Source organism: Oncorhynchus clarkii, unplaced genomic scaffold (assembly GCF_045791955.1).
Source record: "Oncorhynchus clarkii lewisi isolate Uvic-CL-2024 unplaced genomic scaffold, UVic_Ocla_1.0 unplaced_contig_5644_pilon_pilon, whole genome shotgun sequence".
NCBI lineage: Eukaryota > Metazoa > Chordata > Actinopteri > Salmoniformes > Salmonidae > Oncorhynchus > Oncorhynchus clarkii.
In genome coordinates, this window is record NW_027257933.1 from 251,522 (window position 1) to 323,610 (window position 72,089).

General features: G+C 43.1%; 1 protein-coding gene across 2 annotated transcripts; it reads left to right on the top strand.

The window, feature by feature from the left end:
* The first annotated feature begins 16,841 nt into the window (after positions 1-16,841).
* LOC139393701 (neuronal acetylcholine receptor subunit alpha-3-like) lies at positions 16,842-56,187 on the top strand. Of its 2 annotated transcripts, none has more exons than XM_071142049.1 (10): positions 16,842-17,359; positions 36,978-37,117; positions 39,906-39,950; positions 45,437-45,546; positions 48,803-49,010; positions 49,321-49,551; positions 50,887-51,113; positions 51,884-52,028; positions 52,689-52,952; positions 54,958-56,187. In XM_071142049.1, exons 1-10 carry the CDS (start codon positions 17,302-17,304, stop codon positions 55,081-55,083), a joined length of 1,554 nt encoding a protein of 517 aa, XP_070998150.1. In that variant the 5' UTR covers positions 16,842-17,301; the 3' UTR covers positions 55,084-56,187. The 2 variants fall into 2 exon arrangements, with proteins under 2 accessions (XP_070998150.1, XP_070998149.1); XM_071142048.1 differs by having other exon boundaries at positions 16,916-17,359; positions 52,686-52,952.
* Positions 56,188-72,089: the final 15,902 nt, after the last annotated feature.

Here is a 72,089-nt window from a genome sequence, read left to right on the forward strand (position 1 = left end):
TTTTTTCTACTGTGTTATTGACTTGTTTATTGTTTACTCCATGTGTAACTCTGTGTTGTCTGTTCACACTGCTTTGCTTTATCTTGGCCAGGTCGTAGTTGTAAATGAGAACTTGTTCTCAACTAGCCTACCTGGTTAAATAAAGGTGTTCTCAACTAGCCTACCTGGTTAAATAAAGGTGTTCTCAACTAGCCTACCTGGTTAAATAAAGGTGTTCTCAACTAGCCTACCTGGTTAAATAAAGGTGTTCTCAACTAGCCTACCTGGTTAAATAAAGGTGTTCTCAACTAGCCTACCTGGTTAAATAAAGGTGTTCTCAACTAGCCTACCTGGTTAAATAAAGGTGTTCTCAACTAGCCTACCTGGTTAAATAAAGGTGTTCTCAACTAGCCTACCTGGTTAAATAAAGGTGTTCTCAACTAGCCTACCTGGTTAAATAAAGGTGTTCTCAACTAGCCTACCTGGTTAAATAAAGGTGTTCTCAACTAGCCTACCTGGTTAAATAAAGGTGTTCTCAACTAGCCTACCTGGTTAAATAAAGGTGTTCTCAACTAGCCTACCTGGTTAAATAAAGGTGTTCTCAACTAGCCTACCTGGTTAAATAAAGGTGTTCTCAACTAGCCTACCTGGTTAAATAAAGGTGTTCTCAACTAGCCTACCTGGTTAAATAAAGGTGTTCTCAACTAGCCTACCTGGTTAAATAAAGGTGTTCTCAACTAGCCTACCTGGTTAAATAAAGGTGTTCTCAACTAGCCTACCTGGTTAAATAAAGGTGTTCTCAACTAGCCTACCTGGTTAAATAAAGGTGTTCTCAACTAGCCTACCTGGTTAAATAAAGGTGTTCTCAACTAGCCTACCTGGTTAAATAAAGGTGTTCTCAACTAGCCTACCTGGTTAAATAAAGGTGTTCTCAACTAGCCTACCTGGTTAAATAAAGGTGTTCTCAACTAGCCTACCTGGTTAAATAAAGGTGAAATAAAATTTAAAAAACACTGTCGTGTCCCTTATTTTTTTCTGTCTCTGTCTCTCTTGCTCTCTGTCAGTGTCTATCCCTGTCTCTATGCGTCTCTCTTTCTCTGTTTCACTCCTCTTTGTCTCTCTCTCTCTCTCTCTCTCTCTGTTTCTCTTTGTCTCTCTCTCTCTCTCTCTGTTTATCTTTGTCTCTCTCTCTCTGTTTCTCTCTATTTGTCTCTCTCTCTCTTTGTCTCTGCCTCTGTCTCTCTTTCTCTCTGTCAGTGTCTATCTTTGTCTCTGTGTGTCTATCTTTGTCTCTGTGTGTCTCTCTCTGTATGTCTCCTTTCTGTCTCTGTCTCTCTTGGTCTCTGTCAGTGTCTGTCTTTGTCTCTTTGCGTCTCTCTCTTTGTATGTTTCTTTTTCTCTACCTCTGTCTCTCCATTAAGCGACGACCTCAGCTGACCTTCAGCGGTGTTAATTTGAATGAATGCATCAGTGCAGATAATCATCCCTCTGTGTACACACAAACACACATTACAGCAGGACCTACAGTCAACACAGTCATCTCATAATGTGCCTTATGTCAATTTATCTACATAACAGCAATATTCATGACTTTTTATTGTTTTTACACATTAAAATCTAAATTATATCTCCTGACAGCTCAATGGAACACCTGATATGATGTTCTCTGCTTCACTGAAGATTCACATTTTATTTCCAGAGTGTCTGCATTGCATTCCAGAATATCTCCATTGTCTTCTAGAATGACTCCATTCTATTCTAGAACGGTTCTAGGACCATTCATTTGTCCTCCGATGCGTTTTTTCCCGTCCAAAATGAGCAATTGTCATCATCTTTCAGTGTTCTAGTGCTGTAGCTAAGTCTGTTCTGCTGCCAGCAGGGAGTCTGCAAAAAAATAAAAAGGATTTTAAAACTGGAAAACTGCCAAGCTGTTTTTTTTCATTCTAAATTGTGTGAGGAATTGAACTAAAAATACTGCGGTGATGAACTTAAAGTCGAGTCACTGCGGCAGCACACACACACACACACACACACACACACACACACACACACACACACACACAACGTTTGTCACGCATGCACTCAAACACACACAGAAATGTTGATACGTGCAAACATCACACACACACTTCTGTGTGGTGCCCACAGATAGCGCCTGCTAATGTTAAGGTCAGGCGTTGCCGAGGGACTGACTCGTTCTGCTGTACACAAGTGTTTGATCACACACACACAAACTCACACAAACTCACACACACACACAGAGGAGCAGTGTTTGATCAGCCAGTTGTAGATTAGAGTTGACCGCAGCATACTCTTACACAGAGGGCGGCAATATAGAGCTAGATTAACTAGAATGGACATAGTAGAAATATAATACAGAGCTAGATTAACTAGAATGGACATAGTAGAAATATAATATAGAGCTAGAAGGGACATAGTAGAGACAGATTATAGAGCTAGATTAACTAGAAAAGACAAAGCAGAGACAGAATATAGAGCTAGATTAACTAGTCTGACTGTGTATGTAGAGATAGATTAATTAGAAGGGACATAGAGACACTACAGGACAATCTAACTCTCTCCACTCATGCTAGGTTTTCAAGTGGGTAAATGAGCATTTTAGTCTGAGTCCCAAATGTCATCCCATTGCCTATACAGCAGTAGTGCACCATATATGGAATAAGTAGTGCACTATACAGGGAACAGGGTGTAATTTGATACTGGGACTAAGGCTCAGTGGAGAAGAAGGCCACATGCAGGGCGAATCTCTGAAAAGACAACGGCAGCAGCCTTAGGACGAGCAGAAATCTGGTCCAAACCAGAGCCATGTGTTGAGAGAGTTGGGACATTGAGGATTCTGCATTATGATAAATGTACATGACACGTCAACATTCCATGGCAGCCATGTTGGCTCCCTAATTGACATCACATGGAAGATATTTAAATAATACTATGTCACAGAGAGTCTGGAATTAGAACACATCGCTCTGGTCAAAACGATGTAACGTAGCCAGTCTACGACCTGCTTCGACCGTTGTAACTTCGTGTTAGATTAAGTTGAGTTTATATACGCTATACGCTGCGGTATAGTTTACTGAAGTTGACATTATTTCCTCATGCTTGGCCATACTGGGGTAGTGAAGTATCGATTTCACAAAGACCTTTCACAGTATTACATTCACGATATCAAATTAACCCAACCATGATGGTGATATTAATGAATGTTAAAATGATTTAAAAGCCTCTTTATATAGTGCTTCTGATTTACACATCGAAATGGCAAAGAGGTTAAATAGCTCTATTGTCCAAGATACCTCAACAACTTGTACTGCTTTGGCAATATAACTACCTATAACAGACAGACTGGTTATATTATATCACTACCTATAACAGACTGGTTATATTATATCACTACCTATAACAGACTGGTTATATTATATCACTACCTATAACATACTGGTTATATTATATCACTACCTATAACAGACTGGTTATATTATATCACTACCTATAACAGACTGGTTATATTATATCACTACCTATAACATACTGGTTATATTATATCACTACCTATAACAGACTGGTTATATTATATCACTACCTATAACAGACTGGTTATATTATATCACTACCTATAACAGACTGGTTATATTATATCACTACCTATAACAGACTGGTTATATTATATCACTACCTATAACAGACTGGTTATATTATATCACTACCTATAACAGACTGGTTATATTATATCACTACCTATAACAGACTGGTTATATTATATCACTACCTATAACAGACTGGTTATATTATATCACTACCTATAACATACTGGTTATATTATATCACTATCTATAACATACTGGTTATATTATATCACTACCTATAACAGACTGGTTATATTATATCACTACCTATAACAGACTGTATGGTTATATTATATCACTACCTATAACAGACTGGTTATATTATATCACTACCTATAACATACTGGTTATATTATATCACTACCTATAACAGACTGGTTATATTATATCACTACCTATAACATACTGGTTATATTATATCACTACCTATAACATACTGGTTATATTATATCACTACCTATAACATACTGGTTATATTATATCACTACCTATAACAGACTGGTTATATTATATCACTACCTATAACATACTGGTTATATTATATCACTACCTATAACAGACTGGTTATATTATATCACTACCTATAACAGACTGGTTATATTATATCACTACCTATAACATACTGGTTATATTATATCACTACCTATAACAGACTGGTTATATTATATCACTACCTATAACATACTGGTTATATTATATCACTACCTATAACAGACTGGTTATATTATATCACTACCTATAACAGACTGGTTATATTATATCACTACCTATAACATACTGGTTATATTATATCACTACCTATAACAGACTGGTTATATTATATCACTACCTATAACAGACTGGTTATATTATATCACTACCTATAACAGACAAACTGTATGGTTATATTATATCACTACCTATAACAGACTGGTTATATTATATCACTACCTATAACAGACTGGTTATATTATATCACTACCTATAACAGACTGGTTATATTATATCACTACCTATAACAGACTGGTTATATTATATCACTACCTATAACAGACTGGTTATATTATATCACTACCTATAACAGACTGGTTATATTATATCACTACCTATAACAGACTGGTTATATTATATCACTACCTATAACAGACTGGTTATATTATATCACTACCTATAACAGTCAGACTTGTATTAACAGAGTCTCCAACAAGTTTGAAGTAAGACAAGTGTGTGGATGATTATCCATAGCCTTTGTGACAGATACGCTCCACTTCACTTACATACCTACATGCCCATAGATACACAGTTAGGTGTATTTGGATACAGTTGTGATAAAGTCTACAGTGACATGTGTTGGATTCTGTCTGTGTTCATTGTATTTCTGTCCTTCTAGTCCTATCCAGCCATTATCCTACTTCCTTCAAAATGGCCGACATTTTCTTCTTCTGTTCTTTTTCCATTCTTTATAGAGAAAGTTATATCATTCTCGTGTCTTCTAGAATCCATCACCAAGGTTCCGAACAGCGAAGCTCCATTTACTTGATGTTTTTAAATAAAAAGCAGAAGAGTATTTTCTCAGGGTCGTGTGCGAATGGCTGAAACACTGGGGATGAATAATTCAGGGAGGTGTAAAAGTTCCAGTGAAGAAGGTATTCTTATCGTCTGTTTGGGAAGAGACAGAGAGACGGCACTCCTGGCCTGAGCATGAAAAAGCTTTAGATGACTGGAGTGGGTGAGAACGCATTTGATAGATAGAGAGGTGAAGCGAGAGGGGGGGATAAGGAGGAGGGATAAGTGCAGGGTGGAGGAGGGACGGGGTGAAGAGAGAGGAGAGAAGGGAGGGGGGGTAAGGAGGAGGGACGGGGTGAAGAGAGAGGAGAGAAGGGAGGGGGGATAAGGAGGAGGGACGGGGTGAAGAGAGAGGAGAGAAGGGAGGGGGGATAAGGAGGAGGGACAGGGTGAAGAGAGAGGAGAGAAGGGAGGGGGGATAAGGAGGAGGGATAAGTGGAGGGTGGAGGAGGGACGAGGTGAAGAGAGAGGAGAGAAGGGAGGGGGGAGAAGGAGGAGGGACGGGGTGAAGAGAGAGGAGAGAAGGGAGGGGGGATAAGGAGGAGGGATAAGTGCAGGGTGGAGGAGGGACGGGGTGAAGAGAGAGGAGAGAAGGGAGGGGGGATAAGGAGGAGGGATAAGTGCAGGGTGGAGGAGGTACGGGGTGAAGAGAGAGGAGAAGGGAGGGGGGGATAAGGAGGAGGGATAAGTGGAGGGTGGAGGAGGTACGGGGTGAAGAGAGAGGAGAGAAGGGAGGGGGGATAAGGAGGAGGGATAAGTGGAGGGTGGAGGAGGGACGGGGTGAAGAGAGAGGAGATAAGGGAGGGGGGATAAGGAGGAGGGATAAGTGCAGGGTGGAGGAGGGACGGGGTGAAGAGAGAGGAGAGAAGGGAGGGGGGATAAGGAGGAGGGACTGGGTGAAGAGAGAGTAGAGAAGGGAGGGGGGATAAGGAGGAGGGATAAGTGCAGGGTGGAAGAGGGACGGGGTGAAGAGAGAGGAGAGAAGGGAGGGGGGATAAGGAGGAGGGACGTGGTGAAGAGAGAGGAGAGAAGGGAGGGGGGTAAGGAGGAGGGACGGGGTGAAGAGAGAGGAGAGAAGGGAGGGGGGTAAGGATGAGGGATAAGTGGAGGGTGGAGGAGGGACGGGGTGAAGAGAGAGGAGACAAGGGAGGGGAGATAAGGAGGAGGGATAAGTGCAGGGTGGAGGAGGGACGGGGTGAAGAGAGAGGAGAGAAGGGAGGGGGGATAAGGAGGAGGGATAAGTGCAGGGTGAAGGAGGGACGGGGTGAAGAGAGAGGAGAGAAGGGAGGGGGGATAAAAAGAGAACGGAGGAGAGGGGAAGAAAGGACAATAGGTGAGAGGAGAAGAGGGAGCAAAAGAAAGAGAAGAAGAAGAAGCAGAAGAAGAAGATGGAGAAGATGAAAAGAAGAAGAAGAAGAAAAAAAGATGACAAGAAGAAGAAGATGGAAAAGATGAAGAGGAAGATGAGAAGAAGAGGAAGATGAGAAGAAGAAGAAGAAGAAGAAGATGGAGAAGAAGATGGAGAAGAAGAAGAAAATGGAGAAGATGAGAAGAAGAAGAAGAAGAAGAAGATGGAGAAGAAGAAGAAAATGGAGAAGATGAGAAGAAGAAGAAGAAGAAGAAGAAGATGGAGAAGAAGAAGAAAATGGAGAAGATGAGAAGAAGAAGAAGAAGAAGAAGATGGAGAAGAAGAAGTAGATGGAGAAGAAGATGGAGAAGAAGAAGAAAATGGAGAAGATGAGAAGAAGAAGAAGAAGAAGAAGATGGAGAAGAAGAAGAAGAAGAAGATGGAGGAATAAGATGATGATGATGAAGATGAGAGGAAAGGAGAGAAAAAGAGGGAGGAATAAGATGATGATGATGAAGATGAGAGGAAAGGGTGAACAGTAAAGGACATCATGTCTCGTTGCCAGGGATTTTAGGAAAACATGAATAAAAGATGTGTGCAGACACACACGGACACAGACACAGAGCCCCAGCATTAGCTAACCAGGAAGTGCTCTGGCACGTCACACTAATCAGTCCTGACGGAAACACTAATTCCCATCCAGTTCTCCCCCCACACCATCCGTACTAATAGAAGGGGTAGGAACAGGTATATTGTGACTCCTCTCTGTGAGGCTTCCTGCTCACCTGTCAGAGGCAACTTAGGTTCCCGGCCACGACAGGAAAAATACATTACCCAGCCTTTTTGGGACATTTCTTTTAACACAGCATGTTTAAAACAATCGGGCTAAGTCCTTTTAGTATCTAAAGATAGGGGAGAGAGGAGGAAATGAACATTTGTTGTGATGGGTCCTTTTGTCCAGATGGGGGGGGACAAGTGTTAGCGCGACACGGCCTGTCAGATGGAGGTGCCTGGATGTGGAAGCTTATTGTATTTGTCCTGGGTGAAATAGCCCAGGGGAAGGACTTTGTGGTTGCACTCTGATTGTGAAAACATCCTGTCAGAACTTGGAAATAGACACTTTTATTAACCAGGATGTGAAACATAAGAAAGTTGAACATAAAGGACCAAATGAAACGTCTACCTGTATCTCGTCTATGGAGAATTATAAAATCAATCTCATTATAAGACTGACATGTACATTTTCATATAGAATATGGTTGCTGATAGGATATGGATAAATAAATATAACAATTGGAGAAGAGTATATTTCCCAGATTTCTGTTTATCATTGACTGACTTATGAAACATACAAAAAGAAATCTAATTGTCTTGTAATGTATTTGTTTGTAAGTTAATTGAGACTCAATCATTTCTATTGAGTTGGTGTATTGCTCTGCAGTAGTAATTTGTGAAGTGAACACCTCAGAACATGTTTTCATCCCTTTTTCTATTGAGTGGACTACTTTTGACCAGGGCCTAGCAAATCAAATCAAATGTCTTCCTTTTAACATCAGCTTTTTCTATTGAGTGGACTACTGTTGACCAGGGCCTAGCAAATCAAATCAAATGTCTTCCTTTTAACATCAGCTGATGTCACCAAAGGCTTCTACAGAAACCCAGCCGAAAACCCCAAACAGCAAGCAATGCAGATGTAGATTCTATAGATTCGACGAGCATAGAACAGTGATCGCCAACCCTGATCCAGGACAGCTAGAGGTTCTGGACACCTGACTCAGTTCTTCAATAATCAAGGTCTTGGTGGTTGTTAGGTGATTATTTTAACCCACTGTGATTTTAGAAGAGCTTCAACAACACCTCTAGTCTACAGGACCACGTTTTGAGACTGACTACTTCAACAACACCTCTAGTCTACAGGACCATGGTTTGTGACTGACTACTTCACCTCTAGTCTACAGGACCACGGTTTGCGACTGACTACTTCAACAACACCTCTAGTCTACAGGACCACGGTTTGTGACTGACTACTTCAACAACACTTCTAGTCTACAGGACCACAGTTTGAGACTGACTACTTCAACAACACCTCTAGTCTACAGGACCACGGTTTGTGACTGACTACTTCAACAACACCTCTAGTCTACAGGACCACGGTTTGTGACTGACTACTTCAACAACGCCTCTAGTCTACAGGACCAAGGTTTGTGACTGACTACTTCAACAACACCTCTAGTCTACAGGACCACGGTTTGAGACTGACTACTTCAACAACACCTCTAGTCTACAGGACCAAGGTTTGTGACTGACTACTTCAACAACGCCTCTAGTCTACAGGACCAAGGTTTGTGACTGACTACTTCAACAACACCTCTAGTCTACAGGACCACGGTTTGTGACTGACTACTTCAACAACACCTCTAGTCTACAGGACCAAGGTTTGAGACTGACTACTTCAACAACACCTCTAGTCTACAGGACCAAGGTTTGCGACTGACTACTTCAACAACACCTCTAGTCTACAGGACCACGGTTTGTTACTGACTACTTCAACAACACCTCTAGTCTACAGGACCAAGGTTTGTGACTGACTACTTCAACAACACCTCTAGTCTACATGACCACGGTTTGTGACTAACTACTTCACCTCTAGTCTACAGGACCACGGTTTGTGACTGACTACTTCACCTCTAGTATACAGGACCACGGTTTGAGACTAACTACTTCAACAACACCTCTAGTCTACAGGACCAAGGTTTGTGACTGACTACTTCAACAACACCTCTAGTCTACAGGACCACGGTTTGTGACTGACTACTTCAACAACACTTCTAGTCTACAGGACCACAGTTTGAGACTGACTACTTCAACAACACCTCTAGTCTACAGGACCACGGTTTGTGACTGACTACTTCAACAACACCTCTAGTCTACAGGACCACGGTTTGTGACTGACTACTTCAACAACGCCTCTAGTCTACAGGACCAAGGTTTGTGACTGACTACTTCAACAACACCTCTAGTCTACAGGACCACGGTTTGAGACTGACTACTTCAACAACACCTCTAGTCTACAGGACCAAGGTTTGTGACTGACTACTTCAACAACGCCTCTAGTCTACAGGACCAAGGTTTGTGACTGACTACTTCAACAACACCTCTAGTCTACAGGACCACGGTTTGTGACTGACTACTTCAACAACACCTCTAGTCTACAGGACCAAGGTTTGAGACTGACTACTTCAACAACACCTCTAGTCTACAGGACCAAGGTTTGCGACTGACTACTTCAACAACACCTCTAGTCTACAGGACCAAGGTTTGTTACTGACTACTTCAACAACACCTCTAGTCTACAGGACCAAGGTTTGTGACTGACTACTTCAACAACACCTCTAGTCTACATGACCACGGTTTGTGACTAACTACTTCACCTCTAGTCTACAGGACCACGGTTTGTGACTGACTACTTCACCTCTAGTATACAGGACCACGGTTTGAGACTAACTACTTCAACAACACCTCTAGTCTACAGGACCAAGGTTTGTGACTGACTACTTCAACAACACCTCTAGTCTACAGGACCACGGTTTGTGACTGACTACTTCAACAACACTTCTAGTCTACAGGACCACGGTTTGTGACTGACTACTTCAACAACACCTCTAGTCTACAGGACCACGGTTTGAGACTGACTACTTCAACAACACCTCTAGTCTACAGGACCAAGGTTTGTTACTGACTACTTCAACAACACCTCTAGTCTACAGGACCACGGTTTGAGACTGACTACTTCAACAACACTTCTAGTCTACAGGACCAAGGTTTGTGACTGACTACTTCAACAGCAATTCACAAATCAACACCTAGGTTATGTTTGAAATGGCAGCCTATTCCCTATAGCCCATGGGATCTGGTCCAAAGTTGTGCACTATGTAGTGAATAGAGTGCTATTTGGGATTCACTTAGTGTGAATATGCTAATTTTTAAATGATTTGCCTGACAGTGTGTGTCATAGATGTCCTAGCCCTGGACAGAGATGCAGTCAATCATATGTTTGGGAAGCATGGTGAAATGTTGGCTGGGATTCTAGATCTGCAGTTTGGAATTTGGAATTGTCGTGGTGCAGAGAGGTAGGAAACGCATTGTACTACTGATGAAGTCATGGATTGTACTATCACGGATTACAAAGGGAAACTAAGCCGCGAGCTGCCCAATGACGCGAGTTTACCAGATGGACTAAATGCATTCTATGCTCACTTCGAGGCAAGCAACACTGAACCATGGATAGGAGCACCAGCTGTTCTGGACAACTGTGATATCACACTCTCCATAGCCGATGGGAATAAGACCTTTATTTATTTATATATTTGTATTTAACCTTTATTTAACTAAGTCAGTTAAGAACAACTTCTTATTTACAATGACGGCCTAGGAATAGTGGGTTAACTGCCTTGTTCAGGGGCAGAACAACAGAGTTTTACCTTGTCAGCTTGTCAGCCCTTTTAACAGGTTCACAGAAAACGTTCACAGATTACCAGGACGCATAAGCAACACTGAACCATGCATAAGAGCACCAGCTGTTCCGGACGACTGTGTGATCACGCTCTCAGTAGCCAAGCATGCGCTGACCAGCTGAGAAATATCTTCACTGACCCAGTCTGTAATAGCTATATGTTTAAAGCAGACTACTATAGTCCCTGTGCACAAGAACTCCAAGACAACCTGTTTCAATGACTTTCGACCCCGTAGCACTCACATCTGTAGCCATGAAATGCTTTGAAATGCTGGTCATGGCTCATATCAACATAATAATCTCAGACACATTGGACCCACTCAAACTTTCATCCTGCCCCAACAGATCACACAGATGACACAATTTCTATTGCCCTCCACACTGCCCTCTCCCACCTGGACAAGAGGAACACCTACGTGAGAATGCGGTTCATTGACTACAGCTCAGTGTTCAACACTGTAGTGCCCTCCAAGCTCATCACTAAGCTAAGGACCCTGGGACTGAACACCTCCCTTTGCAACTGGATCCTGGACTTCCTGACGGGCCGCCCCCAGGTGGTGAGGGTAGGCAACAATCATCCGCCACATTGACCCTCAACACAGGGACCCCTCAGGTGTGTGTGCTCAGTCCCCTCGTGTACTACCCCTTGTTCACTCATGACTGCACGACTACAACACCATCATTAAGTTTGCTGACAACACAATGGTGGTAGGCCTGATCACAGACGACAGTGAGACAGCCTATAGGGAGGAGGTCAGAGACCTGGCAGTGTGGTGCCAGAACAACAACCTCTTCCTCAACATCACCAAGACAACATTTATGATCGTGGACTACAGGAAACATACTGCCGAGCACGTCCCCATTCATATCGACGGGGCTGTAGTGGGTCAAGAGCTTCAAGTTCTTCAGTGTCCACATCACTAAGGATCTATCATGGTCCACACACACCAGCACAGTCATGAAGAGGGTACGACAGCACCTCTTCCCCCTCAGGAGGCTGAAAAGATGTGGCATGGGCCCTCACATCCTCAATAAGTTCTGCAGCTGCATCATCGAGAGCATCTTGATTGGCTAGTGGACGGTTTTGACTGCGTCTCCCGACATCCTGGTGACCTGCAAAAAATGTCACTTCAGATTCAATTTGGACTTGAATCTGGAGTCATCTCTCTAGTGTTGGTGCGCTGGTCATGCAAGTCTTCCTCTCTCTCTATGTGTGTGTGTGTGTGTGTGTGTGTGTGTGTGTGTGTGTGTGTGTGTGTGTGTGTGTGTGTGTGTGTGTGTGTGTCAGAGTGTGTCAGAGTGTGTCAGAGTGTGTGTGTGTGTGTGTCAGAGTGTGTCAGAGAGTGTCAAGAGTCTCTCTGGGGCCAATTCCTGCCAGTCCACACCTGCTCACTGCTTTCCCACACACATGCACAGACACACACACATACACAGACACACACACATACACAGACACACACATACACAGACACACACACATGCTCACAGAGGGAGAAAGACTTGCACGAGCAGCACGCACACACACACATACAGGCCCAGAGTGACTGCAGAGAGAGATGGAGGGAGTGAGGGAGGTAGATCAGAGCGAGAGTAGATGAGTGACAGAAGGATAGAGAGAGGAGGTAGATGAGTGACAGAGGGCTAGAAAGAGGAGGTAGATGAGTGACAGAGGGATAGAGAGAGGAGGTAGATGAGTGACAGAGGGCTAGAAAGAGGAGGTAGATGAGTGACAGAGGGATAGAGAGAGGAGGTAGATGAGTGACAGAGGGCTTGAGAGAGGAGGTAGATATTGAATAGGAACAAAGGGGATGAAATAGACAATGAGAGACATACAATGAAATGAAATTAGCCCACATGATTTCAATGTGTTTGTGCGTGTGTGTATTCCAGTGAATGTGTATGTATGTGTGTGTGTGTGTGTGTGTGTGTGTGTGTGTGTGTGTGTGTGTGTGTGTGTGTGTGTGTGTGTGTGTGTGTGTGTGTGTGTGTGCATTCCAGAGTGAATGTGCGTGTGTGTGTGTGTGTGTGTGTGTGTGTGTGTGTGTGTGTGTGTGTGTGTGTGTGTGTGTGTGTGTGTGTGTGTGTGTGTGTCTGTCTGTCTGTGCATTTCTGAGTGAATGTGTGTGTGTGTGTGTGTGTGTGTGTGTTTCTTTGTGTGTGTCTGTGCATGTGGCATTCTTGTGTTTGTGTATCAACAACATAATATCAACATCATGCAAACCGGTACTGGTATCATACTGTACCTCACACTCAATCAAACAGACTCCAACCTCTCCACAATGGCCAAGACCAGAGAGCTGTGTAAGTACATCAGGGCTAAATTGTAGACCTGCACAAGGCTGGGATGGGCTACAGGACAATAGTTAAGCAGCTTGGTGAGAAGGCAACAACTGTTGGCGCAATTATTAGAAAATGGAAGAAGTTCAAGATGACTGTCAATCACCCTCAGTCTGTGGCTGCATGCAAGTTCTCACCTCGTGGGGCATCAATGATCATGAGGAAGGTGAGGGATCATCCCAGAACTACCACGGCAGGACCTGGTCAATGACCTGAAGAGAGCTGGGACCACAGTCTCAAAGAAAACCATTAGTAACACACTACGCCGTCATGGATTAAAATCCTGCAGCGCACGCAAGGTCCCCCTGCTCAAGCCAGCGCATGTCCAGGCCCGTCTGAAGTTTGTGTGTGTGGCAACTCCACTCGCCGTGTTTGGAGGAAGAAGAAGGATGAGTACAACCCCAGAAACACCATCACAACCGTGAAGCATGGAGGTGGAAACATCATTCTTTGGGGATGCTTTTCTGCAAAGGGGACAGGACGACTGCACCGTATTGAGGGGAGGATGGATGGGGCCATGTATCGCGAGATCTTGGTCAACAACCTCCTTCCCTCAGTAAGAGCATTGAAGATGGGTCGTGGCTGGGTCTTCCAGCATGACAACGACCCAAAACACACAGCCAGAGCAACTAAGGAGTGGCTCCATAAGAAGCATCTCAAGGTCCTGGAGTGGCCTAGCCAGTCTCCAGACCTGAACCGAATAGAAAATCTTTGGAGGGAGCTGAAAGTTCGAATTGCCCAACAACAGCCCCGAAACCTGAAGGATCTGGAGAAGGTCTGTATGAAGGAGTGGGCCAAAATCTCTGCTGCAGTGTTTGCAAACCTGGTCAAGAACTACAGGAAATGTATGATCTCTGTAATTGCAAACCAAGTTTTCTGTACCAAATATTAAGTTCTGCTTTTCTGATGTATCAAATACTTATGTCATGCAATAGAATGCAAATTAATTACTTAAAAATCATACAATGTGATTTTCTGGATGTTTGTTTTGAATTCCGTCTCTCACAGTTGAAGTGTACCTATGATAAGAATTACAGACCTCTACATGCTTTGTAAGTAGGAAAACCTGCAAAATCGGCAGTGTGTCAAATACTTGTTCTCCCCACTGTACAAGGTGCAGTATAAGTGAAGCTATATACAGAGGTCTATACTCTTCTATCACACAGACTGAGGATATGGGTTTGACCCCTGAGATTACCAGACTGAGGATCCAGGTCTCACTCTTTCTCTCTCACTCTCTTTCTCTCTCTCTCTCCCTCTCTCTCTCTCTCTCTCTCTCTCTCTCTCTCTCTCTCTCTCCCTCTCTCTCTCTCTCTCTGTAATCTCGCTCTCTGTAATCTCTCTATCTCTCTCTGTAATCTCCCTCTCTGTTATCTCTCTCTATGCCCTCTTTCTCTCCCTCTCTCTCTCTGTAATCTCTATCTCTGTAATCTCAATTGAATTTTCCATTTCGTTTTATTGGCTTGGGAAACACACGTTTACATTCCCACAGCAAGTGAAATAGATAAAACAAAATCAAAATAAACACAAATGTTTACAGTAAACATTACACTCACAAAAGTTCCAAAACAATAAAGACATTTCAAATGTCATATTATGTGCAAATAGTTCAAGTCCAAAAGGGAAAATGAATAAACATAAATATGGTTTGTATTTACAATGGTGTTTGTTCTTCACTGGTTGCCTTTTTCCTTGTGGCAACAGGTCACAAATATTGCTGCTGTGATGGCATAACTGTGGTATTTCAATATATATGCGAGTTCATCAAAATTGGGTTTGATTTTGAATTCTACGTGGGTCTGTGTAATCTGAGGAAAATATGTGTCTCTATTATGGTCATATATTTGGCAGGAGGTTAGGAAGTGCAGCTCAGTTTAAACGTAATTTTGTGGGCAGTGTGAACATAGCCTGTCTTCTCTTGGGAGCCAGGTCTGCCTACGGTGGCCTTTCTCAATAGCAAGGCTATGCTCACTGAGTCAGTTCACACAGCAGTCAAAGCTTTCCTTAAATTTGGGTCAGTCACAGTGGTCATGTATTCTGCCACAGTGTACTCTCTGTTTAGGGCCAATGTTTTTTTGTTCATTCTTTCCAATGTATCAAGTAATTCACTTTTTGTTTTCTGCTGCTGTCCTGGGGCTCTGTGGGGACTGTTTGTGTTTGTGAACGGAGCCCCAGGACCAGCTTGCTCAGGGGACTCTTCTCCAGGTTCATCTCTCTGTAGGTGATGGCTTTGTTATGGAAGGTTTGGGAATCACTTCCTTTTAGGTGGTTGTTGAATTGAATGGCTCTTTTCTGGATTTTGATTACTTTGCGGTTATCAGCCTAATTCTTTTACCGAATTCTGCATGCAGAGTCTCAATTCGGTGTTTGTTCCATTTTGTGAATTATCTCTCTCTTTCTTTCTCTTTTTTAATTGATCATGTAGATGTTTTTGCTGTTTTATAGAGCCAACAGATTGGTAAAGTGGTTTATCCATACATCTCTGTTCTCTCTCTCTCTCCCTCTTTCATGCTCTCTCACACACCCACCCAGGGGGGCTCACATGGCGGCACAGATGTTGTTTGCTCCATAATTCATTGTCTCATTAAACTATTGAGTTAAGCTTACTGTCTCATATTAGAGCTGTGTGATTAAATATGCGCACACACACACTCACACACGCACACACACACACACACACACACACACTCTCTCTCTCTCTCTCTCTCTCTCACTCTCTCTCTCACTCTCACTCTCACTCTCTCTCTCTCTCTCCCACTCTCTCTCTCTCTCTCTCTCTTTCTCTCTCTCACTCCCACTCTCACTCTCTCTCTCACTCCCACTCTCACTCTCTCTCTCACTCCCACTCTCACTCTCACTCTCACTCTCACTCTCACTCACTCACACACTCACTCACTTACTTACTCACTCACTCACACATGTATGTTTAATCCGTGAATTACACCGTACAGCCTTTACACTACGACCGACTAAACGAAACCTCTCCCGTGGTCCTGGTCACGCTGTCCCTTTGATGAAAGGTTTGTGTTGACTCGTCCGCCTCGCGCTAGACTAGGTACCATGTTCCTAAGGACTCCGTTTGATGACGTCAAGCCAAGCGTTACAAATGGAGGCGAAAATGAATCAGCGTCTCAATGGGGGAGCCCGTGGTGGCGTGACGTTTACACCTAAAAGCAATCTCAATCTTCACCAGGGCGGAACGTTGTTTTGGAGAGAAGCAATAACTTTTCTTTCCAAACCATGGGAGTTCAGATAAGTTAACTCAACTGCCTAGTCAACAAATTGATTGAATACTATATTTGAACTGAGAGGTAAACTTTCAACGCGACAATTTGAGCGATATCATTGTCATGTCGAAGCCTACGCATACGCAATTTAGGTTAAATCCTCACCAGATGTGTTATTATCAACTTCCTCGATATAAAATGAATATGTCACCCGGCCAACCGTTTGCAACATAGTCTATCAGGTTCTTATCCAACGCAGGCTGCGCGATTTGAACAGATAGATTTCAGCAGTTTGAGGCTAGGCTACAAACGGTTTATGATGCGCTGTCCATGGTGCTAAAATCGTTTCCTCCGTTTAAGGACTTCAGTCGGAAACTGCGATCCAGTTAAAATGTTAAAATGTCTTCTTCAGCTTATTAAACTCGTCTATTACACCGACTTCTTTGATGTGTTTGTGCACTTATCTATCTTCCTGTGTTGAGTTTGGAGTGGTGCGCGTGAGGTAGCGCCTAAAGGGGTGGAACGAAGCGGAGTTCCGTGTCTCTCTCGTGAGCCAAGCTGCGTACTGGCAGTCTCACAGCGCAATACGCTCACCGGAGAGAGCCATACATTTCGTGCTGTTTGTAGCCTGCTGTTTCCTGTTAACGGACTAAATCGCCGTTGTTTCACAGGGTAGGGACAGTTCCCCAGTAGACTACCGGACGAGAGATGAATCAAGCTGCGCGAGGGACTTTGCTGCTCCTCGTCTTTGTGTTGATAATGCAAGGTAAGCTACTTTAATAACTAAACCACCATGTTGTGGAATTCAACTGTTGATTGTATTTTGGTTCGTTTTTATAATAAGCAATATGCATTTCAAACTTTCCTTGTTTTTGAAGAGAAAATGATAGAGGCGTAAGATGCTGTTGTGTTTGCGTCGCAGAGTGGGGTGTACTTCACTTGGAAACGGTGAACTGTCATTGTGGCAGTATATAAAGGCGAATTTCGTAATAAATGATTGTCCTGTCTTACAAAAATTTGTGAAAATTGCATGTTTTGACGAATGTATACTTATTTAGTCAACTGAGTGATACTGGGTGTGTCTATGGACACATTGAAGAGGAATAGAGAAAGTGACGTGCAATATTTAGGATTCACTTTGGCGGACACATTCTATTAGCCCAAACAGATTGACATCATATATATAGCTTCTCTGTTTACAAGGTACGTACAGAAAGTTAGACTACACATCATCATAACGCCTATAGGCCCATCATTTAACATGTTGAACGTTGTTCTTCTGGACAACATCCATGGGCAAAGGAAGCGTTGTCGTGCGAAGTACACCAACATGATAGAATATCAGGAAACACCGTCATCATAGCCTATCCAGGCTCGTATAAGCGGAGGAGTTTGATGTAGGCCTGTATGCAAAATGTGTTTTGAGTCGAAATAATTTATAACCGAAATTTGTGATGCTCTTCATGTTATTGTTAACAAATAGAGAGAGACAGAGAGCGAGAGAGCGAGAGAGAGTAAACAAAAACAGAATCTGATTATGGAACTGCAGGGCTAGTAAACATTTCTAACATAATTGACTCTCTCCCTCCATATATCTCTCACTCTCCATATCATTCTCTCTCTCTATCTATCTATCTCTATCTCCCCCGCTCCTCTCTCATCTCTCTCTATTGTCCCACGCACATATTTTACATTGACTGCACAGATTTTACATTGACTGCACAGATTTGACATTGACTGCACAGATTTTACATTGACTGCACAGATTTTACATTGACTGCACAGATTTCACATTGACTGCACAGATTTTACATTGACTGCACAGATTTTACATTAACTGCACAGATTTTACATTGACTGCACAGATTTTACATTGACTGCACAGATTTTACATTGACCGCACAGATTTTACATTGACTGCACAGATTTTACATTGACTGCACAGATTTTACATTGACCGCACAGATTTTACATTGACTGCACAGATTTTACATTGACTGCACAGATTTTACATTGACTGCACATATGTTACATTGACTGCACAGATTTGACATTGACTGCACAGATTTTACATTGACCGCACAGATTTTACATTGACTGCACAGATTTTACATTGACTGTACAGATTTTACATTGACTGCACAGATTTTACATTGACTGCACAGATTTTACATTGACTGCACAGATTTTACATTGACTGCACAGATTTTACATTGACCGTATGCATTTTTTTATATGTAAAATATTTTCCCAACAGGTCATGCTCACTTTGGCCTGGGTTTGGTGGATGTTTCTAAGTGATTATCTATTAATTGATTTTAAAGGGGAGAAACCCAGACTTCCACATCCTTTGTTTTTAAATTGATATTAATCGTCTTGGACTTCAACATGTCTTCCTTACTGTCCTCTCATTCCCCGTTGACAGGAAGCAACAGGTTTTCACCACCTATTGTTTTAGTGCAGAAGAAGGAAAGGAGATAAGGAAATGAAGGAATCCACATTAGACTATAATGATGCACCCATTTTCTTACAATTGGCGAGGAAGGAATCAACGTTAGACCTCAGTATGGAGATGCACCCATCGCCTAAGACACAGAGAGGAAGGAATCAACGTTAGACCTAAGTATGGAGATGCACCCATCGCCTAAGACAAAGAGAGGAAGGAATCAACGTTAGACCCCAGTATGGAGATGCACCCATCGCCTAAGACAAAGAGAGGAAGGAATCAACGTTAGACCTCGGTATGGAGATGCACCCATCACCTAAGACAAAGAGAGGAAGGATGCCTCTTTAGACTATCAAGATGCACCCATTTTCTTAAATGAGGACAGTAAAGTAGACCTCTTTTTCAGCCATTAAGATGTACCAATTTAACTACACAAGGTGAGGAAGGAATCCACCTGATATTATTGAGATGCATCCATTTTCTTAAAAGTGGAGGTACTCTACACTTTTAAGAAAATGGCTATTTTCTTGACAATAGAGACGTACCCATTGAACTAGACAAGGTCTATGAAGGAACCAAGTCTCATCAGGAGAATAGCTGGCAACCCACCATGTCCTCATCATGTCTTTAACCACACAAAGGTAAACATGGATAAATACATGCTTGATAAAAGGAGAAGTGTGTGTGTGTGTGTGTGTGTGTGTGTGTGTGTGTGTGTGTGTGTGTGTGTGTGTGTGTGTGTGTGTGTGTGTGTGTGTGTGTGTGTGTGTGTGTGTGTGTGTACCACTGTGTCTGATGGATTGGAGGCGTTAGGTTTTGACAGGCTTTTAGCTATTATTTTTGTCTCTCTGTCTTCACCTGCTCTCTCTGTCTGTGTCTTGCTCAAACATGGACTAACAAACTTACACATTCATGTATGCACATAAACAGACACACACCCACACGCATGCTTCCAAACACACACAAACACACACACGCACACACACAAACTTTAATGCACACTCCTCCTGTTCTCTCTCTATCTCTCTCAATTCAAATCAGTTAAAAGGGCTTTATTGGCTAGGAAGCACACTATATATGCCGGAAGCCCCATTAAAATGGAAGCCCCTATAAATGGAAGCCCCTTCAAATGAGTGGATTCAGCTATTTCAGCCACACCTGTTGCTGACAGGTGTATAAAATCCAGCACACAGCCATGCGATCTCCATAAATGGTACCCAAACTGCCTCTGGAAGCAACATCAGCACAATAACTGTTAATTGGGAGCTTCATGAAATGGGTTTCCATGGGCGAGCAGCCACACAAAAGCCTAATATCACCATGTGCAATGCCAAGCGTTGTCTGGAGTGGTGTAAATCTTGCCGCCATTGGACTCTGGAGGAGTGGAAACGCGTTCTCTGGAGCGACGAATCACGCTTCACCATCTGGCAGTTTGATGGCTGAGTTTGGGTTTGGCAGAAGCTAGGAGAATGCTACCTTCCCCAATGCATAGTGCCAACTGTAAAGTTTGGCGGAGGAGGAATAATGTTATGAGGCTGTTTTTCATGGTTCAGGCTAGTCCACTTACTTCCAGTGAAGGGACATCTTAACCCTACAGCATACAATGACATTCAGATCAAATCAAATCAAATTGTATTAGTCACATACACTGAATAAAACAGGCGCAGACCTTACAGTGAAATGCTGACTTACAAGGCCTTTAACCAACAGTGCAGTTTAATGAACAAATAATTAAAGAGCAGCAGTAAATAACAATAGCGGGGCTATATACAGGGGGTACCTGTACAGAGTGAATGTGTCAAGGTGCGGGGGCACCGGTGTCGAGGTAATTGAGGTAATTATGTGCATGCAGGTAGGGTTATTAAAGTGGCTATGCATAGATAATAACAGAGAGTAGCAGCAGCGTATGGGGGGTGCTAACAGTCTGGGTAGCCATTTGATTAGCTGTTAGGAGTATTATGGCTATGGGGTAGAAGCTGTTTAGAAGCCTCTTGGACCTAGACTTGGTACTCTGGTACCGCTTACCGTGCAGTAGCAGAGAGAACAGTCTGTGACTAGGGTGGCTGGAGTCTTTGACCATTTTTAGGGCCTTCCTCTGACACCGACTGGTATAGAGGTCCTGGATGGCAGGAAGCTTGGCCCTAGTGATGTACTGGGCCGTTCGCATTACCCTCTGTAGTGCCTTGCGGTCAGAGGCCAAGCAGTTGCCATACCAGGCAGTGATGCAACCTGTCAGGATGCTCTCAATGGTGCAGCTGTGCAACCTTTTGAAGATCTGAGGACCCATGCCAAATCTTTTCAGTCTCCTGAGGTTGGAATAGGTTTTGTTGTGACCTCTTCATGACTGTCTCGTGTGCTTGGACCATGTTAGTTTGTTGGTGATGTGGATGCCAAGGAACTTGAAGCTCTCAACCTGCTCCACTGCAGCCCCGTCAATGAGACATTCTATGCGATTCTGTGATTCCAACTTTTTGGCAACAGTTTGGGGAAAGCCTTTTTCCTTTTCAGCATGACAATGCCCCTGTGTACCGAGAGAGGTTCATATAGAAATGCTTTGTTGAGATCGGTGTGGAAGAACTTGACTGGCTTGCACAGAGCCCTGACCTCAACCCCATCAAACAACTTTGGGATGAATTGGAACGCCGACTGCGAGCCAGGCCTAATCACCCAACATTAGTGCCCAACCTCACTAATGCTCTTGTGGCTGAATGGAAGCAAATCCCAGCAGCAATATTCCAATATCTAATGAAAAGCCTTCCCAGAAGACTTGAGGCTGTTACAGCAGCAAACGCGGGACCAAATCCATATTAATGCCCATGATTTTGAAATGAGATGTTTAACAAGCAGGTGTCCACGTACTTTTGGTCATGCAGTGTTTACATTGCCAAGGCAAATGGAATATACAAGAAACAAAAGGGAAATAAACAATCAGTAAACATTACAATCACAAAAGTTTTTTATTCTCTGTCTCTCTCTCTCTCTCTCTCTCGTTCTTGTTCTCGTTCTTTCTCTCTCTCTCTCTCTCTCTCGCACCCTCTTTTGGTCTCTCTCTCTCGCACCCTCTTTTATTTTTATTCTCTCTCTCTCTCTCTCTCTCTCTCTCTCTCTCTCTCTCTCTCTCTCTCTCTCTCTCTCTCTCTCTCTCACAATCTCTTTTGGTCTCTCTCTCTCTTTCTCTCTCGCTCTCTCTCTCTCTCACAATCTCTTTTGGTCTCTCTCTCTCTCTCTCTCTGTCTCTCTCTCTCTCTCTCTCTCTCTCTCTGTCTCTCTCTCTCTCTCTCTCTCTCTCTCTGTCTCTCTCTCTCTCTCTCTCTCAAATTCAAATTCAAATTCAAGCTGCTTTATTGGCATGAAAAACATTGTGTCAATATTGCCAAAGCAACAATGTATACAATATACATTGTAACAAAATTATAAATGATAGCAAATAATAATACAAAATTAAATACAAAAATAAATACAATAAAATGGTAACAGTCAATAGTAGAAATGCAATAAATATAAAATCAAATTATGGAAAATGAAACTATAACTAACTTATAACTAAATAACTAAATATCTCTCTCCCGCACCCTCTTTTGGTCTCTCTCTCTCTCTCTCTCTCTCTCTCTCTCTCTCTCTCTCTCTCTCCCGCACCCTCTTTTGGTCTCTCTCTCTCTCTCTCTTTACATCACTTCCAGTAAACATGTATCATAACTCCAGTACTGTGGCTGCTCTATTACAAGACCTTGTAGTGTGTGTGTGTGTGTGTGTGGTTACGTTAGTTTGTCTGTCACATGGTTTACCTACTTACTCCTTTCTCTTTGCATCTGAATGAATGATAGATGATCAGGTCCCTGAACTGAGCTGCTGCATGTATCATGTATGTCCCCTTCTGTTGATGAGGGATAGGGTCACTATAACATGCAGGGCTATAGAGGGATGGTTGTGTGTGTGTGTGTGTCAAGGCTCCATGTCCCATGTTGATGAGGTCATAAAGGTGGTTGGAGACAGCTGATGTCTTTGTGTTTATCCTGTGGAGTTATTAGCCACTTTCCTAATCAAAGCCTGATGGGAAGAGAGTTGAGGTATAACAGACTCCTCAGGGTAGACGCCTGCGTGTCGTCTGTGAATGTCACTCTGTCTCTCTTCACCATCTCATTTAAATTACATTATATTGGAGGTTAAAGGTCCATGTGTGGCTCTGGGATTGGCTCTTTCATTGGTTCTGAAATGAGTCTATCCCACATGGCACCCTATTCCCTATGTAGTGCACTACTCTATACGCCCTGGTCAAAAGTAGTGCACTACCCTATAGACCCTGGTCAAAAGTAGTGCACTACCCTATAGACCCTGGTCAAAAATAGTGCGCTACCCTATAGACCCTGGTCAAAAGTAGTGCACTACCCTATAGACCCTGGTCAAAAGTAGTGCACTACCCTATAGACCCTGGTCAAAAGTAGTGCACTACATAGGGAGCCATTTTGGACGCAGACTCTGCCTGTCTAGGACCCATTGAATGTGGTGATGTAAATCACCATTTATTTCAAGGTGTGGTGATGTAAATCACCATTTATTTCATGGTGTGGTGATATAAATCACCATTTATTTCAAGGTGTGGTGATGTAAATCACCATTTATTTCATGGTGTGGTGATGTAAATCACCATTTATTTCAAGGTGTGGTGATATAAATCACCATTTATTTCATGGTGTGGTGATATAAATCACCATTTATTTCAAGGTGTGGTGATATAAATCACCATTTATTTCAAGGTGTGGTGATGTAAATCACCATTTATTTCATGGTGTGGTGATATAAATCACCATTTATTTCATGGTGTGGTGATATAAATCACCATTTATTTCAAGGTGTGGTGATATAAATCACCATTTATTTCAAGGTGTGGTGATATAAATCACCATTTATTTCAAGGTGTGGTGATATAAATCACCATTTATTTCATGGTGTGGTGATATAAATCACCATTTATTTCATGGTGTGGTGATATAAATCACCATTTATTTCAAGGTGTGGTGATATAAATCACCATTTATTTCAAGGTGTGGTGATATAAATCACCATTTATTTCAAGGTGTGGTGATATAAATCACCATTTATTTCAAGGTGTGGTGATATAAATCACCATTTATTTCAAGGTGTGGTGATATAAATCACCATTTATTTCAAGGTGTGGTGATATAAATCACCATTTATTTCAAGGTGTGGTGATATAAATCACCATTTATTTCATGGTGTGGTGATATAAATCACCATTTATTTCAAGGTGTGGTGACATAAATCACCATTTATTTCAAGGTGTGGTGATATAAATCACCATTTATTTCAAGGTGTGGTGATATAAATCACCATTTATTTCAAGGTGTGGTGATATAAATCACCATTTATTTCAAGGTGTGGTGATGTAAATCACCATTTATTTCATGGTGTGGTGATGTAAATCACCATTTATTTCAAGGTGTGGTGATATAAATCACCATTTATTTCATGGTGTGGTGATATAAATCACCATTTATTTCAAGGTGTGGTGATATAAATCACCATTTATTTCAAGGTGTGGTGATGTAAATCACCATTTATTTCATGGTGTGGTGATATAAATCACCATTTATTTCATGATGTGGTGATATAAATCACCATTTATTTCAAGGTGTGGTGATATAAATCACCATTTATTTCAAGGTGTGGTGATATAAATCACCATTTATTTCATGGTGTGGTGATATAAATCACCATTTATTTCATGGTGTGGTGATATAAATCACCATTTATTTCATGGTGTGGTGATATAAATCACCATTTATTTCAAGGTGTGGTGATATAAATCACCATTTATTTCAAGGTGTGGTGATATAAATCACCATTTATTTCAAGGTGTGGTGATATAAATCACCATTTATTTCAAGGTGTGGTGATATAAATCACCATTTATTTCAAGGTGTGGTGATATAAATCACCATTTATTTCAAGGTGTGGTGATATAAATCACCATTTATTTCAAGGTGTGGTGATATAAATCACCATTTATTTCATGGTGTGGTGATATAAATCACAATTTATTTCAAGGTGTGGTGATATAAATCACCATTTATTTCAAGGTGTGGTGATATAAATCACCATTTATTTCAAGGTGTGGTGATATAAATCACCATTTATTTCAAGGTGTGGTGATATAAATCACCATTTATTTCAAGGTGTGGTGATATAAATCACCATTTATTTCATGGTGTGGTGATATAAATCCTGACAGTATCATAATGTCATTCCAAACAACACTTTATTCAGTCTATTCTACACACACACACACACACACACACACACACACACACACACACACACACACACACACACACACACACACACACACACACACACACACACACACACACACACACACACACACACACACACACACACACATACACACAGTGTGCCTGGAGAGGTTAGGCATGTGTAGCCATGCTGGAAGAGAGCAGTCCCACTGGCATCAACACCTCTACTGTCTCTTCCCATTACTGGACACACACCCTGCCACATCTCACATTGAAGCTCCTAACCTCTCTCTCTACCACTCTCTCCCCCTCTCTCTTCCTCTTTCTCACCCCCTCCCTCTTCCTCTCTCTCTCCCCCTCTCTCCCTCTCCTCTCTCCCTCCTCCTCTAAAAGCTACATGATAATGGGATGGTCATGACTAATACATGACTGAGACCTCATCCATAACTCAATCTCTGTATTAGCCACACACACACACACACACACATCTCTGTATTAGCTCAGGCAGATGGTGAGAGAGACTCATCACCATGCACCTCTTAAAACCTCTCAGGGGAAATGCAGAGCGCCAAATTCAAATACATTACTATAAAAATCTAACTTTCATTAAATCAAATATGCAAGATGGCAAATTAAAGCTACACGTGTTTTGAATCCAGCCAATCTGACATAGATTTCAAAAAGGCTTTTCGGCGAAAGCAAACGATGCTATTATCTGAGGATAGCACCTCCGTAAACAAAGAGAGAAACCATATTTCAACCATGCAGGCACGACACAAAACGCAGAAATAAAAATATAATTAATGTCTTACCTTTGACGAGCTTCTTCTGTTGGCACTCTAATGTGTCTCATAAACATCACAAATTATCCTTTTGTTTGATTAATTCCGTCGATATATGTCCAAAAAGTCCATTTATTTGGCGCGTTTGATCCAGAAAAACACCGGTTCCAACTTGTGCAACATGACAACAAAATATCTCAAAAGTTACCTGTAAACTTTGCCAAAACATTTCAAACCCTCAGACAGTCACTGTGTTAATCCATATCAAGCCTCTGACAGTCACTGTGTGAATCCATATCAACCCTCAGACAGTCACTGTGTGAATCCATTTCAACCCTCAGACAATCACTGTGTGAATCCATACCAACCCTCAGACAGTCACTGTGTGAATCCACTGTGTAAATCCATAGTGACATACAGTATACAGCTAGTGTGGTAGGATGAAGGCAGTATACAGCTAGTGTGGTAGGACGAAGGCAGTAAACAGCTAGTGTGGTAGGATGAATGCAGTATATAGCTAGTGTGGTAGGATGAAGGCAGTATACAGCTAGTGTGGTAGGATGAAGGCAGTATACAGCTGGTGTGGTAGGATGAAGGCAGTATACAGCTAGTGTGGTAGGATGAAGGCAGTATACAGCTCGTGTGGTCGGATGAAGGCAGTATACAGCTAGTGTGGTAGGATGAAGGCAGTATAAAGCTAGTGTGGTAGGACGAAGGCAGTATAAAGCTAGTGTGGTAGGATGAAGGCAGTATACAGCTAGTGTGGTAGGATGAAGGCAGTATACAGCTAGTGTGGTAGGATGAAGGCAGTATTCAGCTCGTGTGGTAGGATGAAGGCAGTATACAGCTCGTGTGGTAGGATGAAGGCAGTATACAGCTCGTGTGGTAGGATGAAGTCAGTATACAGTTCGTGTGGTAGGATGAAGTTAGACACAACCCATATCTGAAGAGTATGAAGTCTGTGCTTTTAAGACGTAATCTGCAGCATGACATTTTAACAAGGCTCTTTCCTCTATTGCAGGGCAACATCCAGCCCGTTCAATCTGGCCTGCGGAGGTCGGAGTGTTTTAGTTGAAATGTTTTGGATTTTGGCTTACAAAACACTCCAGGCCGCCCTTGAACATCCAAAATGTGAAAGTATGTAGAAATTATAATGAATCTAAACTTTTTCATGTATCTGCCCCTTTTTTCTGATGAGCAAATCGTTCAGGAAAAAACCTGTCCAGCCCACCGCTGAATTTTGAAATCCGATGTGGCCCTCGAGCCACAATTATTGCCCAGCACTGATCTGTGGAGGAAGAGAGAGAATAAGAGAGGGGGAAGAGGAGAGAAAGAGAGGACTAGTCAGTGACGGACGGGTAGGGAGTTGGAAAGGGATCAAATAGCTGAAACAGAGATGGAAGCTGCTGGAAATGTTCTGACATAATTACCTCTTTTATGAAATCTATCTGACCACATCAAAGGTGTGTGTGTGTGTGTGTGTGTGTTCATGTTTGTGTGTTTGTGTTCGTGTCTGGGTGTGTTTGTGTGTGTGTGTGTGTGTGTGTGTGTGTGTGTGTGTGTTCATGTTCGTGTCTGTGTGTGTGTGTTCAAACTGTAGCCAGAGAGAGACTATTTTGATCAAAGCAGTGGTTTAGTCACCGTTCTGTGAGTCGTACAGAGCAGAACCCTCACAGTAATTAACTAACGAGGACATGGAGCGTTTAAGTGTGTGTGTCTGTGTGTCTCCTATGTGACATATACAGCTAGTGTGGTAGGATGAAGGCGGTATACAGCTAGTGTGGTAGGATGAAGGCAGTATACAGCTAGTGTGGTAGGATGAAGGCAGTATACAGCTAGTGTGGTAGGATGAAGGCGGTATACAGCTAGTGTGGTAGGATGAAGGCAGTATACAGCTAGTGTGGTAGGATGAAGGCAGTATACAGCTAGTGTGGTAGGATGAAGGCAGTATACAGCTAGTGTGGTAGGATGAAGGCAGTATACAGCTAGTGTGGTAGGATGAAGGCAGTATACAGCTAGTGTGGTAGGATGAAGGCAGTATACAGCTCGTGTGGTAGGATGAAGGCAGTATACAGCTAGTGTGGTAGGATGAAGGCAGTATATAGCTAGTGTGGTAGGATGAAGGCAGTATACAGCTAGTGTGGTAGGATGAAGGTAGTATACAGCTAGTGTGGTAGGATGAAGGCAGTATACAGCTAGTGTGGTAGGATGAAGGCAGTATACAGCTCGTGTGGTAGGATGAAGGCAGTATACAGCTAGTGTGGTAGGATGAAGGCAGTATGCAGCTAGTGTGGTAGGATGAAGGCAGTATACAGCTAGTGTGGTAGGATGAAGGCAGTATACAGCTAGTGTGGTAGGATGAAGGCAGTATACAGCTAGTGTGGTAGGATGAAGGCAGTATACAGCTCGTGTGGTAGGATGAAGGCAGTATACAGCTAGTGTGGTAGGATGAAGGCAGTATACAGCTCGTGTGGTAGGATGAAGGCAGTATACAGCTAGTGTGGTAGGATGAAGGCAGTATACAGCTAGTGTGGTAGGATGAAGGCAGTATACAGCTAGTGTGGTAGGATGAAGGTAGTATACAGCTAGTGTGGTAGGATGAAGGCAGTATACAGCTAGTGTGGTAGGATGAAGGTAGTATACAGCTAGTGTGGTAGGATGAAGGCAGTATACAGCTAGTGTGGTAGGATGAAGGCAGTATATAGCTAGTGTGGTAGGATGAAGGTAGTATACAGCTAGTGTGGTAGGATGAAACTCAACTCTGAAGAGTTTGACGTTGGTGCTTTAAAACTTAGTCTGCAGGATGACATTTTAAGAAGACTGCCGCCAGTATCTAGCGTTCCTCTCAAGGGCTGTCTCCACACACACACACACACACACACACACACACACACACACACACACACACACACACACACACACACACACACTAATTCAGCATGACCCGCTGTGTTTCATGTCTCATTGTCATTTTAAGGATTATTGTCAGGCTTTATGAGAATAATGTAGATATTAATAATGTAGATATTATATCATCACACATCTTCTGTAAAAGATCATTACTGTGTAGTAACTGTTATTATTCATCATTTCATAAGTTCTTCAATCTCCACCTTTTAAACCCAATTTACAGTGTCCTCATTAAACACCAGATGAAATGATACAATGGAAAACTAGTATCTAGGGTGCACATAGTAATACGGTGTCTTTATGTTTAAAGGAGGGTAGTTAAGTCAGAGGACTTGGTTTGAGCCCTAGAGGAGAGAAGAGAGAAGAGAGGAGAGAGAGAGGAGAGAAGAGAGGAGAGAGAGGAGAGAGAGGCGGGAGAGGAGGGAGAGGAGAGAGAGGAGAGGAGAGAGAGGAGAGAGGAGGGTAGTTAAGTCAGAGGACTTGGTTTGAGCCCTAGAGGAGAGAAGAGAGAAGAGAGGAGAGAGAGAGGAGAGAAGAGAGAAGAGAGGAGAGAGAGGAGAGAGAGGCGGGAGAGGAGGGAGAGGAAAGAGAGGAGAGAGGAGGGTAGTTAAGTCAGAGGACTTGGTTTGAGCCCTAGAGGAGAGAAGAGAGAAGAAAGGAGAGAAGAGAGAAGAGAGGAGAGAGAGGAGAGAGAGGCGGGAGAGGAGGGAGAGGAGAGAGAGGAGAGAGGAGGGTAGTTAAGTCAGAGGACTTGGTTTGAGCCCTAGAGGAGAGAAGAGAGGAGAGAGAGAGGAGAGAAGAGAGAAGAGATGAGAGAGAGGAGAGAGAGGCGGGAGAGGAGGGTAGTTAAGTCAGAGGACTTGGTTTGAGCCCTAGAGGAGAGAAGAGAGAAGAGAGGAGAGAGAGACGGGAGAGGAGGGAGAGGAGAGAGAGGAGAGAGAGAGGATAGAGAGGAGAGAGGAGGGTAGTTAAGTCAGAGGACTTGGTTTGAGCCATTTCATCATTTCATAAGTTCTTCAATCTCCACCTTTTAAACCCAATTTACAGTGTCCTCATTAAACACCAGATGAAATGATACAATGGAAAACTAGTATCTAGGGTGCACATAGTAATACGGTGTCTTTATGTTTAAAGGAGGGTAGTTAAGTCAGAGGACTTGGTTTGAGCCCTAGAGGAGAGAAGAGAGAAGAGAGGAGAGAGAGAAGAGAGAAGAGAGGAGAGAGAGTAGAGAGAGGATAGAGAGGGGAGAGAGGAGAGAGGAGAGAGAAGAGAGGATAGAGAGGCGGGAGAGGAGGGAGAGGATAGAGAGGAGAGAGAGGAGAGAAGAGAGAAGAGAGGAGAGAGAGGATAGAGAGGAGAGAAGAGAGAAGAGAGGAGAGAGAGGAGAGAGAGGCGGGAGAGGACAGAGAGGAGAGAGGAGAGGAGAGAGAGGAGAGAGGAGAGAGGAGAGAGAGGAGAGAGAGGAGAGAAGAGAGAAGAGAGGAGAGAGATAGGCGGGAGAGGAGGTAGAGACACGGGAGTGGATAGAGAGGAGAGAGAAGAGAGGATAGAGAGAAGAGAGAGGAGAGAGAGGATAGAGAGAAGAGAGAGGGGAGAGAGGAGAGAAGAGAGAAGAGAGGATAGAGAGAAGAGAGAGGAGAGAGAGGAGAGAAGAGAGAGGAGAGAGGAGAGAGTGGAGAGAAGAAAGAAGAAGAGGATAGAGAGAAGAGAGAGGAGGGAGAGGATAGAGAGATGATAAATGAGACAGAGGCGGGAGAGGAATACATGATAACAAATTAACAGTAAATATGAGACTCACAAAGGTTCCAAAAGAATAAAGACATTTCAAATGTCATAATATGTAGATATACAGTGTTGTAGTGATGGACAAATAGTTAAAGTACAAGTTCCCCCCTCTCTCTCTCTCTCTCTCTCTCTCTCTCTCTCTCTCTCTCTCTCTCTCTCTCTCTCTCTCTCTCTCTCTCTCTCTCTCTGTCTCTCTCTCTCTCTCTGTACAGTAGATATATATTGTTGATATTTATATTATAGGACAGCCGTGTGAGTGAAGCTAAGTGTGGATTAAATTCCAGTTTCAACTACAGTGGGGCAAAAAAGTATTTAGTCAGCCACCAATTGTGCAAGTTCTGCCACTTAAAAAGATGAGGGAGGCCTGTACTTTTCATCATAGGTACACTTCAACTATGACAGACAAAATGAGAAAAAAAATCCAGAAAATCACATTGTAGGATTTTTTATGAATTTATTGCAAATTATGGTGGAAAATAAGTATTTGGTCACCTACAAACAAGCAAGATTTCTGGCTCTCACGGACCTGTAACTTCTTCTTTAAGAGGCTCCTCTGTCCTCCACTTGTTACCTGTATTAATGGCACCTGTTTAAATTTGTTGTCAGTATAAAAGACACTTGTCCACAACCTCAAACAGTCACACTCCAAACTCCACTATGGCCAAGACCAAAGAGCTGTCAAAGGACACCAGAAACAAAATTGTAGACCTGCACCAGGCTGGGAAGACTGAGTCTGCAATAGGTAAGCAGCTTGGTTTGAAGAAATCAACGGTGGGAGCAATTATTAGGAAATGGAAGATATACACTGATAATCTCCCTCGATCTGGGGCTCCACGCAAGATCTCACCCCGTGGGGTCAAAATGATCACAAGAACGATGAGCAAAAATCCCAGAACCACACGGGGGGACCTAGTGAATGACCTGCAGAGAGCTGGGACCAAAGTAACAAAGCCTACCATCAGTAACACACTACGCCGCCAGGGACTCAAATCCTGCAGTGCCAGACGTGTCCCCCTGCTTAAGCCAGTACATGTCCAGGCTCGTCTGAAGTTTGCTAGAGAGCATTTGGATGATCCAGAAGAAGATTGGGAGAATGTCATATGGTCAGATGAAACCAAAATATAACTTTTTGGTAAAAACTCAACTCGTCGTGTTTGGAGGACAAAGAATGCTGAGTTGCATCCAAAGAACATCATACCTACTGTGAAGCATGGGGGTGGAAATGTCATGCTTTGGGGCTGTTTTTCTGCAAAGGGACCAGGACGACTGATCCGTGTAAAGGAAAGAATGAATGGGGCCATGTATCGTGAGATTTTGAGTGAAAACCTCCTTCCATCAACAAGGGCATTGAAGATGAAACATGGCTGGGTCTTTCAGCATGACAATGATCCCAAACACACCGCCCGAGCAATGAAGGAGTGGCTTCGTAAGAAGCATTTCAAGGTCCTGGAGTGGCCTAGCCAGTCTCCAGATCTCAACCCCATAGAAAATCTTTGGAGGGAGTTGAAAGTCCGTGTTGCCCAGCAACAGCCCCAAAACATCACTGCTCTAGAGGAGATCTGCATGGAGGAATGGGCCAAAATACCAGCAACAGTGTGTGAAACCTTGTGAAGACTTACAGAAAACGTTTGACCTCTGTCATTGCCAACAAAGGGTATATTCCAAAGTATTGAGATAAACTTTTGTTATTGACCAAATACTTATTTTCCACCATAATTTGCAAATAAATTCATAAAAAATCCTACAATGTGATTTTCTGGATTTTTTTTCTCATTTTGTCTGTCATAGTTGAAGTGTACATATGATGAAAATTACAGGCCTCTCTCAGCTTTTTAAGTGGCAGAACTTGCACAATTGGTGGCTGACTAAATACTTTTTTGCCCCACTGTATACTATATATCCTGTTCCTGTGAGTATGGCTGCAGTCTGGTAGAACACGACCAGACTGTTACTGAGGGATAGAGGAGAGGACAGGACACACACACACACACACAGAGAGAGAGAGACACACACACACACACACACACACACACACACACACACACACACACACACACACACACACACACACACACACACACACACACACACACACACAGAGTTATAGGCTTGAGAAGAGGACAGAACATGCTGTACTGTCTAGGAGTGTTTCCCCTTCCATGTCTCTCAACCCTACTGCTCCCCATGAGACGTGTGTGTGTGTGTGTGCAGCCCTCCAGAGGAACGTTCGAGGCTGGCGGGCCATCTTCTTAAAAAATGTGTGTGTTTTTCTGTGCTTGTGTGTGTGTGTGTGTCTTTCTGTGCTTGTGTGTGTGTGTAGCCCAGTCTATTTTCCGTATGGCTGGATATGTGGAGCTGCCGTGACGATGGAAGTGAGAGAGAGAGGTTATTATCAATGACCTTTGAACTGTCCACGTCCATGTTTGGAACTCTTAAAATGTCTGCCGCAACCCATGTTACATTGGTGCTGGGATCCAGAGGAACATGCTAAAAGCTTTAGCGACCTCTCTCTCTGTCTCTCTCTCTCTCTCTCTCTCTCTCTCTCTCTCTCTCTCTGTCTCTCTCTCTCTCTCTCTCTCTCTCTCTCTCTGTCTCTCTCTCTCGATCTCTCTAAACCCCCCACCCCCCTCTCTCGATCTCTCTCTCTTACCCTCTCTACCCCCGCTCTCTCTCTCTCTGTCTCTCTCTCTCTCTCTATCGCTCTCTCTCTCTTTCTTCGCCTCTCCCCCCATCTCTCTCTCTCTCTGTCTATTTCTCTCTCAATCTCTCTGTCTATTTCTATCTCTCTCGATCTCTCTGTCTCTCTCTCTCGATCTCTCTTTCCGTCTCCCCCCTCTCTCTGTCTATCTCTCTCTCGATCTCTCTTTCCGTCTCCCCCCTCTCTCTCTGTCTCTCTCTCTCTCTCTATCGCTCTCTCTCTCTTTCTTCGCCTCTCCCCCATCTCTCTCTCTCTCTGTCTATTTATCTCTCAATCTCTCTGTCTATTTCTATCTCTCTCGATCTCTCTGTCTCTCGATCTCTCTTTCCGTCTCCCCCCTCTCTCTCTGTCTATCTCTCTCTCGATCTCTCTTTCCGTCTCCCCCCTCTCTCTCTGTCTATCTCTCTCTCGATCTCTCTGTCTATCTCTATCTCTCTCGATCTCTCTGTCTCTCTATCTCTCTTCTCCCCCCTCTCTCTCTCTGTCTCTCTGTCCATCTCTCTTTTTCTCTCTCTGTCTCTCTCTCTAAATCCGTCCTGCCCTCTGTCTCTGTAACAGAGCCATGTCATAGATTGGTGTAGGATGGCTCTGCATTGGGTAGCTGCTGTTTTATGGACTATTTTGTGTGTTTTTGTTGAAGAACTGTAGTATGGTATGTTTCTCTGAGTCGCGGCTGAACAAGGACATGGATAATATACATTCAAAAAGTACTCAGACCCCTTTAGTGTTTCCACATTTTGTTACGTTATTCCTCATCAATCTACACACAATGCCCCATAATGACAAAGCAAAAACAGGTTTTTAGAAAATTTTGCAAATGTATTAAAAGTACAAAACAGAAATACCTTAGTTCCGTAAGTATTCAGACCCTGTGTACCAGCACAAACCGATGCTGTCACCAAGACCGTACTAAACGAGCTGGATATGGCCATCAGCAAACAACAAAATGGGAAACTGAAATCTGTTTTACTTCATTTTTACTAGCACCTGGTCAACTAGAGGAGATCCTCTAGATCCTCTTTACTCCACACAGCGATGCTTACAAAACTCTAGATCCTCTTTACTAGCATGTCACCTGGTCAACTAGAGGAGATCCTCTAGATCATCTTTACTCTACACAGCGATGCTTACAAAACTCTAGATCCTCTTTACTCTACAGACAGCGATGCTTACAAAACTCTAGATCATCTTTACTCCACACAGCGATGCTTACAAAACTCTAGATCCTCTTTACTCCACAGACAGCGATGCTTACAAAACTCTAGATCATCTTTACTCTACACACAGCGATGCTTACAAAACTCTAGATCATCTTTACTCCACACAGCGATGCTTACAAAACTCTAGATCCTCTTTACTCCACAGACAGCGATGCTTACAAAACTCTAGATCATCTTTACTCTACACACAGCGATGCTTACAAAACTCTAGATCATCTTTACTCCACACAGCGATGCTTACAAAACTCTAGATCATCTTTACTCTACAGACAGCGATGCTTACAAAACTCTAGATCATCTTTACTCTACAGACATCGATGTTTACAGAACTCTAGATCATCTTTACTCTACACACAGCGATGCTTACAAAACTCTAGATCATCTTTACTCTACAGACAGCGATGCTTACAAAACTCTAGATCATCTTTACTCTACACACAGCGATGCTTACAAAACTCTAGATCATCTTTACTCCACACAGCGATGCTTACAAAACTCTAGATCCTCTTTACTCCACACAGCGATGCTTACAAAACTCTAGATCATCTTTACTCCACACAGCGATGCTTACAAAACTCTAGATCCTCTTTACTCCACACAGCGATGCTTACAAAACTCTAGATCATCTTTACTCCACACAGCGATGCTTACAAAACTCTAGATCCTCTTTACTCCACACAGCGATGCTTACAAAACTCTAGATCATCTTTACTCCACACAGCGATGCTTACAAAACTCTAGATCATCTTTACTCTACAGACAGCGATGCTTACAAAACTCTAGATCCTCTTTACTCCACAGACAGCGATGCTTACAAAACTCTAGATCATCTTTACTCCACACAGCGATGCTTACAAAACTCTAGATCATCTTTACTCTACACAGCGATGCTTACAAAACTCTAGATCATCTTTACTCTACACACAGCGATGCTTACAAAACTCTAGATCATCTTTACTCTACACAGCGATGCTTACAAAACTCTAGATCATCTTTACTCTACAGACAGCGATGCTTACAAAACTCTAGATCATCTTTACTCCACACACAGCGATGCTTACAAAACTCTAGATCATCTTTACTCCACACAGCGATGCTTACAAAACTCTAGATCATCTTTACTCCACACAGCGATGCTTACAAAACTCTAGATCATCTTTACTCCACACAGCGATGCTTACAAAACTCTAGATCATCTTCACTCCACACACAGCGATGCTTACAAAATTCTCACTCACTCTCCATTTGGCAAATCTGACCATAAGTCCAACCTCCTGATTCCTGCTTACAAGCAAAAACTCAAACAGGAAGTTCCAGTGACGCGCTCAAGAAGGAAGTGGTCCGATGAATGGTTGCTAAGCTACAGGACTGTTTCGCTAACACAGACTGGAATATGTTCCGGGATTCATCCGATGACATTGAGGAGTAATACCACATCAGTCATCAAATGTATTAATACATTTAATAAGTGCATCGATGATGTCATCCCCACAGTGACCGTACGTACATTTCCCATCCAGAAGCCATGGATTACAGGCAACATCCACACTGAGCTAAAGGCTTGAGCTGCCGCCTTCAAGGAGCTTGACACTAATCCAGACGCTTATAAGAAATCACTCTACAACCTCCGCTGAGCCGTCAAACAGAGAAAATGTCAATACAGGACTAAGATCGAATCCTACTACTACGCCGGCTCTGATGCTCGTCGGATGTGGCAGGGCTTGCAAACTATCACGGATTGCAAAAGAGAAGCCAAGCCGTGAGCTGCCCTGTTGCGAGAGCCTGCAAAATGCCTTCCATGCTCGTTTCGAGGCGAGCAACACTGAACCATGCATGAGAACACCAGCTGTTCTGGATGACTGTGTGATCATGCTCTCTGTAGCCGATGTGAGTAAGATCTTTAAATAGGTTAACATTCACATTCCTCTCTCTGTGTCTCTGTTAGTGACACAGTCTGATTCTGGGTTCAGCTGCTATGTTGGTAAACTTGACCAAATACAATCAAAGGATCAACAGTGAGTGAAGTGAATTGTAATATTTCAGTTTGCTAACAGCAGGTGACACCAAGACATAGAAACAGGAAAAGGGTCTGTATACTGATTCTGTTTATCTTCTTTCTCTATCTTCAACCCCTCCCCCTCTCCCCTCCCCCTCTCCTTCTCGATTTCTTTCCAACCCCCCCTTTCCCTCTTCCCTCCCCTCCCACTCTTCTCTCCCCCTCCTCCTCTCCCCCTCTCCATTTCTTTCCTACCCCCTCTCTCCTCCCTCCAGACTGCTTCTCCTCTAAAGGGGAGGACAGGTTGTTCAGGAGGCTGTTCCGGAGGTACAACCAGTTTATCAGGCCGGTGGAGAACGTCTCAGACCCCGTCACCGTGGAGTTTGAGGTTTCCATGTCACAGCTCGTAAAAGTGGTAAGTCACACACACACAGATGTACACACACAGGCACGCATACACACACAAATACACACAAACAAGCGTGAATGCACACACGTACCTGAGCATACACACAGAAACACACCATGTACCGTGCACAGATACACACAAACACACACCCACATTCCATTAGCTTTTCTCTGATGAATGAGAGTAATGTGGTCAGAATCTAATCTCACTAAAAGTGCCCACTCAGCTGAGTGTGTGTGTGTGTGTGTGGGTGTGGGTGTGGGTGTGTACGTGCACTCATCTGCTCTGTGAATAATGCCCCTGCTTTATTCAGATTAGATTTCTCTCACGTAAAGAACAGAATAGAGGAAACATTCCACCTTGGGAAGATAACAAAGGCATGGTTCAAAGTGAATGAAACAATCAGGTTATAAACCTCTTGTCAGGGTAAAGCTTGGATTAAGACAAATATGCAGGTGGGCAGTTTACTGCTATGACGATTAGGAATGAGTAACACATCAGCACTGTCAGCAGGTGATCTTAGGTCCATGTGTGTGTGTGTGTGCGTGTGTGTGTGTGTGTGTGTGTGCGTGCGTGCCTGTGTGTGTGTGTGTGTGTGTGTGTGTGTGTGTGTGTGTGTGCCTGTGTGTGTGTGTGTGTGTGTGTGTGTGTGTGTGTGTGTGTGTGTGTGTGCGTGCGTGCGTGCGTGCGTGCGTGTGTGTGTGCCTGTGTGTGTGTGTGAGTGTGTGTGTGTGTGTGTGTCTGTGTGTGTGTATGTGTGTGTGTGTGTGTGTGCGTGCCTGTGTGTGTGTGAGGTCAGATGAGTCAGTGTATTAATAAGGGAACAGGGTCATGGACTTCCACCTGAATACCACTACTGCAGCTGTCAGCCATTCAGGCCTGTTAGTCAGTTATTTACATTTTTCAATTGAACCGTTATTTAACCAGGCAAGTCAGTTCAGAACAAATTGTTGTTTACAATGACGGCCTACACCGGCCAAACATGGACGACGCTGGGCCAATTGTGCGCCGCTGAATGGGACTCCCAATCACGGCCGGTTGTGATACAGCCTGGCAGTCATTCTGCCATGTCAGTCAAACCAAGCCTTAAGAATGGGAGGGAAAGGATAAGAGATAGGGGCTCAAATCCATTCTAATTCTACTCCAGTTACAATTCTAATTCTACCCCAGTTACAATTCTAATTCTACTCCAGTTACAATTCTAATTCTACCCCAGTTACAATTCTAATTCTACCCCAGTTACAATTCTAATCTAATCAAATCAAATGTATTTATATAGCCCTTCGTACATCAGCTGATATCTCAAAGTGCTGTACAGAAACCCAGCCTAAAACCCCAAACAGCAAGCAATGCAGGTGTAGAAGCACGGTGGCTAGGAAAAACTCCCTAGAAAGGCCAAAACCTAGGAAGAAACCTAGAGAGGAACCAAGCTATGTGGGATGGCCAGTCCTCTTCTGGCTGTGCCGGGTGGAGATTATAACAGAACATGGCCAAGATGTTCAAATGTTCATATATGACCAGCATGGTCAAATAATAATAATCACAGGCAGAACAGTTGAAACTGGAGCAGCAGCACGGCCAGGTGGACTGGGGACAGCAAGGAGTCATCATGTCAGGTAGTCCTGAGGCATGGTCCTAGGGCTCAGGTCCCCCGAGAGAGAGAAAGAAAGAGAGAATTAGAGAGAGCATACTTAAATTCACACAGGACACCGGATAGGACAGGAGAAGTACTCCAGATATAACAAACTGACCGACACATAAACTACTGCAGCATAAATACTGGAGGCTGAGACAGGAGGGGTCAGGAGACACTGCGGCCCCATCCGATGATACCCCCGGACAGGGCCAAACAGGAAGGAGATAACCCCACCCACTTTGCCAAAGCACAGCCCCCACAGCACTAGAGGGATATCTTCAACCACCAACTTATCATCCTGAGACAAGGCCGAGTATAGCCAACAAAGATCTCCGCCACGGCACAACCCAGCACAATTCTAATGCTACCTCAGGTACAATTCTAATTCTACCCCAGTTACATTTCTAATTCTACTCCAGTTACAATTCTAATTCTACTCCAGTTACAATTCTAATTTTACCCTAGTTACAAATCTAATTCTACCCCAGTTACAATTCTAATTCTACCCACATTTAATTTCTAAATCTACCCCAGTTACAATTCTAATTCTACCCCAGTTACATTTCTAATTCTACCCCAGTTACAATTCTAATTCTTCTCCAGTTACATTTCTAATTCTACCCCAGTTACAATTATAATTCTACCCTAGTTACAATTATAATTCTACCCCAGTTACATTTGACGTCTACCCCAGTTACAATTCTAATTCTACCCCAGTTACAATTCTAATTCTACCCTTATATAGGAAATATGTAGTTAAGTAGTGCACTATATAGGGAATAGGTAGTCAAGTAGTGCACTATATAGGGAATAGGTAGTTAAGTAGTGCACACTATGTAGGGAATAGGTAGTTAACTAGTGCACTATATAGGGAATAGGTAGTTAACTAGTGCACTATATAGGGAATAGGTAGTTAAGTAGTGCACTATATAGGGAATAGGTAGTTAAGTAGTGCACTATGTAGGGAATAGGCAGTTAAGTTAAGTTAAGTTTTCAGTTGTTAGAGGTGACATTTAATAAGATTACTCCCGCTGTTTTGACTGGTTATCTGACTGCGGTGGCTGTGTATGGCACAAATAGGAATAATACACACACAGTCATTGCACAAACACACACACACTGCCGTAGGCTAACCTATGATCTGTTTCTTGTCTGTAGGATGAAGTGAATCAGATCATGGAGACAAATCTGTGGCTGAGACACGTAAGTACACACACACACACACACACACACATACACACACACACACACACACACAGATACACACACACACACACACAACAATGATCTTATTGATGACTAATATGTTCCCTCAGAGGTCTACTAGGGGATGGGGTGAGGCAGGGATGGGGTGAGGCAGGGAGGGGAGGGAGCCGTCTGATTTTGTTCATGTCAAACATCAATATGAATGTAGGACCCTTGCTTCCACTGTGTGTGTACGTGCCTGCGTTCATGCATGTGTGTGTGTGTGTGTGTGTGTGTGTGTGTGCCTTTGAGATTGTGTGTCCCTCTGTGTAGAGACATTCATCCAGTCCTTAATCAATATGCTTCACTGTGGCCATGCTACACTGAACAGAGCCTCTGGAGGATCTATGGCCCCCTGTCATGAACTACTGACCTCTAGATAGCTAGGTGACTTCTCTGGAACTACATGAACTACTGACCTCTAGAGAGCTGGGTGACTTCTCTGGAACTACTCACCTCTAGATAGCTAGGCTATCTTCTCTGGAACTACTGACCTCTAGCTAGCTAGGTGACTTCTCTGGAACTACTGACCTCTAGATAGCTAGGTGATCTTCTCTGGAACTACTGACCTCTAGATAGCTAGGTGACTTCTCTGGAACTACATGACCTACTGACCTCTAGAGAGCTGGGTGACTTCTCTGGGACTACTGACCTCTAGATAGCTAGGTGACTTCTCTGGAACTAATGACCTCTAGATAGCTAGGTGACTTCTCTGGAACTACATGAACTACTCACATCTAGATACCTTGGTGACTTCTCTGGAACTACATGACCTACTGACCTCTATAGAGCTAGGTGACTTCTCTGGAACTACTGACCTCTAGATAGCTAGGTTACTTCTCTGGAACTACTGACCTCTATAGAGCTAGGTGACTTCTCTGGAACTACTGACCTCTAGATAGCTGGTGACTTCTCTGGAACTACTGACCTCTAGATAGCTAGGTGACTTCTCTGGAACTACTGACCTTCTGACCTCTAGAGAGCTTCTCTCCCTTCTCTAGCTCTTTCCATCTTTCCATCTGTCTCTGGGTGATATACCCATCCTAACCTTGAGTATACCGGTACTGGCCGAAACACTATAATATAAAGATCTCTCTCTCTCTCTCTCTCTCTGTCTCTCTCTCTCTCTCTCTCTCTCTCTCTCTCTCTCTGTCTCTGTCTCTGTCTCTCTCTCTCTCTCTCTCTCTGTCTCTGTCTCTGTCTCTCTCTCTCTCTCTCTCTCTCTCTCTCTCTCTCTCTCTCTCTCTCTCTCTCTCTCTCTCTCTCTCTCTCTCTCTCTGATCAGTCAAGCATGCATGTTAGAGTTAACATGTTAAATCTCTTACAGAGAGTAACATACACTCCCAGTACTTCAGTACACACATGTCAACACTTTAAACTGTGTATACCTGTCCAAAATGGCAAATTGTTGTTTTCAATTCGGGCATCATTTCAATATTTAACTCTCTGTCAGACATACACTGAGGGTACAAAACATGACAAACTGACCAGGTGAATCCAGGTGAAAGCGATGATCCCTTATTGATGTCACTTGTTAAATCCACTTCAATCAGTGTAGATGAAGGGGAGGAGACGGGTTAAAGAAGGATGTTTAAGCCTTGAGACAATTGAGACATGGATTGTGTGTGTGTGCCATTCAGAGGGTGAATGGACAAGACAACAGATTTAAGTGCCTTTTGAACAGGGTATGGTAGTAGGAGCCAGGTGCACCAGTTTGAGTGTGTCAAGAACTACAACTCTGCTGGGTTTTTCACACTCAACAATTTCCTGTGTGTATCAAGAATGGTCCACCACCCAAAGGACATCCAGCCAACTTGACACAACTGTGGGAAGCATTGTGGTCAACATGTGCCAGCATCACTGTAGAACGCTTTCAACATTTTGTAGAGTCCATGTCCTGATGAATTGAGGCTTTTCTGAGGGCAACTCATTATTAGGAAGAAGTTTTTAATACTTTGTACACAATTATTTACTCAGGACTCATTTGAAATAAATATGTAATGTAGAAATGTGAAATGACTTCTGTCTCTTTCATGATAATATTATGAGTTGAAAGAGAAAGGCAAACTAACATAGTGCCTAACAACTAAAGATTTTAAGAAACATTGATTCACACGTCATTTGTGGCTTATCTTTGCAATAGCAGCTGTGAATTTAGTAATTGAAGCTTAGAAGCTTGTTTAGTATTCAAAGATCCATCATATTAACACAATCCCTTTTCAGATCGTGACGTGACTAACAAACCTCAGCGCTCTCATAGGAACCAAATGGGAAAGCTAGCCTAGCATGAAGCTACATGTCTGACAAACCTCAGCGCTCTCATAGGAACCAAATGGGAAAGCTAGCCTAGCATGAAGCTACATGTCTGACAAATGTTAGCGCTCTCATAGGAACCAAATGGGAAAGCTAGCCTAGCATGAAGCTACATGTCTGACAAATGTTAGCGCTCTCATAGGAACCAAATGGGAAAGCTAGCCTAGCATGAAGCTACATGTCTGACAAACCTCAGCGCTCTCATAGGAACCAAATGGGAAAGCTAGCCTAGCATGACGCTACATAGCTGACAAACGTTAGCGCTCTCATAGGAACCAAATGGGAAAGCTAGCCTAGCATGAAGCTACATGTCTGACAAATGTTAGCGCTCTCATAGGAACCAAATGGGAAAGCTAGCCTAGCATGAAGCTACATGTCTGACAAATGTTAGCGCTCTCATAGGAACCAAATGGGAAAGCTAGCCTAGCATGAAGCTACATGGCTGACAAACTTTAGCGCTCTCATAGGTAACAAATGGGAACGCAAACATAGCATGAAACAGGAAATTAAATATGCCCCCCATTATTACAGCTGCTTACTTCCACATGTTAATCAGATAATCAATTGTGTGTGTGTGTGTGTGTGTGTGTTTGCTTGTGTGTGTTTGCTTGTGTGTGTGTGTGTGTGTGTGTGTGTGTGTGTGTGTGTGTGTGTGTGTGTGTGTGTGTGTGTGTGTGTGTGTGTGTGTGTGGGTGTGTGTGTTACCAGGCAAGCTGCTTTGAAGAACATTTTTTACCGTAAGACCTGTAGTTATTTGATTGAAGAGCCAATCAAAGGCATTCATGGTGATTGAATAATATTCAGTAGGCTACACTTTATTTAAATTCTTAAAAGTCTAAGTCCAATCTAAGCTAACACATGGCATTGTTTTAAGACGGTCATACTACGGATCATTTCAGTTTTTGATTTGGAATTTTAGGACCTTTTTAGGTATATAAAATATATATTTGATAAAGTATTGAATTTGGCTTTTATTACTAAAGACTATAGAAAGACATTGAATAACACATTCAGAAAATTTTAAAAACAGACAGTCAACAAATATATATCCTTATAGAAACAAGGTTTTGAAGTATCTTTCTAAATCTAGGAGATATTAGAACGCTCAGGAAATGTTTATATATAGATATATATATATATATATATATATATATATATATATACATATTATTTTGCACACATATTTAACCTTTTTTGGGGGAACAGGTAACCTTCAGGAGAGTCCCGTGACATTAGACCAAAACGGAGGATATCATTGTGTTAATGAGTCTATTTCCATAGAGACTTTCATAGAGACTCATAGATTGTAGGTCAAACCGTTTGGAAGCTACAGACGTCATCGTGAGAAGACTGACTTTTGGGATGTCTCATGGTCTGACAAACCGCTCTAGCTCTGCAGTGCAGCATCGGCGGATCCAATGCAAAAAGACGGATATCTCGAATATCTCTATCAGAAGGATATCTCTAATATCTCTATCAGAAGGATATCTCTAATATCTCTATCAGAAGGATATCTCTAATATCTCTATCAGAAGGATATCTCTAATATCTATATCAGAAGGATATCTCTAATATCTCTATCAGAAGGATATCTCTAATATCTCTATCAGAAGGATATCTCTAATATCTCTATCAGAAGGATATCTCTAATATCTCTATCAGAAGGATATCTCTAATATCTCTATCAGAAGGATATCTCTAATATCTATGTCAGAAGGATGGATATCTCTAATATCTCTATCAGAAGGATGGATATCTCTAATATCTCTATCAGAAGGATATCTCTAATGTCTATATCAGAAAGATATCTCTAACATCTCTATCAGAAGGATATCTCTAATATCTCTATCAGAAGGATATCTCTAATATCTCTATCAGAAGGATATCTCTAATATCTCTATCAGAAGGATATCTCTAATATCTATATCAGAAGGATATCTCTAATATCTCTATCAGAAGGATATCTCTAATATCTCTATCAGAATGATATCTCTAATATCTCTATCAGAAGGATATCTCTAATATCTCTATCAGAAGGATATCTCGAATATCTCTATCAGAAGGATATCTCTAATATCTCTATCAGAAGGATATCTCTAATATCTCTATCAGAAGGATATCTCTAATGTCTATATCAGAAGGATATCTCGAATATCTCTATCAGAAGGATATCTCTAATGTCTATATCAGAAGGATATCTCTAATATCTATATCAGAAGGATATCTCTAATGTCTATATCAGAAGGATATCTCTAATATCTCTAAGAAGGATATCTCTAATATCTCTATCAGAAGGATATCTCGAATATCTCTATCAGAAGGATATCTCTAATATCTCTATCAGAAGGATATCTCTAATATCTCTATCAGAAGGATATCTCTAATGTCTATATCAGAAGGATATCTCAAATATCTCTATCAGAAGGATATCTCTAATGTCTATATCAGAAGGATATCTCTAATATCTATATCAGAAGGATATCTCTAATGTCTATATCAGAAGGATATCTCTAATATCTCTATCAGAAGGATATCTCTAATATCTCTATCAGAAGGATATCTCTAATGTCTATATCAGAAGGATATCTCTAATGTCTATATCAGAAGGATATCTCTAATGTCTATATCAGAAGGATATCTCTAATGTCTATATCAGAAGGATATCTCTAACATCTCTATCAGAAGGATATCTCTAATATCTCTATCAGAAGGATATCTCTAATGTCTATATCAGAAGGATATCTCTAATATCTCTATCAGAAGGATATCTCTAATGTCTATATCAGAAGGATATCTCTAGCTTAATCCGACAGATTTTGATGAAGACCTTTTTAAAAGCTATTATTTATATTGACGCACCGGTGCATCAATAGACTCTAGGGGGTTAAAGGAAGAAATTAATACAAAATACGGTTAAGTTTCAGTTCAAGATCATTCGGAAAAATCCACGAGGGGGTGTGTTTGATAAAGTAATCAAGGCTGTGTGTGTGTGTGTGTGTGTGTGTGTGTGTGTGTGTGTGTGCATATTTGTGCGTGTGTATCTTGCTATCTTCCTTTCTTCTTAAGGTGACTCCCTAACACACACACACACACACACACATACACTCATTCATGCTGTGTTTGTGTTTCAGATCTGGAACGACTACAAACTAAGCTGGGCCCCAGTAGAGTTTGATGGGATTGAGTTCATCAGAGTTCCATCCAACAAGATCTGGAGACCTGACATAGTGCTTTATAACAAGTGAGTCCAGACATAGTGCTCTATAACAACCTGACATAGTGCTCTATAACAACCTGACATAGTACTCTATAACAACATGACATAGTGCTCTATAACAACCTGACATAGTACTCTATAACAACATGACATAGTACTCTATAACAACCTGACATAGTGCTCTATAACAACCTGACATAGTGCTCTCTAACAACCTGGCATAGTGCTGTATAACAACCTGACATAGTGCTCTATAACAACCTGACATAGTGCTCTATAACAACCTGACATAGTACTCTATAACAACATGACATAGTGCTCTATAACAACCTGACATAGTGCTCTATAACAACCTGACATAGTGCTCTCTAACAACCTGGCATAGTGCTGTATAACAACCTGACATAGTACTCTATAACAACATGACATAGTGTTCTATAACAACCTGACATTGTACTCTATAACAACCTAACATAGTACTCTATAACAACATGACATAGTGCTCTATAACAACCTGACATTGTACTCTATAACAACCTGACATAGTGCTTTATAACAACATGACATAGTGCTCTCTAACAACCTGGCATAGTGCTGTATAACAACCTGACATAGTGCTCTATAACAACATGGCATAGTGCTCTCTAACAACCTGGCATAGTGCTTTATAACAACATGACATAGTGCTCTATAACAACCTGACATAGTGCTCTCTAACAACCTGGCATAGTGCTCTCTAACAACCTGACATAGTGCTCTATAACAACATGACATAGTGCTCTATAACAACCTGACATAGTGCTCTATAACAACCTGACATAGTGTTCTATAACAACCTGACAGAGTACTCTATAACAAAATGACATAGTACTCTATAACAATATGACATAGTGCTCTATAACAACCTGGCATAGTGCTGTATAACAACCTGACATAGTACTCTATAACAACATGGCATAGTGCTCTATAACAACCTGACATGGTACTCTATAACATCCTGACATAGTGCTCTATAACAACATGACATAGTGCTCTATAACAACATGACATAGTGCTCTATAACAACATGACATAGTGCTGTATAACAACCTGACATAGTGCTGTATAACAACCTGACAGTGCTTTATAACAACATGACATTGTACTCTATAACAACCTGACATAGTGCTGTATAACAACCTGACATAGTGCTGTATAACAACCTGACATAGTGCTCTATAACAACCTGGCATAGTGCTGTATAACAACCTGACATAGTACTCTATAACAACATGCCATAGTGCTGTATAACAACCTGACATAGTGCTCTATAACAACATGACATAGTGCTGTATAACAACCTGACATAGTGCTGTATAACAACCTGACAGTGCTTTATAACAACATGACATTGTACTCTATAACAACCTGACATAGTGCTGTATAACAACCTGAGATAGTACTCTATAACAACATGACATAGTGCTGTATAACAAGTGAGTCGTGACTTAGTGTTTTATAACAAGTGATTTTGCCATGTCACTTAGCAGATATTTTTTTCTGTGAGAGCAGTCATTTTTAGTATGTGTATGAGATCAATGTGGATATTGAACCGACAAACTTGGTGTTGCTCTTATCAACTGAGACACACAGGACCAAGTACTAAAGTAGGTGCTGAACTGAACTGTTTGTGAAGAGAGATTTTAAAAACATTTATACAAACTGTTTCCATTTTCTATGGATTTAATTTTCGATTAATTTCATATCCATATTATTTTATTTAGCTTTTATTCCAATATACAATGCAAAACAACAACATTAAAATGCCCTTATCACAAAGGAAAGCTCTTCTCATAGTGTAACAACAATATCCTCCTCACTTCCCTTGTTTCTTTCTTTCTGATCCTCTCACCTTCCCCAGTCTCTATGGGGGTGCCACAGGGTTCAATTCTCGGGCCGACTCTTTTCTCTGTATATATCAATGATGTTGCTCTTGCTGCGGGCGATTCCCTGATCCACCTCTTTCGCAGACGACACCACTCTGTATACCTCTGGCCCTTCCTTGGACACTGTGCTATCTAACCTCCAAACGAGCTTCAATGCCATACAACACTCCTTCCGTGGCCTCCAACTGCTCTTAAACCTTAGTAAAACCAAATGCATGCTTTTCAACCGTTCACTGCCCCGACCCGCATGCCCGACTAGCATCACCGCCCAGGATAGTTCCGACCTAGAATATGTGGACATCTATAAGTACCTAGGTGTCTGGCTAGACTGTAAACTCTCCTTCCAGACTCATATCAAACATCTACAATCTAAAATCAAATCTAGAGTCGGCTTTCTATTTTGCAACAAAGCCTCCTTCACTCACGCTGCCAAACTTACCCTAGTAAAACTGACTATCCTACCGATCCTCGACTTCGGCGATGTCATCTACAAAATAGCTTCCAATACTCTACTCAGCAAACTGGATGCAGTTTATCACAGTGCCATCCGTTTTGTTACTAAAGCACCTTATACCACCCACCACTGCGACCTGTATGCTCTAGTCGGCTGGCCCTCGCTACATATTCGTCGCCAGACCCACTGGCTCCAGGTCATCTACAAGTCCATGCTAGGTAAAGCTCCGCCTTATCTCAGTTCACTGGTCAAGATGGCAACACCCACCCGTAGCACGCGCTCCAGCAGGTGTATCTCACTGATCCTCCCTAAAGCCAACACCTCATTTGGCCGCCTTTTCTTCCAGTTCTCTGCTGCCTTTGACTGGAACGAATTGCAAAAATCGCTGAAGTTGGAGACTTTTATCTCCCTCACCAACTTTAAACATCTGCTATCTGAGCAACTAACAGATCGCTGCAGCTGTAAATAGTCTATCGGTAAATAGCCCACCCAATTTGACCAACCTCATCCCCATACTGTTTTTATTTATTTACTTTTTTTTTCTGCTCTTTTTCACACCAGTATCTCTACCTGCACATGACCATCTGATAATTTATCACTCCAGTGTTAATCTGCTAAATTGTAGTTATTTGCTTACCTCCTCATGCCTTTTGCACACAATGTATATAGACTCTTTCTTTTTTTTCTACTGTGTTATTGACTTGTTTATTGTTTACTCCATGTGTAACTCTGTGTTGTTGTCTGTTCACACTGCTATGCTTTATCTTGGCCAGGTTGCAGTTGTAAATGAGAACTTGTTCTCAACTAGCCTACCTGGTTAAATAAAGGTGAAATAAAAAAATAAAAAAATCTCCCTCTTCCTCTCTCTCCAACACAACTCTTTCCTCTCTCTCCACTTCAGTGCTGTGGGAGACTTCCTGGTTGAAGATAAGACCAAAGCTCTATTGAAGTTTGACGGTACAGTCACCTGGGTTCCCCCTGCAATCTTTAAGTCCTCCTGCCCCATGGACATCACCTATTTCCCCTTTGACTACCAGAACTGCTCCATGAAGTTTGGCTCCTGGACCTACGACAAGGCCAAGATCGACCTGGTGCTCATTGGGTCAAAGGTTAGAAGAATATTTGCACATCCCATTTTCTGATACACCATGTTGTGGTATAGAGCTATAAAGGAATTATGGGTAGTGTTCAAATCTTTGTTGTTTTTTTTACCCCTTTTGCTCCCCAATTTTGTGGTATCCTATTGGTAGTTACAGTCTTGTCCAGTGTTGAATTCTTGACTATTGTAAGTCTTTTAATCTAAATCTCAGTCACTGAATCCGTTCTCTAGAATTGTGTAATCCAACCAAGATGAATGCATGTTTATGAAATAACTACTCAGATTCAAGCCCTCAATAAACCCGATGTCACCTACCTCAGGTCAACCTCAAAGACTTCTGGGAGAGCGGCGAGTGGGAGATCATCGATGCTCCGGGCTACAAGCACGACATCAAGTACAACTGTTGCGAGGAGATCTACCCAGACATCACCTACTCCTTCTACATCAGACGCCTGCCTCTCTTCTACACCATCAACCTCATCATCCCCTGTCTCCTCATCTCTTTTTTAACAGTCCTGGTCTTCTACCTGCCCTCCGACTGCGGAGAGAAGGTACGGTGCCTGCAGGAAGTGTCCACACCCCTTGGACTTTACCACATCTTGTTGTGTTGACTGTGTTGAACATCTTTGTGGTCATGTATGTTGTCATGTTGTTGTGTTACAATCTATTTTCCATTATCTCCAGCAACAAACCAGCATCTACAGTATATAGTATGTAAAAACTGACATTTTATATTTTAGACATTCTGCAGTCAAAGAAATTAAACAAATTACAAATTATGAATTGCTACAAATTATAAAATGAAGATCTTGTAGCAATTGTCCTTAAAAAATTACACATTTTGTACTTATTTGAACAGTTTTTCATTTTTTATTAATCATTAACATTTGTCGAATTCTCTTTTGACTTTGACAATAAAAAATAACTTCCTGTCAAAGTCAGTGACAAGGAGATCTCAATGAAATTTGTTTTGAATTCCAGGTTGAAACACAACAAAATGTGGAAAAAGTCCAAGGGGGATGAATACTTCCTATAGGCACTGTAATAATGCTAAAGCATGTTGCTATAGTAATGAAGTAGGGTCCGCCCACTCAAATCCACCAACACAGGGTCATGTGTCGGAGAAACTGAGTGTGCAGACCCTACTTCACATGCACTACTGTAAGTTGCTATCGATAAAAGTGTCTGCTACATGAGATATGTTATATGTTACATTATTATATAAAACTACTCGTTTTCTTATATTATATTCAATCAATAAGGCACGAGGGGGTGTGGTATATGGCCAATATACCACGGCTAAGGGCCGTGCTATATTGGTCGTATACCACAAACCCCCCGAGGTGTCTTATTGCTATTATGAACTGGTTATCAACGTAATTAGAGCAGTAAAAATAAATGTTTTGTCATACCCGTGGGATACGGTCTGATATACCACAGCTGTCAGCCAATCAGAATTGAGGGCTCGAACCACCCAGTTTATATTTATTATTATAGTTATATTATTATTATTTTTTAATCTGCCTAGCACCCAGTAAATAAGGGATGAGTTCTGTAATCGGGCTCTGCAGTCAATTTGTTGTGTGTTCAGAATGAGCCACCATGTGAAATATTGGGCAATGTTAGCTTCAGTGGGATTGGTGTGAATGCTCGGACTAAATCAACCAACGTTGGTTCTGGGTGATGATGGTGTTGGTGGAATTGTGTGTGTAGTGTACCTGCAATGGAATGAAATAATAATTGCTTCCTCCTAGGTCAACAAACAACACATGCTGGGCCTTTTACAGCGTTCATCTCTATCTCTCTCTCTCTCTCTCTCTCTCGCTCTCTCTCTCTCTCTCTCTCTCTCTCTCTCTCTCTCTCTCTCTCTCTCACCCACCCAACAGGTGACCCTCTGTATCTCTGTCCTCCTCTCCCTCACTGTGTTCCTTCTGGTGATCACTGAGACCATCCCGTCCACCTCCCTGGTCATCCCCCTCATCGGGGAGTACCTCCTCTTCACTATGATCTTCGTCACCCTCTCCATCGTCATCACCGTGTTCGTCTTGAACGTCCACTATCGTACACCAATGACCCACACCATGCCGGGCTGGGTCAGGTCCGTCTTCCTCAGGTAAGAGAGAGAATTAGCTCAACTCGTAGCTCAACTCTTAGACCAACGCGTAGCTCAACTGTTAGCTCAACTGTTAGCTCAACTCTTAGACCAACTCTCAGCCCAACTCTTAGCCCAACTCTCATCCCAACTCTCAGCCCAACTCTTAGCCCAACTCTCAGCCCAACTCTTAGCCCAACTCTCAGACCAAGTCTCAGACCAAGTCTCAGACCAAGTCTTAGCCCAACTCTCAGACCAAGTCTTAGTACAACTCTTAGACCAAATCAATATTAGGAAGGTGTTCTTAGTGTTTTGTATCAGTGTAGATTCTAATTTTTTTTGTTTTCTGTGTTTGTTGTTCTTCAGTGTACTACCTATACAATACAATACTATACAATACCAATACTATTTAATGCATTACTATAGAATACAATGCCTATACAATACAATGCTATAGAATACAATACCAATACTAGTACCAATACAATACTATACAATACCAATACTATTTAATGCATTACTATAGAATACAATGCCTATACAATACAATGCTATAGAATACAATACCAATACTAGTACCAATATAATATAATACAATGCAATACTATACACTACTACAATGCAATGCAATACAATACAATACTATAGAAAAAAATACAATACTATACAATGCACTACTATACTATACACTACTATACAATACTATATAAAACAATACAATACTATAATATACATATAATTATTATATTTACAATACACTGAAGTACTGTTAATTGTTCTGTGTCCATCAGGGTGCTACCCAGAGTAATGCTGATGAGACGGCCCATAGACCAGGATGGCAAGGCCCTCTGTTCAGACAGCGGGGAGGAGAGAGGAGCAGGAGGAGGAGGAGGTGGAGGAGGGAAAGGAGGAAAGAAGAGGAAGAATAGTCTGACGGTGGGTTGGTTGGTGGGTGGGCAGGCGGGCGGTTGGTTTTTGGGTGGGTTGGTTGGCTGGTTGGCTGATTGGTTGGCTGGTGGGTTGGTTGCTTGGTGGGTGGGTGGGTGGGTGGGTTGGCGGGTTGGTTGGATGGTTGGTCAATAGATAATGGAATGGTTTAATTCCTTCAAGGATCAATGTTCCTTTTTGTTGTTCCACCTAGTCCCTGATGTATTCCCATAATGGTAGAGGTTAACATGTGGGGGAGATTAATATACTGAGTAAATCTTTAGCCTCTGGATTAGGGTTGCAAAGATCTGGTGACTTTCCTGGAGTCAGGATCAAATAAGCAGGACATGCAGGAATCCTTCAACTGGGATTTCTAGAAACCTTATGAATTATATTATATTCTACTCTATTCTATTCTACTCTATTCTATTCTATTCTATTCTACTCTATTCTACTCTACTCTATTCTACTCTATTCTATTATATTATATTCTACTCTATTCTATTCTACTCTACTCTATTCTATTCTATTCTACTCTATTCTATTCTACTCTATTCTATTTTACTCTATTCTATTCTATTCTACTCTATTCTATTCTACTCTATTCTTTTCCATTCCATTGCATTCTATTCTATTCCATTGCATTTCATTCTCTTCAATTCCCAGCAGGGAGGGAACTGCCTGGAGTTCGGAGACAACAAACTGACTGAGGGAGGATGTGGAGAAAGAGGGGGAAAGAAGTGCCCTTGCCCCTGCCAACATGGGAAGGAGACCCTAGAGACAACAGATCCGGGGAAACTGAGCCGCCAGCTGAGTCCTCAGAGCATCAACACGGTGGTGGCCTTCTCCGTCCTATCCCCGGAGATTAAACAGGCCATCGAGAGCGTCAAGTACATCGCCGAGAACATGAGGAGCCGCAACAAGGCCAAAGAGGTGAGTGGCAAGCTAGTGTTAGCCTGCAATGGAGAAATACATTAGGTTTAGCTTAATTAACACCAACTAGCTTTACCTTCAACAAGGCCAAAGAGGTGAGTGGGTGGGCCTGCAAGTTAGCTTTGTTGGAGCTCAATGGAGAAATACAGTAGGTTTAACTTTGGGTAAACACCAACTAACTTTAGCTTTATCAGGCCAAAGAGGTGAGCGACATTTTGTCTGTCATTGAGCACATGCGTTTATTCAGAGAACTCTTACAATACAGCTAAAAACCAAGGCCAAATAGGTTATAGGGTGGACTAGATTTGGTGTATATGTTAGCTTTGTTAGCGCACAATGGGGAAATAGGTTCAGCTTTGACTAAAATCAAATAGCTTTAGCTTAAAAAATGCCAAAGAGGTGAGTGTGTGGGCTAGCATTAGCTGCTACTATTAGCTTTATTAGCGTACAATGGAGAAATAGGTTTAACTTTGGCTAACAACAAATATATTCCACTAACGACAAGGTCAACGATGTGACTGGGTGGGGGCAAGCATTAGCGTACAGTATATGTTCGCTTCGTTAGCGCACAATATAGAAATAGATTTCATTTAGGCAAACAACAAATAGCTTTAGCTTCGGCTAACAATAAAAAGCTTTAGCTTTAACCAAGGCCAAGAAGGTGTGTACAGTTAGCCCATACAAAGCTCTGTTAGCGTACATTGAAGGAATAGTTTTCTCTCGCACTGGGTCTTCAAAACAAAGATCATGTTCGCTACTCTGCTTTTCGGGATGCTCACCCATTGTTTGTTGATACTCAAATTCAAATTCAACTTTATTTTATATAGCCCTTCGTACATCAGCTGATATCTCAAAGTGCTGTACAGAAACCCAGCCTTAAACCCAAAACAGCAAGCAATGCAGGTGTAGAAGCACGGTGGCTAGGAAAAACTCCCTAGAAAGGACAAAACCTAGGAAGAAACCTAGAGAGGAACCAGGCTATGTGGGGTGGCCAGTCCTCTTCTGGCTGTGCCGGGTGGAGATTATAACAGAACATGGCCAAGATGTTCAAATGTTCATCAATGACCAGCATGGTCAAATAATAATAATCACAGGCAGAACAGTTGAAACTGGAGCAGCAGCACGGCCAGGTGGACTGGGGACAGCAAGGAGTCATCATGTCAGGTAGTCCTGAGGCATGGTCCTAGGGCTCAGGTCCCCCGAGAGAGAGAAAGAAAGAGAGAATTAGAGAGAGCATACTTAAATTCACACAGGACACCGGATAGGACAGGAGAAGTACTCCAGATATAACAAACTGACCGACACATAAACTACTGCAGCATAAATACTGGAGGCTGAGACAGGCTGAGATACTCCCTTGTTTATAATATCAACCAAGTGGAGCATTGTTGGATGGAACACTGTTTCATATCTCTAATGAGTTTAAAAAGTTCTCTCTCTGGACAATACAAGAGAAAATAGTTACAAGACTTTAGTGAAAAATCCCGTGTTCTTTGTGTTGTCATCTGAGGTTGAACTCTCCCCTTGGGGGGAAAGCTGTCTTTGATATGTAAAGTACTTCTCTTCTCAATCAGCTTTGTCAGCCTGCCTGTCTGATTGTGTGTGTGTGTGTGTGTGTGTGTGTGTGCGTGTGTGTGTGTGTGTGTGTGTGTGTGCGCGTGTGTGTGTGTGTGTGTGTGTGTGTGTGTGTGTGTGTTTGATTCCGACACTGATGAATACCATTAACATACTAATGTTCTATCTGTCAGTTATAGTAGGGGGATGCTTCCACAAGTAGTCAACTCAGTTTTACCTTTCTTTCTTTCTTCTCATCCTCACGTTTTACCCAACCCTCCTCCTTCCTTCATGGTCCAAAATCATCGCTGCCTCTCCATCCATCCCTCTCTCTCTCCCTCTCTCCCTCCCTTCATCCCTCCATTCATCCCTCTCTCTCTCCCTCCCTTCATCCCTCTATCCATCCCTCTCTCTCCCTCTCTCCCTCCCTTCATCCCTCCCTCTCTCGCAGGTGGAGGATGATTGGAAGTACGTTGCCATGGTGATAGACAGAATCTTCCTGTGGGTGTTTGTGACAGTGTGCATCCTCGGAACCCTCGGCCTCTTCCTGCAGCCTGTCATTGGCTTCCTGTCATAACCCAGAACCAATAAGGGCTCACTGACACCACCGGCTGCCTCCACGTCTCGACCAGTCACCAATCAGTGTTGTCAGTCCATCGCCACCAAATGGACTTGTTGGCTTTGTGTTGAAAATTCTAAATAAATAAATGACACAATCATACTGTATATATTGTAGACAGCAAGAACCAATCAACAGTCACCAATCGGAGTCGCCGGGTATGAGTTAGAACCAAGAACCAATCAGAGTCGCTGGATGTGAGTCATAACCAATTACCAATCACATAAATCAGGTTTCTGTCGTGAACCAATCCCGGTTATTGTGCTATTGTGTCTCAACCAATCAGATTGACATGACACAGTGCATTCTTGTAAAAAAAACTACAACCAACCAATCAGAAATCCCGTTCTTGCCGGTCAGGCGATTAGAATCCATCCATGTGATTTAGAACACGACAATGACGCTGTTCTTATCAATGTTCTAGAAGGTATAATTGGCAAGGCCTCTGTAAATACGTGCCAGATTAAATTAGCCTGAACGGTTTCCATCCAGAAATAGCAGCTTCCTCTTCTATAGAGATATTAATTCATCTAAGGGATTTCTATCATCCAATTCCATGACTATTAATTTGTGTTTTTTATTAATTCTTTTTAATTACATTTCTGGATTCAACGATCTCCTGAAATACAATACGTAGATCATGCATGATGGATTTAGAATGGCTGCTTCCCAATTGGCACCCTATACCTTACATAGTGCATTGCTTTTGACAGAGCCCTGTGGGCAGCACTATGGGCCCTGGTCACAAATAGTGCACTATATAGGGAATAGGGTGCCATTGGGTGACCAGGGTCTCCGCATCTATATATAATTACTATAAGACAATTCTATAATAATTATAATTATATTACTATACAGTACTGTCAGATTTTAGGATAACATTTTTTTTGTATGGTTATTGTCATTAATCCAACACATTAAGGCTTTTCGTTGTTTGTTTAATTAGCAATGCACACCTCGCACTCAAGTGACTGTCACTTTGGTACCGATGTCTCCTGCTTTCTGTATAGTATGGATGCACTACTTTATGGATTTGGAATAAATGCAATATTTCTCCAAAAATATGAAAAGCATCTCACTGATCTGTACTGTTTATAGACTGTAGCACTTTGGTGTCTGTTATAGACTGTTGCAGCATGGTGTCTGTTTATAGACTGTAGCACTATGGTGTCTGTTTATAGACTGTTGCAGTATGGTGTCTGTTTATATACTGTAGCTAGACTGAAGAAGTATGGTGTCTGTTTATAGACTGTAGCACTATGGTGTCTGTTTATAGACTGTTGCAGTATGGTGTCTGTTTATAGACTGTTGCAGTATGGTGTCTGGTAATAGACTGTAGCAGTATGGTGTCTGTTTATAGACTGTAGCAGTATGGTGTCTGTTTATAGACTGTTGCAGCATGGTGTCTGTTTATAGACTGTAGCACTATGGTGTCTGTTTATAGACTGTAGCAGTATGGTGTCTGTTTATATACTGTAGCTAGACTGAAGAAGTATGGTGTCTGTTTATAGACTGTAGCACTATGGTGTCTGTTTATAGACTGTTGCAGTATGGTGTCTGTTTATAGACTGTTGCAGTATGGTGTCTGTTTATATACTGTAGCTATACTGTAGCAGTATGGTGTCTGTTTATAGACTGTAGCAGTATGGTGTCTGTTTACATACTGTAGCTATACTGTAGAACTATGGTGTCTGTTTATAGACTGTAGCAGGATGGTGTCTGTTTATAGACTGTAGCAGTATGGTGTCTGTTTACATACTGTAGCTATACTGTAGAAGTATGGTGTCTGTTTATAGACTGTAGCAGTATGGTGTCTGTTTATAGACTGTAGCTATACTGTAGAAGTATGGTGTCTGTTTATAGACTGTAGCAGTATGGTGTCTGTTTAAATACTGTAGCTATACTGTAGCAGTATGGTGTCTGTTTACATACTGTAGCTAGACTGTAGAAGTATGGTGTCTGTTTATAGACTGTAGCTAGACTGTAGCAGTATGGTGTCTGTTTATAGACTGTAGCTAGACTGTAGCAGTATGGTGTCTGTTAATAGACTGTAGCTAAACTGTAGCAGTATGGTGTCTGTTTATAGACTGTAGCTAGACTGTAGCAGTATGGTGTCTGTTAATAGACTGTAGCTAGACTGTAGCAGTATGGTGTCTGTTTATAGACTGTAGCTAGACTGTAGCAGTATCGTGTCTGTTAATAGACTGTAGCAGTATGGTGTCTGTTCATTGACTATAGCTAGACTGTAGCAGTATGGTGTCTGTTAATAGACTGTAGCAGTATGGTGTCTGTTCATTGACTGTAGCTAGACTGTAGCAGTATGGTGTCTGTTCATTGACTGTAGCTAGACTGTAGTAGTATGGTGTCTGTTTATAGACTGTAGCTAGACTGTAGCAGTATGGTGTCTGTTTATAGACTGTAGCTAGACTGTAGCAGTATGGTGTCTGTTAATAGACTGTAGCTAGACTGTAGCAGTATGGTGTCTGTTTATAGACTGTAGCTAAACTGTAGCAGTATGGTGTCTGTTTATAGACTGTAGCTAAACTGTAGCAGTATGGTGTCTGTTAATAGACTGTAGCAGTATGGTGTCTGTTTATAGACTCTAGCAGTATGGTGTCTGTTAATAGACTGTAGCAGTATGGTGTCTGGTAATAGACTGTAACAGTATGGTGTCTGTTAATAGACTGTAGCAGTATGGTGTCTGGTAATAGACTGTAGCAGTATGGTGTCTGTTTATAGACTGTAGCAGTATGGTGTCTGTTTATAGACTGTAGCAGTATGGTGTCTGTTTATAGACTGTAGCAGTATGGTGTCTGTTTATAGACTGTAGCAGTATGGTGTCTGGTAATAGACTGTAGCAGTATGGTGTCTGTTTATAGACTGTAGCAGTATGGTGTCTGTTTATAGACTGTAGCAGTATGGTGTCTGTTTATAGACTGTAGCAGTATGGAGTTCCTGTGTAGGTAGAGGTTCTGAGATGTCTCTTACAAAACCCACACCAGTGATCCCAGGCCACATAACGGAAACAGAACCCACACCAGTGATCCCAGGCCACATAACGGAAACAGAACCCACACCAGTGATCCAAGGCCACATAACGGAAACAGAACCCACACCAGTGATCCAAGGCCACATAACGGAAACAGAACCCACACCAGTGATCCCAGGCCACATAACGGAAACAGAACCCACACCAGTGATCCAAGGCCACATAACGGAAACAGAACCCACACCAGTGATCCCAGGCCACATAATGGAAACAGAACCCACACCAGTGATCCCAGGCCACATAACATAAACAGAACCCACACCAGTGATCCCAGGCCACATAATGGAAACAGAACCCACACCAGTGATCCCAGGCCACATAACGCAGGCCACATAATGGAAACAGAACCCACACCAGTGATCCCAGGCCACATAATGGAAACAGAACCCACACCAGTGATCCCAGGCCACATAATGGAAACAGAACCCACACCAGTGATCCCAGGCCACATAATGGAAACAGAACCCACACCAGTGATCCCAGGCCACATAACAGAAACAGAACCCACACCAGTGATCCCAGGCCACATAATGGAAACAGAACCCAAACCAGTGATCCCAGGCCACATAACGCAGGCCACATAATGGAAACAGAACCCACACCAGTGATCCCAGGCCACATAATGGAAACAGAACCCACACCAGTGATCCCAGGCCACATAATGGAAACAGAACCCACACCAGTGATCCCAGGCCACATAATGGAAACAGAACCCACACCAGTGATCCCAGGCCACATAATGGAAACAGAACCCACACCAGTGATCCCAGGCCACATAATGGAAACAGAACCCACACCAGTGATCCCAGGCCACATAATGGAAACAGAACCCACACCAGTGATCCCAGGCCACATAATGGAAACAGAACCCACACCAGTGATCCCAGGCCACATAACGGAAACAGAACCCACACCAGTGATCCCAGGCCACATAACGGAAACAGAACCCACACCAGTGATCCCAGGCCACATAACGGAAACAGAACCCACACCAGTGATCCCAGGCCACATAACAGAAACAGAACCCACACCAGTGATCCCAGGCCACATAATGGAAACAGAACCCACACCAGTGATCCCAGGCCACATAACAGAAACAGAACCCACACCAGTGATCCCAGACCACATAACAGAAACAGAACCCACACCAGTGGTCCCAGGCCACATAACAGAAACAGAACCCACACCAGTGATCCCAGGCCACATAATGGAAACAGAACCCACACCAGTGATCCCAGGCCACATAACAGAAACAGAACCCACACCAGTGATCCAAGGCCACATAATGGAAACAGAACCCACACCAGTGATCCCAGGCCACATAATGGAAACAGAACCCACACCAGTGATCCCAGGCCACATAACAGAAACAGAACCCACACCAGTGATCCAAGGCCACATAACAGAAACAGAACCCACACCAGTGATCCCAGACCACATAATGGAAACAGAACCCACACCAGTGATCCAAGGCCACATAATGGAAACAGAACCCACACCAGTGATCCCAGGCCACATAATGGAAACAGAACCCACACCAGTGATCCCAGGCCACATAACAGAAACAGAACCCACACCAGTGATCCCAGACCACATAACAGAAACAGAACCCACACCAGTGATCCCAGGCCACATAACAGAAACAGAACCCACACCAGTGATCCCAGGCCACATAACGGAAACAGAACCCACACCAGTGATCCCAGGCCACATAACGGAAACAGAACCCACACCAGTGATCCCAGGCCACATAATGGAAACAGAACCCACACCAGTGATCCCAGGCCACATAACGGAAACAGAACCCACACCAGTGATCCCAGGCCACATAATGGAAACAGAACCCACACCAGTGATCCCAGACCACATAATGGAAACAGAACCCACACCAGTGATCCCAGACCACATAATGGAAACAGAACCCACACCAGTGATCCCAGACCACATAATGGAAACAGAACCCACACCAGTGATCCCAGGCCACATAATGGAAACAGAACCCACACCAGTGATCCCATACCACATAATGGAAACAGAACCCACACCAGTGATCCCAGGCCACATAATGGAAACAGAACCCACACCAGTGATCCCAGGCCACATAACGGAAACAGAACCCACACCAGTGATCCCAGACCACATAATGGAAACAGAACCCACACCAGTGATCCCAGACCACATAATGGAAACAGAACCCACACCAGTGATCCCAGACCACATAATGGAAACAGAACCCACACCAGTGATCCCCTAACTCTGCTTTAAACATCCTCCTTTGAAAACAGCCTTTAGGAGTAAACAAAACGTTTCACGTTAAAGCATTGGCCAACTGCGTACTACACCAGACCCTTAAGGGGTAGTTGGCATTGGCCAACTGCGTACTACACCAGACCCTTAAGGGGTAGTTGGCATTGGCCAACCACGTACTACACCAGACCCTTAAGGGGTAGTTGGCATTGGCCAACCACGTACTACACCAGACCCTTAAGGGGTAGTTGGCATTGGCCAACCACGTACTACACCAGACCCTTAAGGGGTAGTTGGCATTGGCCAACCACGTACTACACCAGACCCTTAAGGGGTAGCTGGCATTGGCCAACCACGTACTACACCAGACCCTTAAGGGGTAGTTGGCATTGGCCAACCACGTACTACACCAGACCCTTAAGGGGTAGTTGGCATTGGCCAACCACGTACTACACCAGACCCTTAAGGGGTAGTTGGCATTGGCCAACCACGTACTACACCAGACCCTTAAGGGGTAGTTGGCATTGGCCAACCATGTACTACACCATACCCTTAAGGGGTAGCTGGCATTGGCCAACCACGTACTACACCAGACCCTTAAGGGGTAGCTGGCATTGGCCAACCACGTACTACACCAGACCCTTAAGGGGTAGTTGGCATTGGCCAACCGCGTACTACACCAGACCCTTAAGGGGTAGTTGGCATTGGCCAACCACGTACTACACCAGACGTTTAAGGAGTAGTTAGCACCAACACACTCCTACACACACAAATAATAAATTAATCATCTTCTTTTGATTGCGCATCCATCTTTAAGAAAATCAATCTCTAAATCAATCCCTACCCCTGACCCCTGACCCCTACACTCTCTTTGATAGCCTCTCACTGTTGATCTGTATTGATTAAGCCAATATGGCGTCTTTGGCAGAGGTCCTCACATTCATTCATAGCCTGGTTCCATATCTGTTTGTATTGGCCAAACAGAACAAAAAGATGTTAAACCAGGCTACGAACGCATTGCTTACACTCGTTTCTTTCAGATCAAGCTATGTGCATCCACTATGCACATGTCAGGGGGTCAAAGAGGCACGGTTGATTTGAGATCCGTGCCTCGTGGGGACGGCTGCTGAGATACTCTGTGGACCAGTCCCCTTTTTCATCCCTTTTCTTCCTCTCCACCTTTCTCTCTTCCTTCCTTCCCTCCGTTGGAGCTGTCAGAGCTCATCACTCCGTCCTCCTCGTGTCCCTGTATAGTGAAGGCCTATCGGGTACATGGAAGTACACACAAACACACACACCGTGAGACCCAGAAGATCACAGTCAGTTTGACTCACTTGGTAATGCAATCTTCTAGGCAAGCTCATTGTGCCATGGAGGTTTTAGCCCAGGGGACAGAGACACTGGGGAGGACAGGGGTGTCTGTGTGTGTGTCTGTGTGTGTGTGTGTGTGTGTGTAGCCTAGTGCCACATGGACACAGTTAATAAGGGCTGAATAAAAGGCAAGTGGAGGCGATGGGCCTGACTGGGTGAACAGAACTGTTACGGTCACGGTCGGCTGAACGGACACACACACACACACACACACACACACACACACACACACTGTTATAGAACTAGTCTTTGGTTTAAGGGCTTCGGAAGTCTCAATGGAGTTATTTCTGCTATGGACATAGGGGTAGAGAGGGGTAGAGAGGGGTAGAGAGAGAGAGAGGGGTAGAGAGAGAGAGAGGGGTAGAGAGAGAGAGAGAGAGAGAGAGATAGAGAGAGTTGTAGAGAGTTGTAAAGAGAGAGGTAGAGACAGAGGTAGAGACAGAGAGGTAGAGAGAGGTAGAGAGAGAGGTAGAGAGAGAGAGGTAGAGAGGTAGAGAGAGAGGTAGAGAGTTGTAGAGAGTTGTAGAGACAGAGAGGTAGAGACAGAGAGGTAGAGACAGAGAGGTAGAGAGAGAGGTAGAGAGAGGTAGAGAGAGGTAGAGAGAGAGGTAGAGAGAGAGGTAGAGAGAGAGAGAGAGAGAGAGCCTTGGTTAGGTAGTGCAGTATATATGTGGCCCAAGTGGGTATGCTATACAGCAGGTGGGGAGAGACAGAGAGGGTGGAGGAGGAGAAGGCTTGGCTTGACGTGCTGGCCATCTTGTTGTTAAAACATGAATAATCAGGCCCACAGAAGTAAACCTACGGAGGAGCGGCTTCTATGAAGGAACTGTGAATGTCTTTGTACTTCAGAGAGTTGGCTTAACGTTGGACCAGAGCCAGCTAACTAACAAGTTTGTGTGTGCAGAGCGGCACCAAAATTAAAACACGTCTTACCTTATTGTAGTTAATGAATGCAATGTGAAACGTGATAACTATAGTACCCTTAACATTGAAAAAGTTAATCCATTCTTCTCTAATTTAACATCTCTCTCCCTAATTTCTGAATCACACATGTAACATCAGTAGGCTACAGGAGACTATGCTTCAGAGAGGGGAGGGGCTACAGGAGACTATGCTTCAGAGAGGAGGGGGGCGGGGATTCTCGGAAGGGGGCAGGGATTCAGTAGACTATGCCCCGGAGGGGGGAGGGGCAACAGTAGACTATGCTTCGGAGGGGGGAGGGGCAACAGTAACGTATGCTTCGGAGGGGGGAGGGGCTACAGTAAACTATGCTTCGGAGGGATATGCTTCGGGGGGAGGGCTACTATGCTACAGTAGACTATGCTTCGGGGGGGAGGGGCTACTATGCTACAGTAGACTATGCTTCGGGGGGGAGGGGCTACTATGCTACAGTAGACTATGCTTCGGGGGGGAGGGGCTACTATGCTACAGTAGACTATGCTTCGGGGGGAGGGCTACTATGCTACAGTAGACTATGCTTCGGGGGGGAGGGGCTACTATGCTACAGTAGACTATGCTTCGGGGGGAGGGGCTACTATACTACAGTAGACTATGCTTCGGGGAGGAGGGCTACTATGCTACAGTAGACTATGCTTCGGGGGGAGGGGCTACTATGCTACAGTAGACTATGCTTCGGAGGGGGGAGGGGCTACAGTAACGTATGCTTCGGAGGGGGGAGGGGCTACAGTAAACTATGCTTCGGAGGGATATGCTTCGGGGGGAGGGCTACTATGCTACAGTAGACTATGCTTCGGGGGGGAGGGGCTACTATGCTACTATACAGGAAAACAAAAAAATCACAGAACGTAAAGGACATTGGAGAAGGAAAGGGAGGAGGTAGTAGAAAGGGTATATAGAAGGAAATGGAGGAGGTAGTAGAACGGGTATAGAAGGAAATGGAGGAGGTAGTAGAAAGAGGATATAGAAGGAAATGGAGGAGGTAGTAGAAAGGGGATATAGAAGGAAAGGGAGGAGGTAGTAGAAAGGGTATATAGAAGGAAAGGGAGGAGGTAGTAGAAAGGGGATATAGAAGGAAAGGGAGGAGGTAGTAGATAGGGTATATAGAAGGAAAGGGAGGAGGTAGTAGAAAGGGTATAGAAGGAAAGGGAGGAGGTAGTAGAAAGGGTATATAGAAGGAAAGGGAGGAGGTAGTAGATAGGGTATATAGAAGGAAAGGGAGGAGGTAGTAGAAAGGGTATAGAAGGAATGGGAGGAGGTAGTAGAAAGGGTATAGAAGGAAAGGGAGGAGGTAGTAGATAGGGTATATAGAAGGAAAGGGAGGATGTAGTAGAAAGGGTATATAGAAGGAAAGGGAGGAGGTAGTAGAAAGGGTATAGAAGGAAAGGGAGGAGGTAGTAGATAGGGTATATAGAAGGAAAGGGAGGAGGTAGTAGAAAGGGTATAGAAGGAAAGGGAGGAGGTAGTAGAAAGGGTATAGAAGGAAAGGGAGGAGGTAGTAGATAGGGTAGAGAAGGAAAGGGAGGATGTAGTAGATAGGGTATATAGAAAGAAAGGGAGGAGGTGGTAGATAGGGTAGAGAAGGAAAGGGAGGAGGTAGTAGAAAGAGTATAGAAGGAAAGGGAGGAGGTAGTAGAAAGGGTATAGAAGGAAAGGGAGGAGGTAGTAGAAAGGGTATAGAAGGAAAGGGAGGAGGTAGTAGAAAGGGGATATAGAAGGAAAGGGAGGAGGTAGTAGAAAGGGTATAGAAGGAAAGGGAGGAGGTAGTAGAAAGGGGATATAGAAGGAAAGGGAGGAGGTAGTAGAAAGGGTATAGAAGGAAAGGGAGGAGGTAGTAGAAAGGGGATATAGAAGGAAAGGGAGGAGGTAGTAGATAGGGTATAGAAGGAAAGGGAGGAGGTAGTAGAAAGGGGATATAGAAGGAAAGGGAGGAGGTAGTAGAAAGGGGATATAGAAGGAAAGGGAGGAGGTAGTAGAAAGGGGATATAGAAGGAAAAGGAGGAGGTAGTAGATAGGGTATAGAAGGAAAGGGAGGAGGTAGTAGATAGGGGATATAGAAGGAAAGGGAGGAGGTAGTAGAAAGGGGATATAGAAGGAAAGGGAGGAGGTAGTAGAAAGGGTATATAGAAGGAAAGGGAGGAGGTAGTAGAAAGGGGATATAGAAGGAAAGGGAGGAGGTAGTAGAAAGGGGATATAGAAGGAAAGGGAGGAGGTAGTAGAAAGGGTATATAGAAGGAAAGGGAGGAGGTAGTAGAAAGAGTATAGAAGGAAAGGGAGGAGGTAGTAGAAAGGGGATAAGAAGGAAAGGGAGGAGGTAGTTGAAAGGGGATATAGAAGGAAAGGGAGGAGGTAGTAGAAAGGGTATATAGAAGGAAAGGGAGGAGGTAGTAGAAAGGGTATAGAAGGAAAGGGAGGAGGTAGTAGAAAGGGGGTATAGAAGGAAAGTGAGGAGGTAGTAGAAAGGGTATAGAAGGAAAGGGAGGAGGTAGTAGAAAGGGTATAGAAGGAAAGGGAGGAGGTAGTAGAAAGAGTATAGAAGGAAAGGGAGGAGGTAGTAGAAAGGGTATAGAAGGAAAGGGAGGAGGTAGTAGATAGGGTATAGAAGGAAAGGGAGGAGGTAGTAGAAAGGGTATAGAAGGAAAGGGAGGAGGTAGTAGATAGGGTATAGAAGGAAAGGGAGGAGGTAGTAGAAAGGGGATATAGAAGGAAAGGGAGGAGGTAGTAGAAAGGGTATAGAAGGAAAGGGAGGAGGTAGTAGATAGGGTATAGAAGGAAAGGGAGGAGGTAGCAGAAAGGGGGTATAGAAGGAAAGGGAGGAGGTAGTAGAAAGGGTATAGAAGGAAAGGGAGGAGGTAGTAGATAGGGTATAGAAGGAAAGGGAGGAGGTAGTAGAAAGGGGATATAGAAGGAAAGGGAGGAGGTAGTAGAAAGGGTATAGAAGGAAAGGGAGGAGGTAGTAGATAGGGTATAGAAGGAAAGGGAGGAGGTAGTAGAAAGGGGATATAGAAGGAAAGGGAGGAGGTAGTAGATAGGGTATAGAAGGAAAGGGAGGAGGTAGTAGAAAGGGGATATAGAAGGAAAGGGAGGAGGTAGTAGAAAGGGTATAGAAGGAAAGGGAGGAGGTAGTAGAAAGGGTATAGAAGGAAAGGGAGGAGGTAGTAGATAGGGTATAGAAGGAAAGGGAGAGGGTAATAGAAAGGATATAGAAGGAAAGGGAGGAGGTAGTAGAAAGGGTATAGAAGGAAAGGGAGGAGGTAGTAGAAAGGGTATATAGAAGGAAAGGGAGGAGGTAGTAGATAGGGTATAGAAGGAAAGGGAGGAGGTAGTAGAAAGGGGATATAGAAGGAAAGGGAGGAGGTAGTAGAAAGGGTATAGAAGGAAAGGGAGGAGGTAGTAGAAAGGGTATATAGAAGGAAAGGGAGGAGGTAGTAGAAAGGGTATAGAAGGAAAGGGAGGAGGTAGTAGATAGGGTATAGAAGGAAAGGGAGGAGGTAGTAGATAGGGTATAGAAGGAAAGGGAGGAGGTAGTAGAAAGGGTATATAGAAGGAAAGGGAGGAGGTAGTAGAAAGGGTATAGAAGGAAAGGGAGGAGGTAGTAGAAAGGGGATATAGAAGGAAAGGGAGGAGGTAGTAGAAAGGGTATAGAAGGAAAGGGAGGAGGTAGTAGAAAGGGTATAGAAGGAAAGGGAGGAGGTAGTAGAAAGGGTATAGAAGGAAAGGGAGGAGGTAGTAGAAAGGGTATAGAAGGAAAGGGAGGAGGTAGTAGAAAGGGTATAGAAGGAAAGGGAGGAGGTAGTAGAAAGGGTATAGAAGGAAAGGGAGGAGGTAGTAGAAAGGGTATAGAAGGAAAGGGAGGAGGTAGTAGAAAGGGGATATAGAAGGAAAGGGAGGAGGTAGTAGAAAGGGTATAGAAGGAAAGGGAGGAGGTAGTAGAAAGGGTATAGAAGGAAAGGGAGGAGGTAGTAGAAAGGGTATAGAAGGAAAGGGAGGAGGTAGTAGAAAGGGTATAGAAGGAAAGGGAGGAGGTAGTAGAAAGGGTATAGAAGGAAAGGGAGGAGGTAGTAGAAAGGGTATAGAAGGAAAGGGAGGAGGTAGTAGAAAGGGTATAGAAGGAAAGGGAGGAGGTAGTAGAAAGGGGATATAGAAGGAAAGGGCGTACAATATAAGAAGAGTTAGGAGGAGGACAGCTTTGACTCTCGTCTTTCTCTTTCACTGTTTGTGTGTGTGTGTGTGTGTGTGTGTGTGTGTGTGTGTGTGTGTGTGTGTGTGTGTGTGTGTGTGTGTGTGTGTGTGTGTGTGTGTGTGTTCATAAGTACCCCTAGTAAATGTACGATGCTGTGACTGTGACAAAACAAGATAATCACATTGCATAGGGCTTAATAAAAAGCCAGGGAATGAAGAAACCTGAACAACAACATCAAGGGTTCCGTGTAATAATCCCACTTATATTCATAGTGGTGGAGGTCGCTGCCGTTTCAGATGAGGGAGGATGATTTTTTTTTTAATGAGCATGGCCTTATTTCTATTATATCATGATGGATGACTGTCATTCATATTCCATTCACCCAGTTCAATGTAACAGTGATAGGTTCAGGCTACTACATGATGCTCTAATGTTCCCTATACCCATCGTGACGTTGATACAACCTAGCCTATGAATGACAGTTTACAACAGACAGTACTGCAGGTGAGGGATTCCAGGTCCGAAGTAAATATATTAGGAAAATATATTAAAAAGATATTAGAAGAAAAATATGTAAAAAGATATATACAAGGGACACGGCAGGATAAAGACGTCTGACTGCTACGCCATCTTGGAATTTGAGTAAGCAGCTACATATAAACAGAGTATTCATTCATAGCAGCTACATACAGAGTTTTCGTTCATAGCAGCTACATACAAACAGAGTTTTCATTCATAGCAGCTACATACAGAGTTTTCATTCATAGCAGCTACATACAAACAGAGTTTTCATTCATAGCAGCTACATACAGAGTTTTCATTCATAGCAGCTACATACATACAGAGTTTTCATTCATTACCGCTGCACACAGCCTACATCGTTGTCACGTCATAGTCGACATAGCTACTAGAACTAACGTGTTAGTAAACCTGCTACAATTCATGCAGCTCAGTGTACAGTCAGTAAGCAGTTACACTTGTGGGCCCCGTTGGATATATAATTAATAAAACCAAAATCTTAACTTGACTTGGAAGAGTTCCAGTGTTGGATATCCATAGCAAGTTAGCTAACATAGCATCTCTCTCTGGTTGAGCCGGGTGTTTGAGTAGACTGAACTAGCTAGCTAAGAAAGTGAAAAAAAGATATCCCACAAAATATCTCTCTCTCTCTCTCTCTCTCTCTCTCTCTCTCTCTCTCTCTCTCTCTCTCTCTCTCCATCTCTCTCTCTCTCTCTCTCTCTCTCTCTCTCTCTCTTTCTCTCCATCTCTCTCTCTCTCTCTCTCTCTCTCTCTCTCTCTCTCTCTTCTTGTCCTTCATTTTGGAAATACATTGTTCAAAACTGTTCAACTATTGTCTTTCTCTGACATGTTCTGCACTGCAGTGCTGGCTATCTGTAGCTTATACTTTCAGTACTTTCTACTTTCAGATTAATTCTCTGTTCCTTTGATTGAGTGGACGACATGTCAGTTCATGCTGCAAGAGCTCTGATAGGTTGGAGGATGTCCTCCGGAAGTTGTCATAATTACTGTGTAAGTCTAAGGAAGGGGGTCAGAACCATGAGCCTCCTAGTTTTTGTATTGAAGTCAATGTACCCAGAGGAGGACGGAGGCTAGCTGTCCTCCGGCTACACTATGGTGCTACTCTTCAGAATGATGTTGAGGCTACTGTAGACCTTCATTGTAAAATAGTGTGTTTTAATCAATTATTTGGGTAAGTGAATATATTTACTATCGTTTCATCTAAAAAGGATAACTTTTTTAATGTTTCACTATTTAAATTTTTATGAAATTCACTGAGGAGGATGGTCCTCCGCTTCCTCCTCTGAGGAGCCCCCACTATTTTATGGTGATAAATAATAATTTTTTGCTGTGGCACGTTTGTTGGCAAGCTGCTGAAGTGAAGATAGTGTAGAGGGAGAATTCTTTATTTTGTTGTAAATAGATGGGAGGAGTATGAATGCAATGAATAAAGTGTCTGAGAAGGGAAGGAAAAGTACGCTGTTGGTAATGTGGAAAACACAAGACACACACACACACACACACACACACACACACACACATGAACACATGAACCCTGTGGAGAGAGAACACACTTCACACAGATTAGAGAGGAGAGAGGGATAAAAGAAGGTAAATATTCAAACTAATCTCTTCTTCTCTTCTTCAGGGGAATGTCAAATCACTCCCCAGGACTCTCTTCTCTCTTCTTCCCTACGTTGGAGCAGTCCTCTAGGGTGGTGTGTGTGTGTGTATGTGTGTGTGTGTGTGTGTGTGTGTGTGTGTGTGTGTGTGTGTGTGTGTGTGTGTGTGTGTGTGATTATACTTCCATGTGACTTCTGATTGCTCATGTGGATTCCAAAGTGCCGTGTTTGACTTGAGGCCTGTAGTTTTTCTTCGTCACATCTGCAGCGGTGACCTTGACTTACTGACACTGTATAGAAGTGAAGCTACGGTGCAAATGGACCCATTCATTATTCAACACTCTGAATCTTTTACTGTGTTCCCAGTCCACTTGTCTGGCTGTGCCACACTCATACACACACACACACACACACACACACACACACACACACACACACACAAACACACACAGAGACACGAGGAAAGCATCAGAAACAGGCTTCCTGTATGGTGACATCTCAAATCCCCATAACACCTTCCTTCTCCAAGACTTTCTGAGGATTTCAGACTTTTCCTGAGAGAGAGAGAGAGAGAGAGAGAGAGAGAGAGAGATCCGTGAGGGCGTTCCCATTAGCACCCAGTACAACACCTACCTCATCTGTTCCTTCGTCTCTGGTCCACATGGGTGTAGGCTCTAAGAATGCACTTGTATGTCTATGAACTAAGGGGGTGTGTATGCCCATAGGTGAGTGTGTGTGTGTAATGTAATTGCTATCACTAGGGCCCAGTGAAGTGTTACTAACCAGGAGGAGAGTCTCTCTCTCTCAATAATGGATGGTGTTGTGAAGACACTACGGTACCACTACCACTACTTGGCCTATTTAACTTCCACCGATTTTCCTCCAACATAGTGCTTTAGTAGGTCATAGCAAGACAGCACATGGCATGTTCAGTATTTCCATATGTTAAGGTTAACCTTTGACCTTGTGAAGAGGGAAGACCTGGTATCTTTGTTTTCTTTTGGAATCTACGTGTTTATTTAAGGCTCAATTCTGTCAAACCTGCTACATTACATTTACACATTTAGCTATTTTTCTTTCAGTAAAATATAACCACAGACTTTCTCTCTTGGGTACCGTCTAAAAACTACTACTCCACATTTGATCTCTCTAACTGAAATGGATGTCAGTGTGCTGCTAGTAGTTTAGCTTCCGCCATGGTCCCCATCCTTGTCCTTGTCCTTGTCCTTGTCCCTGTCCCTGTCCCTGTCCCTGTCCCTGTCCCTGTCCCCGTCCCTGTCCCTGTCCCTGTCCCTGTCCCTGTCTCTGTCTGGAATTCAAACCTGCCATCCTCTGTTCACACTGCTTGACTACATAGAGTACCAACTGTTTGAGCTACTGAAAAATATCTCATTTTATCTCCATCCAGGAAATGTCAAGTTGTGGAGTGAGTTTACTGTTCTTTCTTAACTCTGTCACATAACATCTAAAAAAAGCACAACTCAAACACATGACGATTAAAGTTACCCCCAAAAGGCACAAGTCAAACACATGACGATTAAAGTTACCCCCAAAAAGAACAACTCAAACACATGACAATTAAAGTTACCCCCAAAAAGCACAACTCAAAATAAGCCATCATAGTGTATTTCTACCCATTATAAAAGGTTAACATGAGATTGCCGTCCATAATTCTGACACATCAAAAGATCAAAAGGATAGAGCAACGTGGACGTCTATCTGAGCTCTGCCCCGTTCATTCTATCGCACATTTAATGATGACTAACTTCCTGAAACCTCTCGGAACCCTTTTCCCGTTAATCCTCCCCTCGTTTGAACAGTCGTTAAGAGCGAGAGCCAGACAGAGAAGGAGTGGTCGGCGATAATTAGTAACCATTGTTGGCACAGCAGGGTTTAGTTTTACCCCCCTCCCCCCATCTGTACACTGTCAGTTTCCACTCGCTTATGTCAGTGTTTGTAATGTATACGCTGGTAGTCAGACAGCCGGTAGTCAGACAGCCGGTAGTCAGGCAGCCGGTAGTCAGGCAGCCGATAATCAGGCAGCCGGTAGTCAGACAGACGGTAGTCAGACAGCCGGTAGTCAGACAGCCGGTAGTCAGACAGCCGGTAGTCAGGCAGCCGGTAGCCAGACAGCCGGTAGTCAGACAGCCGATAATCAGGCAGCCGGTAGTCAGACAGCCGGTAGTCAGACAGCCGGTAGTCAGACAGCCGATAATCAGGCAGCCGGTAGTCAGACAGCCGGTAGTCAGACAGCCGGTAGTCAGACAGCCGGTAGTCAGACAGCCGGTAGCTAGACAGCCGGTAGTCAGACAGCCGGTAGTCAGACAGCCGGTAGTCAGACAGCCGGTAGTCAGACAGCCGGTAGTCAGGCAGCCGGTAGTAAAAGCCTGCTCACCTACTGTAGTAGCACCAGGCCTGCAGTGTAGCATGTGTGGAGGAGTGATATTTGTATGGCTACAGAATGTTGAGTTCCTATCAACTGTATTGTACAGGTTCACAGCTCCACCACCCTGAGGATAGTAGTGCTGCTTCAAACACCACCACCACCACCACTCTCTAACCCCTACACACCGCTTCCTGGGTGGAAATAAAGATGTGTGTGTACATCCATCTCTCTCTCTGTGTGGGTGTGTTAAACGGAGTGTTATCAGCGTGTGTGTGTGTGTGTGTGTGTGTGTGTGTGTGTGTGTGTGTGTGTGTGTGTGTACATCCATCTCTCTCTCTGTGTGGGTGTGTTAAGCGAAGTGTACAGCTTGTGTGTGTGTGTTTGTGTGTGTTTGTGTGTGTGTGTGTGGTTGTGTGTGTGTGTGTGTGTGTGTTTGTGGTTGTGGTTGTGTGTGTGTGTGTGTGTGTGTGTGTGTGTGTGTGTGTGTGTGTGTGTTTGTGGTTGTGTTTGTGGTTGTGTGTGTGTGTGTGTGTGTGTGTGTGTGTGTGTGTGTGAGAGGTGCAGGGAACTTGTCTTTGTGATTCAGGCCCTGTCTAAATCCAGATAGTTTCTTTGTGACAGCTTCAATGA

Coding starts and splice junctions, on each gene's coding strand:
- LOC139393701 (XM_071142048.1), top strand. CDS start 17,302: ATGAATCAAGCTGCGCGAGGGACTTTGCTGCTCCTCGTCTTTGTGTTG. Junction 45,547..48,802: donor GACATAGTGCTTTATAACAA/GTGAGTCCAGAC, acceptor TCTCCACTTCAG/TGCTGTGGGAGACTTCCTGG. Junction 49,552..50,886: donor CCTCCGACTGCGGAGAGAAG/GTACGGTGCCTG, acceptor CCCACCCAACAG/GTGACCCTCTGTATCTCTGT.